Genomic DNA, 72,089 nt, shown 5'->3' with positions numbered 1-72,089 from the left:
GATATTTTTTTGTCATGCATCCGATTTCACCTAGATAGATGCACACGCCCGATGAAGCTAATTTGTTTAGCGAAATATTGCGTGAATAATATATAAAATATAACAACTAATTTTATAACACTCATTAGTGTGTTAAAGTTACATTCTTAGACACTTATACACAGCCATGTATCACCATCATTGGTGGCGATCCGATGGATACATCTGTTGTAGGGTTGTCACTGACTCAGACGTACTTTATTTTCTGTGACTGTATCACATTAATTTGTAGGATCCTTTACTATAGATAATTTAGCTGATCTGTAACAATAACATCTTCATGCCTTATATATCATGTACTGTAGTACGCCGCTAGATTAAAACTGACGTGGAAAGGTAACACATGCCCACCGAAAGCTCTTTTTTTAGAGCCCAGGTGGGCGTGTGGTCTAGCGGGACGGCTGCAGTGCAGGCGATTTGGTGTCACGATATCACAGTAGCATGGGTTCGAATCCCGGCGAGGGAAGAACCAAAAATTTGCGAAAGCAAATTTACAGATCTAACATTGTTGGGTTGATGTTTAGACGAGTTGTATATACATTATGTACACAGCCATGTATCACCATCATTGGTGGCGATCCGATGGATACATCTGTTGTAGGGTTGTCACTGACTCAGACGTACTTTATTTTCTGTGACTGTATCTTACATTAATTTGTAGGATCCTTTACTATAGATAATTTAGCTGATCTGTAACAATAACATCTTCATGCCTTATATATCATGTACTGTAGTACGCCGCTAGATTAAAACTGACGTGGAAAGGTAACACATGCCCACCGAAAGCTCTTTTTTTAGAGCCCAGGTGGTCGTGTGATCTAGCGGGACGGCTGCAGTGCAGGCGATTTGGTGTCACGATATCACAGTAGCATGGGTTCGAATCCCGGCGAGGGAAGAACCAAAAATTTGCGAAAGCAAATTTACAGATCTAACATTGTTGGGTTGATGTTTAGACGAGTTGTATATACATTATGTACACAGCCATGTATCACCATCATTGGTGGCGATCCGATGGATACATCTGTTGTAGGGTTGTCACTGACTCAGACGTACTTATGAATATAATTATTTTCTGTGACTGTATCTTACATTAATTTGTAGGATCCTTTACTATAGATAATTTAGCTGATCTGTAACAATAACATCTTCATGCCTTATATATCATGTACTGTAGTACGCCGCTAGATTAAAACTGACGTGGAAAGGTAACACATGCCCACCGAAAGCTCTTTTTTTAGAGCCCAGGTGGTCGTGTGGTCTAGCGGGACGGCTGCAGTGCAGGCGATTTGGTGTCACGATATCACAGTAGCATGGGTTCGAATCCCGGCGAGGGAAGAACCAAAAATTTGCGAAAGCAAATTTACAGATCTAACATTGTTGGGTTATATTTTTGCCGTTTTTTGTACATAATAATTTTTAAATCTAAACAAATAGTTGTTTTAGTTAAATAGAATGAAATTCATAATTTATTCCTTTGGTTTTGGGTAGAACTGTTTTTCATCCCTCTCATTAAGTCCATCAGGTTCAAGAGTACGTAGCTGATGCATCCAGAACCTTTCTCTCTGTTTTCTCCAGAAACAAATTATTTCGCTAAACAAATTAGCTTATTGTTTAGATTTAAAAATTATTATGTACAAAAAACGGCAAAAATATCTTGTATATACCCCATCAATCAATATTTTAAACTTTTACACAAAAACGTCAAGCTACAAAGATATTTTTTTGTCATGCGTCCGATTTCACCTAGATAGATGCACACGCCCGATGAAGCTAATTTGTTTAGCGAAATATTGCGTGAATAATATATAAAATATAACAACTAATTTTATAACACTCATTAGTGTGTTAAAGTTACATTCTTAGACACTTATATATATATATATATACATTGTGTATGAAAATAATAATATAACATCTACACACGCTTAAAAAACACGTGTCTCATGTCTATCTCTAGATTCACCTTCCGTGACAAGGTAACACTACGACTATTGAAGTTATATTTTAATATAGCGGATGTGGTCGAGTGGTCTAGAGCGCTGGACATGAGGCTAAGCGATTGGTGCTGTAGTGTATCAAAGGTGTGAGTTCGAATCCCGCTGAGGGACGGACAAAAATTTGTCAGTATAAAATCTAACTCTAACACTGTTTGGTGTAATTTTCAGACTTATATAAATATTTGCATTAACCTTGTATCTATATCACTCTTAGATCCAGTGGACATGTATATTGTATGGTTTGTCACTTGTTTAGACTTGTTTGTAAAATATACTTATTTCTAGTGACTGTATAATGAAATGAATCATGATCCTATATGATATATAAAAATTGTTGAGTTAGATTGCTGACAAATAATAAATACATTGTGTATGAAAATAATAATATAACATCTACACACGCTTAAAAAACACGTGTCTCATGTCTATCTCTAGATTCACCTTCCGTGACAAGGTAACACTACGACTATTGAAGTTATATTTTAATATAGCGGATGTGGTCGAGTGGTCTAGAGCGCTGGACATGAGGCTAAGCGATTGGTGCTGTAGTGTATCAAAGGTGTGAGTTCGAATCCCGCTGAGGGACGGACAAAAATTTGTCAGTATAAAATCTAACTCTAACACTGTTTGGTGTAATTTTCAGACTTATATAAATATTTGCATTAACCTTGTATCTATATCACTCTTAGATCCAGTGGACATGTATATTGTATGGTTTGTCACTTGTTTAGACTTGTTTGTAAAATATACTTATTTCTAGTGACTGTATAATGAAATGAATCATGATCCTATATGATATATAAAAATTGTTGAGTTAGATTGCTGACAAATAATAAATACATTGTGTATGAAAATAATAATATAACATCTACACACGCTTAAAAAACACGTGTCTCATGTCTATCTCTAGATTCACCTTCCGTGACAAGGTAACACTACGACTATTGAAGTTATATTTTAATATAGCGGATGTGGTCGAGTGGTCTAGAGCGCTGGACATGAGGCTAAGCGATTGGTGCTGTAGTGTATCAAAGGTGTGAGTTCGAATCCCGCTGAGGGACGGACAAAAATTTGTCAGTATAAAATCTAACTCTAACACTGTTTGGTGTAATTTTCAGACTTATATATATATTTATGTACACAGCCATGTATCACCATCATTGATGGCGATCCGATGGATACATCTGTTGTAGGGTTGTCACTGACTCAGACGTACTTATATATATATATATATATATATATATATATATATATATATATATGTGTCAGGAATTTTTTAGTTGTATATGTGTTACACAAAGTAGACATAAATGGATAGGTGTAGGACAGAGACCACATGCAAGGAAAAGTGGAATAAAAAAAACCTCAAATATAAATTATTCAGAAGAATGATACAGGATAGAGGAGCGTAGAGCAATTCTCGATATCTGAAGAGGTCTGTTTGATTTTGTTTAGTAACTTAATTTCAAAAGTGCCAATCATTGCTGCATATTAATCGATTCCTGTGGAATCTTTTCCCCTAACTTTCTCTAATCTAGCAGTATATACATACGAAAAATTAGCATTCACGACAGATGTCACATGTGGAGGAAGATTTGCTTACCTTTCCGGAACACCTGAGATACCCCCAGTTTTTGGTGGGGTTGGTGTTGCTTAGTCTTTAGTTTTCAATGTTGTGTTTAGTGTACTATTGTTTGTCTGTTAATCTGTTGGTTTTTAGCCATGGCGTTGTCAGTTTATTTTTGGCTTATGTGTTTGAATGTTCCTCTGCTAAGTTTTGCCTCTTTTTTGATGTGTTGCCTTACTGGTGACAATTTTCGCTATTTTCATATGAATACTTTTTTGTAATTTTGGTACAGTAGGTTTGATTCAGCACCAAGATAAGAAGATATACATCAGGTATGTTAATGCAAATGATACTTAATTTTATTTTAGACATTAGTACCGAACAACTAGATGTTTCCACTGGTAACAGAGCATTTTCTGAAGGTGAAATGTAAGTACGGCCTTTTGTTTTTAATGTTATGTTTATAGTCCTTCTCATAAACCAACTTGTGAATAATCGTCTGTAAGAACTTAATTGTGTGCTATTAAAGTACAATTGTAAGCACGAAAAAGGTATAACGAATTCCATTAAGGATTACACCAGGTAGTTTGACAAAATGAGAAAAAGGATATTTGATTTTTTTCAGTTTTTTTGGATTCCCCATTTTGAATTTTCCTTGTAGTTCGATATTATTTTTTATATACTTTTTTCCATTGAAAACATTGGAATGTAAACACCTTTGACCTACAGTTAAGATCATGACGATTGTTGGATATTGCAAATAACAATAACATTATTTAAGTATTAAACATGCAATTATTTATTTTGTCCTTTATAAAATGTGATCTGTCTATAAAAAAGAAGATGTGGTATCATTGCCAATGAGACATCTCATCACAAAAGACCATAGCCCTTATTTGTCAAGAAAAGTTGCCTGAATATTTGGCCTTTTTAACTTCTTTTATTCGGGCGTCACTGATCGGTCTTTTGTAGACGAAACTTGCGTCTGGCGCAAATACGAAATTTCAATCCTGGAAATTTTTACAACTTGGTCGATACCACTGCTGATGGAGTTACTAATCACCAAGGATTTCACGGCCCAGTAGTCAGCACTTTTATGTCGACATGAATTATCATTGATATATAATTGATGTTTTGAAAAAATAAGGCTTTCTACCTCAGGAAAAGATTACCGTAGATCTATTTGGCAAAACTTTAGGGAATTGATTGATAAGATTTGAAAACACTAAACAAATGTTGCCTAGATGAAACGCGTGACTGTTGGTCAAACATAGGTTCAGCTGTCTTAAAGCGTTATGAATCATGGGATCCGTTATGGTTTGATTTGTACCTGAGCATAATAAGACCTAATAGTAATATGAAATATGTCAAACAGGTTTAAGTGGATTGTTACCAATTGATGTATGTAGGTTCTTAAGAAATTTCATTATAAGATTGTTATGACCATAATTTTAAATTGATTTTAGGGCTGCTATCATATTTGGAGTTGTAGTTCTATTAGCAGTGACAGTTGTATGTTTCTATTTATTTTTTTGGAGACACAGACACAGACACATCCTCAATAGAGGTATATTTTATATGAAATTAAGTGTTAGGTTGAAATGGTATGAAAAAGGCATGTACACTAGTAAAAACACAAAAAAGAAGCATAGTTGCAAATTGGTTTTGTTTTTAAATGCATACATTGTTTTTTTTTTATAATTTTGTACAACGTACGAATCGATGCTAAATAAAGTAAATTAGATGCATGACAGCACTGTGCTATACAATGTAACACAGATATACAGTTGTCTATGGCGCTGGACACATCGCAGGAGGTGTTGTTGTTATGTCGCAAATGTTCAAATCCGGCTGAGTGCAGAATAAAACTGTGCAGATGCACATTTAAAAATCGAACACTGGTGGGCCTAATTTAAGACGAATTATACAATAGATATTAATATGGTGTTATCCCTTTATACCCACGGGTTATCCGACGGAGAACGTCTGTTGTAAATTTGTCACATGTTTAAACGTATATTATGAAATTTTAGTTTGATCAAATTGATGAGAGAACTTGATTATTACATTAACAACTTTTACGACATACAAAAAATATCTGATCTCAGAGATGCATCTTTTTACTTGCCATTTTACATCATGAATTGTGTTACAATTTTAGTTAGAGCCGACTTACGCTAGCTATATTAGTTTTAACGCCTTGTAGGTTGAGTGGTCTATGGCGCTGCCTATATTTATATACGACTGAATATGTGACAACTTTACATCAGACTTTACATCATATCGTCTGATATCCGTGGTTATACAGCGCTAACATAATAATGTATATGTATAAGTTGTCTCAAATTAAAACCAATAATAATAGATCCTTAAATTCGCGTTAGAAATTGTTTGTTCTTCCATTATCGAAATTTTAACCTCTGCCTTTGTGACATTACTTTCAGTCAGCTGGATTAACGAGCATTAGTTGTGTGACCTGTTGTTCGTTTTGTTAAAAAATCTTTCCACTTTTTGTTATTTTGGAAAATGTCGTGTGTGCTGTATTTAGACCCCTCCACCACGACATTTGTTTAACATGCACACGTATAAAAATTCCGGTTTTTATCTAAGGCATGAACGTTGTTTCCAATTAAGATTTGTTTATATTTTTCGTTTGGGCTTGTATTATACTTTCCTTCGGGTTTATATATTCCGTTCATCCTATTTTGACTCTTTAAAATTATAGATTCTTTCCTAAATTTAGGTGAATTATATGGCCTTCTAAATACAGTTTCGATCCCTAACATTACTAAAGAGACATTAATTGTTTAAATCCGGATATAGTGTACATATTTTTGCACCTCATATTTGCGGTATACATTTTGTACCATCTTCTACGCAAGTTTATTGTTTCCTGTTTGGTATTAAATTAATAACTAATATCCAAGTTACATCTCGTAATCAATTTTTTGGCAATCTTGAATGGTAGTCAGCAGGGTTAAAGAACCTCAGTTGTTCGACCTGGTAGTCAAATGCATTTTTTTAAAATTTATTTTCACTTTTTTGGTCTTTTTTGAAATTTGATTTGTGCTGTATTAAGACCCCTCTTCCAAAAAAATGTGTTTCACATGATCACGTATAAAAATGGCTGTGTTTTTATCCAACACAATCTTAGGGTGAACGTTGTTTTCAATTTAGATTTGTTTATTTTTTTATGGTTTTGGCTTGTATTATACTTTCCTTCGGGTATATATGATTCGTTCATCATATTTTGACTGTTTAAAATTCAACAGTCTTTCCTAAATTGAGGTAAATTATATGGCCTTCTAAATACAGTTTCGATGCCTAACATCACGGAAGAGACATTAATTGTCGAAATCCGGATATGGTGTTCAAATTTTTGCACCTCATTTTGGGGTATACTATTTTCTTAGCAAGTTTATTGTTTTCTGTTTGGTATTGAATCAATTATTAAGATCCACGTTACATCTCGTGATTAATTTATTTGGCAATTTTTAATGGCTGTTTGTTGTTCGACCTGTTTGTCAAATGTGTTTTGTTAAATATACTTTTCACATTTTGGGTCTTTTGAAAAATGTTGTTTGTGATGTATTACCACCCCTCTACCATTACTTGTATAAATATATAAAAAAAATTCGTCGGTAATGAACATAATTATATAAAATTATTATAGATGGAATTAACATCAAAATACACACCAATGATAAAAGCCTAGCGTGTTCATCCTTCACGGAACTTCATGGGAACCTTTAATATTTATAATTTCCGCCTCGGTCAATGTGTTCGCTGAACGATATTATCTGTGTGCTAAGGTCTCGTATTTTGTTGGTTGGTTGTTTATACAAACTTTGCAAACTTATGTTAGAAACAAATGATCTAAACGTGTGCTCGCCGAACCGTTTGTATGGTTTGTGTTAGAAAGAAATGCAATCTAGACAACTGTCCCCAAACTTTTCTAGCTTATGTCCATTACCATATTTTGACTAGCAAAATAAGTCCCAGGATTATTTCCTATGCAACGTTATTCAAGCTAATAATTTTCCTTGTACACAGTATTAGTGACTTCTCTAATAAATTATCGTCATTAACATTTTTTCGTGCATTCTACCTGCATAACAAATTTGTATCGATTCTTTTGAAAATGACTATTAAAATTCGTGACACATTTGAATACTGAAAAAAATCTGTATTTCCTAGATATATACTCTTTATTATCATTTTTTTCTCACAAAAAAAAATTCTCTTTAAAATTTCATTTCTAAAGACAGTCATTGATATTTATTCATATTTGTATAATCACTGCAAAAGACAAAATGAAGCAATTAGACATTATTACATAGTATGATAATTTATCTGTGGACTTTATTTACTGACATGATACTAAAAATACCGGAAAATCTATTTTATACTAGCATTTGTGTCCACCAGTAATTATTTATCTCTTAGATATACACTCATATGGTAAAGTTGTAAAAATAAAATGGTAAATAACGTTGTGTTAATAATTGTGATTCAGCAAATACATTGTCTAAAACCGAGTTACATCTTTTAGGAACAGCTGCTTATAGATTGGTAATGCCTGAGGAGCTGGAAAAATGTATGTACTTTTTTTTTGTGTATTTAACTTCTCTTAAGAGTTTTTATTATACACTACATAGAACTACACAGACTATTGGCATACTATGATTGTTTTAGAGTTTTCAACTGCTTCAAGATGTTTTACCATTTGTTTTGTAATTTTATGTTAACACTCCGACATATTTCAGCAGAGATCTTTAAAACCTTGGTTTTTTCCGGTATTACTTTTTTGTTATCAATGTTAACTTCAAATACAACAATGTCAAACTAATTTGTCAGATACAGGTGAACTAAAAAAAATCCCTTTTAGTATTCATCTGTCAAAACAGCAAATCCTCTGTGGTAACCATATCTAATTTGATCATCAATTCATTCAGTTTTCTGAATAGTTTAGCAGTATAAAGTACAATTAATGTAAATGTTTGGCTTAATTTGCGTTCTTAACATTTAAGTTTGAGAAACTGATATAAATCAACTATAATAATTTACTTTTATAAATTGAGACTTTGATGGAGAGTTGTCTCATTTACACTCATACCACATCTTCCTATATCTATATACAATATTCCATTCAAACCAAAATGGCCTGCTTACCTTTTATCTCATTTTGTCAGTGGTGGAGAGTTTTCTTATTGTCAATCATCAAATCTTCTTTTTTGCATACAAAGAACAACTCACATTATAAAAGATCTGCTCCAATGAGCTACTACCTTAACAACAAATTCAAAGAGAAGCATTACAGTCTAAATGTATAATCTAAATCCTGCCAAGTAAACTTTTTTGTATATACTTGACCTGAGTTATTATTCAATACTGCACACTATCTATGAACTACTTTACAAGGGAAGGTATGACAACAACCGGATTTTGATATGTGATATATACGCGAGTGGCCGAGATGTTTCACTAAAGAAATTTCTAAAGTTAATACCCTATTTCTTTCTACCACAAAAGATGATCTAAGAAACATGATGATGAGGTATATTCATTAAACGGTGTGAATCAGGTATTTCACATCAAATCTTTTATGGCAATATTCTTTACAAAGCACAAGTATTTACCCCAAAAGCTAACCAAATCTTTAAACAGACTTATTCTGAAGTGATTTAGTTACGATACTGTTGTCATGTCATTAAGCGTTGCATATTTTGGTATTAAAATTGAGTTACTTATATGCTCTTTCAATCACTAAAATTGAGGTCTGGAGCTGACATGTCAGTATCTGCTAGTAGTCCTTTGTTAATGTACGTATCATTGTCATTTTGCTTAGTTTCTTTATTAACCTATTCTGACATCGGACTCGGGGCTTCTGTTTAACTGAGTTGTACTGTGTGTATTGCTTTGGGTTTCTTTATTCTGCATTGTCTAGAGGTATAGGGGGATAGTTGAGATCTCACAAAACTGTTTTACCCCGTCGCATTTTTTTCGCGTGTCCCTAGATAGGATCCTCTGACCTTTGTTAATCTTGTATTTTTTCAACTTTAGTTCATTAATATGTTTTGGAGTTTAGAAAGACGTCTTTTTTGAAATACTGAACTAGTACATATTTTTATTTAGGGGCCAGCTGAGGACCACCCCGGAAGCGAAACTTTCTCGCTGCGTTGAATACCCATTGTTCACGTTCTGCTGTTTTCTGCTCTTTGGTTGGGTTGTTTTCTCTTTGGCATATTTCCCATTTTTATTCTCAATTTTATTTAAAACAATCTAAAGATCTACTTTGTGTACACTTTGGTAAATATTTAAATTCATAACATAGAACTTGTTTTGTGTTACAGTAGGGATCATTGGATGAAAAGCTTAATTTTTCTCAACCAGTATAACTTAAATGCACCGGACTTGAACATATAAGAACACTTCGAAACGATGTTTGAGTATTCTTAAAATAACCACGTACAAATCAACACCATTATCATATTAAAACACTGTGATATATGTAAGAAATAATTCATCGGAGTTTGAATTCATACTGATTTTACCACGGGTTAGCCATTTATGAATATTTTACCGCGAGCGACAGCAATATAGGCATAAGGGCAAAACCGTGGTAAAATCAGTATTCTTTCAAGCTACATGAATTATTTCTATTTTATAGGACAAACATGACATGCTTCAACTATTTACAATAATGATTTAGTTAGGTTTAGGTGAATTTGAATGGAAATATTACTTATACGTAAAAAGAATGGCTTATATTGAACATTTTACTTATACGTAAAAAGAATGGCTTATATCTTTCGCCGCTATTTTCTAACTAATTTTATCATCGTTTGCTTACGTTTACTTGTTGTGATGATTTTCGGTTACACAATTGTGCAATTTCCCTTAGAGTGATTATATTCTTGCGTACTCTTTCAATCACGTTGGGTCCTTCATTCATTAAGAGCATATGACGTAAGAGTATGATCGAAACAGCCCAAATAACTGTATTCATATACACGGGTGTGTACTCAAAGTGTTCGAAGAACGTCATATTCATCCCAGTCGACTTTCAATTTAGGAAATAATTATCTTATAATATCTCATCCTGTGGTAGACACAAATTTGTTAGTATAATGAATATAAGGATTTTTCTATGATTCAAAGTGATTGCTTATAGTTTGTTAACCTATACTATGAATGAAACAAATAACTGATTAATTGGTAGTAAAACAGTTGTTAAATATTACAGATTAACTACTGCAAAAAAATAGTAAAACCAACCAACCCAGATATGTACGAGTAACGTTGTGTTCATTAAAATGACATTATTGGAGATGATTAATTTAGTCAAACTATATATATACTTATCTCAATATAGAAACCCGCTATTATTTCGAATTTATGCAATAAACAATAGAAGTTCGCTTTTTTTCATCATACGTTAATTACAGTTAATGTGCCTTCAACATCAAACTGAAACATAGAATTTAAGACACAATCTCTGTGCTCATGTTATTAAAGGGGGCCTCCATATCATAAAAGGACCAAAAATATAGCCGTCAATTTACAGTACATAATACTGACGCTCCTTCGTTTAATTTTAAAAATGTGTATAAACGGAAAAAATCTTGAGATTTTTATTTGAATACATGTAATAACACTATAGATATTCAGATGTTTAAAAACCTTTTAGAAAGTAATGCACGGGTAACTAATACGCTTAATTTCAGAATTAGAAAAACCATGGACAACCTTAGCACTGTCATATATTAGAGATTTACATAAAATTATGATAAGCATATAATGTGAAGTAAAGACAGTTGAATTAGTAATCGAGTAATAAAAATGCTAAGTTGAATCGCAGGCTGATATCTAGTTGAAATTAAACAAACACAATATAAAAAGAGAAGGCTAAAAAGTTGGTAAATTTGAATCGTTTACAAATCCTTCTAATGTTATCAGTTTATTTTGTAAAAAAACTTTTGATGAGATGTTTAATTTTAATTATACGTCAGGAACCTCAGATTTGAGTATATAAAAAAATGCTCCTTTAACATGAGACTGTGAAGCGTCGGAATTAAGATATGATCCCTATGGCAATGTAAGTATAGGTGACTTCTTTCTGAAAGCGATTTATTTATCAGTTATAATTAACATTGAAGTAGCTTTCAGTAAATTTCGATAATTCTTTTCTGTGTGTATCGTATTTACGTTATTTCTTCTTTTTTCGACTTCTTACCGATTAAATGAGGTAAACCGTTTCAACTGATTTTTACAGTTTGATCTTATATTGAGCTGTAACAATGCAAAACTCTAATTTCTTCTCGGGATTTTGCTATACTTATAGATATAGGAAGATGTGGTGTGAGTGCCAATGAGACAACTCTCCATCCAAATAACAATTTAAAAAAAGTAAATCATTATAGGTCAATGTATGGCCTTCAACACAGAGCCTTGGCTCACACCGAACAACAAGCTATAAAGGGCCCCAAAATTACTAGTGTAAAGCCATTGGTTTTATCCGCTCTGCAACATTACTGAATAGATATTAATTTTCATAATGCGAATCTGGTCCATTTAAATTGATACCATTAATGTTATAATAGACATGTTAGATAAATAACTATTGTTGACAATTGACAGTCGAGAGTCTATAGTTGAGACATTTAAATTAGGGACCGTCTCAAAAAAATAAAATAATTATAATTGATTCACACGTTACAATAACAACTTTTATCATTGCTATCTAAGCGCGTATCCAGCCAATTTGATAAGGGGAATCCATAACCTGGAACACCACGAAACGTTCACATATTTAGGTAATATTAAAAAATGGAAAAAAGGGGGAGTTCTTACTCCTAGAATTCTCCCCATCCAGGGTCCGCCAATGCTACCTCACTCGATGATAATGTTTTGCAGTTTAAAGAAAAAACTCAAATTACATATAATGAATTTGAACGTCTGTATTATATCTGTATATTTTTTATGACATAGCGATATATTAACAATAACAAACAATGCAGTCATATACTATAGCTGACTATGCGGTATGGGCTTTGCTCATTATTGAAGGCTGTACGGTGACCCATAATTGTTAATGTCTGTGTCATTTTGGTCTCGTGTGGATAGTTGTCTCATTGGCAATCATACCACATCTTCTTTTTTATAAGTCATATACTAGTATATTTTGTTTATTCTAATTGGAGGATCAGAATCAGATTCTGAGTCAATGACAAAAGCCTTCAAAATCTTTGGCACTTGCTTCCTTATGAATCGGTCATAAGTGAACTGGTTTTTCCGGACAAGTTCCATGGAGCTTGGATTTTTTCTTATCAGTTTTTTTTTCGGAGGCGGTGGTAGATCATCATCTTCAACAATTCAACTCGATGCCAGATATAGGATACGGACTACAACTTGATTTCCCAGGAACCTTTTTATGTTAGCGGAATGAATAGTTAATGTCGAACATGCCATTCGCAGACTCAAATATTATAAAAATTCTTGGTACAATGTGGCGTTATCCATGTTGGAGAATAACTCAGATTGTTGAACTTTGCGCTGGTTTGATAGAAAGAAGGCACATTTTAATTGACTGAAAGTGATAAAAATCCTTACTTCAAAATGTCCATTTGGGTTAATGTAATGAATCATAATAAATTATGTTATAAATAGAAAAAAATCATTACTTCTTTTGAGACGACCCCTTTTAAATGTTTATTGTCTCTCGATTCTCGTTTGTTGTTTGTCAAAAGTATTCATTTATCTAACACGTCTAGTAACCAGTGGGTTATTTCATCTGGGTCAAAATCATAAATGCTCAAAAGTTGTGCGTAAACATAAAATTTCTGTCTAGTGATATTTGACACGTTTGAGAAACAAGTGACTGAGCTAAACCATTTGTGTTGATTTAAAAAGAAGGGGAACATAGAATAAATGTGTAAAAACTATGGAGCTATTTAAAGTGCTTAAATAACTAAATTTTCAAAGACCTCATTGTGTTAAAAAAGGGATTTTTTACCACGAGGAGCCGCATCACGAAAGGATTCTCGGGGTTTGCTAATTTACGGAAAAATCATTTTCACTTTGTAACCCGAAAAAAACATATGTGAAAATGTGTCAGCTTCGAAATGAGCCATCATACATATTCAAGTTAACGATAAGGGCTGAGCAACAGAATAAAACGTTACCATTACCGCCTATGGAGAAACAATTGTGAAATTTGACCCATCTGTGAGTGGACTGTAAGTCCGTGGGAGTATTTCCGGCCCTGTTAACAGTACTTCGGTACTAGTATGAAAATACGAAATTGTTTGCATAAAATGCAGTTGAAGGAATTTATCTGCAACATGCACAGCTCTAATTCCTTGTCCGGATATTGCTATACTTTGGGTCCTTATTTTTTTTTTAAATGAACCGCCCTTTATAATTTGTATTAGATTTCGAATATTCACATATTTTGACCTAAAAAAAATACTAAAGAAACATTAATCGCCAAAAATGCATCATACCACATCTTCTTTTTTCATATCTGGTGCATTTAGATTGGTTCTGTTAATATTATTCTGCAGTTCAACAATGTCCGTTAAACATTATATACATGGGAAATGTTGTGGTTTTTTAAAAGATACCTCAAATCATTCCTACGATTAAAACGTCTGTAATATTCGGATGATTTAGTTGTTAAATTAACATTTTATTGGCCATTTATTTTCACAGATTGTTTTCCTGAAGACCCCTGCAATGTTGAATGTGTAGAAGGAGAAGATGCAATTATGACTTGTAAAGTATGTCCTGGGAGTCAACCTGTTAAATGGATGAAAGATGGCAATGAAATTCGGCAAGATGAAAATTGTCAAATGTACAATGAAGATTCACAATACAGCCTGAAACTTAGGAACGCAACAACAAGTGATAGTGGAGAATATTTACTGCAAGTTGGGCAGTTTTCAAAAATACTAAACCTAATGATTAGAGGTATTTAAATTTTAAGATTCTTTTTAGTTTAATTGCAATAGAATGGCTTGAGAGGTCATCGCATTATTATCTTTATATAATCATTAAGCAACCAAATGTGTATGAACAGTCAATCGCAAATGTCTCGCTAGGTACACAAAGCAGGTAAATCTTGACTTACATCGATTCCTCTATAGTATGTACAATTTTGTAGAAGCATGACTTTTATTCTTCACTTTATTTATGGTGTTTTATGAGACAATGATACCAAAGAAACCAAAGCTGGTAAGGAGATCATAATATGTTAATGTATTATAACATTTCAATTTACCCAGCACATTATATTTTTCATTAATTCATACTTTTTACAACGAAAATCAAGCCTTTTGAATAAGAAATACTTTTTAGGACCAATATGATCAATATTTTCCCTCAAATAACAAATCAAATGTTTAAAGTTAGCCAAGAGGGATTTGAAATTTTAATTTTTACTTCATTTACATTATTGATAATCAAGTCAATGCCAATATTGAATCATTAACCTAATATCAATGAATGTTTATTCTTATAAACATCATCACACCCAGATAGATCAAAACATTATGATATATGACAAAGATTGTGCATAAGTATGTTATTAAAGTATAATAAAGGGTTTAGTAGGAGATGTGGATACTAAAATCATACCATCCAAGTAAAGCATGAGAGAGTCTATGCTTTGGTAATAAACGACATAATGTTTCTGTTTAGATAAAACCAATATGAGGCGTATGCAATAACACTACTTGGTAAAGATAAACTTGTCAACAAGAGTAACGATACACAAGTTTGAACTCCAATATATCATATCTGTAAATATAAGGCCAATTTGAGCATCATTATTTACCTTGGTACAGAGTGTCCAATTTCATTGTACGTTGTATCGTTTTTGTTTGCTTGGTTGACTAGTAAAAAATAAAATCACAAAAAAAAACTCCGAGGAAAATTCAAAACGGAAAGTTAGTTTGTAATCAAATGGTTAAATCAAAAGCCAGTGTCGGATCCAAAACTGTTCATACAGAGGGGGTGCGCTGACTGACCTTAAGGGGCTTCTACAGTCATGTTTCAGTGATTCCCTTTATAATCAACTAAAATTTTCCCCCTGGATCCGCCAATGACAGCTTAAACACATCAACCGTATGTATAACAACTGGCATATTCTTGACTTTTTACAGGCATTATTTTATGTAGTAAAATATAAAGTTTCACTAAGTTATGATGAGGGGTTTAAAAGGAAATGTAGACACTAACGTGAATTAACGTGTGCAGATATGACGCGGTTCATATCATTCGAAATTTTACGCGAAATCACACGCATATTATGTTGCGGTTCATGTCAATCAATCTTCGGGTTTTTTTTTGTGGTGTTTTGCACACAGTTCTTCATCATTGTGTCATTGTGTCGAGTAAAAAACTAGATATCTATTGTTTAGTCTTTAAAGAGCTGTGAAGACCAAAATGACCGTTTCAGATCGAAAATAGTTTACAAGTTTATGGTATTCAAGAACACTTGTTTGTTTGTAGTTATGAGATTATTCAGTTTTGAGTTATATGTTACCTGATATAGAGGCTGTGAAATAAGAAACGCACATATATCCCAACTTCAGTTAAAATAAAAGTAAAAAATAATTGTTTATATAATTAAACAAAATGTTTATCATAAGTTGTTTTTTTAACAATAAAAAATAAAACTGAAACTGAATCCATTGTGTTGTTTTCAATTGGCAATTTACTCATTAATGTTATTGTGGAATGTAATAGTTCTAAAAATCATTGATAGCAGGTGACAATGCCAAATAAACATAGTTGCACTTTGTAACTAAAGCTGTTTAAAAACCCACTCCTCGTTTGGGGAGTTACATCCAACTAAATGATAATTTGTTTTGTTTACATTGCACCTACTGGTTCCTTTATGTGATAGCTATCGTTCATGTCATAGAAACACTTTCCCCGGTATAAAATTACATGTACTAGTATATCGGTCAAATTCAATGTTGAAGAAGACCAAAAAAAAAAGGGAAGAGGGGAAGGGGGAGAAGAAAGTTTAAACTCTTACATGTTTGAGACATATAAATATTGAAAATATGCCGGAAAGCTCTATGTTTTGATCTCATAAAAAGATAGTTGTGCATATGAACTTTCCATAATGTATTTATATGTCTAAGTGCAACCTATACTGGGTGAAAAAAAGAACATATAGAATGTCATGAAGTCTGGTTTATTTTAATGAAATTAAGTCAAACACAAGGTCCCTACTATGTATTGGTTACCCAAACTACACAAAAAACCAATAAAACATCATTCATCCCGGCCTTTAGTAAGTGTTCTACAACTTATATTTCATTGTTTTTAACAAGTTCGTTAACTTCTATCAAAGAGCTTATCATAAACTATTGTAATGAAATACATGAAAATAGGGAAATTAGGTATTTTTGGAGTGTAAATTCTTTGAACGGTTCAGATAAATTACATGCTTTTGACGGTTCTTTTGATTCTGTTGACAGTTTTGACATTTCTAATATTTACACTACACTTCTACACAATCTTATCAAATAAAAGTTTTCCTATTAAATGCAATAGTCGTGTTGTAAATCTGAATGCAAATATATTTGCTGCAACTCATTGAAAGCCTTCTTCTATAATGATGACAAATTTTTGTTCTCTTTTGTTAATTTTCCTTTTTGGATGGTGATGTTCCTTTGGTACTATCTTACGGTGTTTACATTGGACAACTCGTTCGCTATGCCCGTGTCTGTTATGATGTTTTTGATTTAACGAACGTAATCTATGTATCACTGGTAAATTATTAAGCCAGGGATTTTGTAACCAAAAATTTTTTAAAACCTTTTTTAAATTCTTCCATAGATGTAAAGATTTGGTTTTGAAGTTTGGCTGTACCTGTAGAAAACTTATTTCGAAAGGTATGGTTCATGCTCATTTTTACGGAAATGTTGTTTACCGGGCGCGGAAATTTTAGAAACGATCCTAGTAAACTTATCGAGCCTTTTAATAAACTAGTTCTAAAAGTTTACCAATTCAGCCAAACTAAATATTATTGATATATACATATACACATTCATGGATCTACAATCTGTCAATACCTGTATCTTGGCATTGTACAAGGTAATTTTTTCTGAATGTTTATGACGTCTTTACAGTTAATCCATTGGATGTTGGATGTGTACATATTGATAATTTAGTCTTTAGATGAATAATTTTTTCAATTAGTTGTTAGTGGTTTTGAACATGGTTAACAAGACAGAGGGGTTAAGAAAACAAACTAAATTTGTTGGAAGTAAAAGGAATTGAAGAGCTTTGAACTTGATAAATTCTGAGTAAAATTGGCCAAATTTAACTCTGAATGACTTATAATATTAGGGAGATGTGTGATGGTATAAGATAAAACAAATAGTAACATATGTAATCATAAATCACTGATACCCCCCCCCCCCCCCCAAAAAAAAAAAAAGCCTTTAACAGTTATTTAAACCTGATTTGAGTTCATTGTTTTTAATGAAGTCCCTTTTATTGGCAACAAACTGAAAAAGGGATGATGAATGTTAATACATGCATATCCTACACAAATTACATTAGTGTACAAATGCGCATACAATGATTATACTAGTTTTTGTATTTGACACAAAAAATGTGACTTGGGTCAAAATTTAATTTCATTACAATTATAAATATTATATTTATGATATTACTTTATCTATGGGAATAATTGTCTGTCCGGTTTTCTGCATGAACTCTTTTACAAAGAACTTCAGTCCTCTTAAATTTCCAAGATCTGCTTTAAACTCTTTAAACTCAATTTTCGTTGAAATCAGGGAACTTAATTTATTCTTCATTTCACATCAACATAATATCTTTCTGTCAGCTCTATGTTTGTTTGATATCGCGACATTTTCGATAAAGATGTTTATCTGAGCTGTCAGGAATTGACAGAAAACCATGAATTTTCTCTTTGCATTGCAAAATTATTATCATTGCAAGGTGTGGTGAATCCATATGATGCTCATAGAGCTTAAAGGGAAACTTCGCAAAAAAATCAAAAATTGATATTATGTTCATTCTGTATAAAAATGCTCAAATTCATAGATATTAAAGTTTTATTCCGCTAGATAAGAGATCACCATCGATTTTAAATTTAGAGTATCAATTCTCTGCGTTCGGCCATTTTGTCTTCTTTCACGATTAATAACAACGATATGTCTGTAAACCACAAAGGAACAAAACTACAGTAACCGATGTAGTCGTAATTACGTGTCGATACCTTGTCAATCGTACTGTTGTTTTATCCGACTTACTAACTTGATACGGAAAATATTCTTATTTTTTTCAAATTACCATGGTTGTTATTTTTAAACTGTTAATATTGGAATTAGTGAAAAAGTCGAAGTTGAAATCATAAATAAGTGTTCCATGAAATTTGTTTTCGAAAATCTAATTTGTTCATAATTCTTTAAAGTAATAAATTTTATTCAAATAAATTCTGATCTTCCCTCATCTGATCACCAGCATGGCTAAAGGTATAACTCCCAAAGGTATTGTGAGGGGTGTGAGGTGACACGTCCAGGTATTCAAGCGATTTCCTGTCGGGCTTGCAAGTTCATGCATCGTTTCACTTCTGTAGGTATTGATCAGTGTACACGGCCGATAACTTATAACCTTCCATTTTGAACTATCAGGTGTATAATATACATCTCTGTCTTGCGTGTCCGAAAGTGATATACTATACTAGTCATTACTTAACTCATACGCTTGTTTATAAATAACATTTCTGGTGTAAAGAATATTATTTATAAAAATATAAATAATACCAAAAAAAAAAGATTTGAAGAAATAAAAATCTATTTACATATTTTTTCCGAGGGTTAATTTGGGAAAATGTAATATATACTCGTTGTCAATAGTAAAGGACAGATTGTAACATACCAGAAATATTGATTTAAAAAAATGTACGCACTTGTCGACGATTCGTTTATACGCCTGGATAGAAAGTTACGGAACCATAACGCAATTTAAGATATATACATTGAACATAAGAAAGAAACATACATTTTGTGTAAATTGGGGTAAAAGTTTTGTAAATAGACTAGTCCACGTATGCCAACAGTATGTAATCAACGAATTCGATAGACTATTGTATACCAAAAGAAGAAGAAGAAGAAGACATCCAATTTGATTTAAATATAGGTCGATATATAACTTGCTTTGGTTCATCGAAGTTACGAACATAGTAAAATCAAAGATTTATATATCAATTAGATTGTTCTCGAAAAAAGGAAGAAATTCGTCATCATCACAATTGTTTCGACATTTATGTAATATATATGCAACTGGACGTACACTAATAATCCCCAAGGGTTGTGAATATTTTCTAGGAAAACTATTAAGTATTAAAGTTTCAAATCATTTCGGGATTTATTTTCTTTCTTGATATTCAATGACAGCAATTTAAAGAATAAACTGCTTGTTCACTTTAGGGGTATTCTTGCCAGTTGAACAGACTTATAATTACATTCAAAAATAGGGAAAGATGACATTAAATTCGTTGTCTTTTGTTTTTAAACATCGTTGGTCAAATAGCTAAAGAATAATACGTTGCGAGACGAAGACTATTTTAATAAGGACGTTCCCGATTATGAATAAATTTGGTTGACGTTTTTCACACTTGCATAGAATATCTTTTCGTAATTTGTCGATTCCATTCCAAGAAGATCCTTAAATTTCCGGTCAATTTTTTAAAACATCTTTTTTTTCAAATAGTGAATTATTCATGCATTGTGAGATTTAAAATATTTTGATGAGAACAATAATTCCTAAATAGGTGAATACAGATCGCTTTGGATGGACTAAACTATATAATTGCAATTGTTAATGATCTGTTTGAAATATTAAAGGTTGCCGATTCTAATTTAAAAAAAGTACAATTTTTAGTTCATACACTCGTGTTTAGAAGGTTATTTTTATTTATAAATTTATTCAATTAAAATAATTCAGTATCTTATCGTTACAAAAGTAATCAGAAGTCATAATTCATTTAAAAGTGAGCTTTTGCAAAATATACAACAGTTATCCAGTTATTGTGCGACCTTATTACTCCCGTAAATTAATTTTAATTCGTTTTCTTACATTTCTGTGTCTAAAACTATAACTGACTCCCGTATATTATTCATACGAAATGTTGTTCACACCTGAAATGGTGAACCGTGACGCCTAGATGTTACTGAATGAAGATCAAAAGATTAGAATTACATAATGCTAATCTTTTAATTACCTTGAGTTTAACTACGCATTTAACATTCACTAAGTGTCACAAATTAATACACATTTTATTTCCACAGTACAAGCAAGTCAAAATGTTTGCTGGAATGAAGCAAAAAGTTCAGAATACAAACATGTATTGTTTAATACACTATCGATCATGTCAGTTTCATATGTTTGTTTAAAGTATTTGTAGAAAAAAAATCATAAAAATGTTATATTGTATTATTTACTTTAATTACTAAAATTCGTATAAAAAAAATCCACACATAAATCATACACTCTAATTTTAAAAGTTGCATGGTTATCACTTGCTTTTCGTTGGTTACTAGCTACACCAAAAGTCGTCGATGCGCTTTAAATAGCGTTATTAGATGGTTAACGAACAAGACTTTAATGATATTAATTTCACTCCCGGCATGCAAAAAGACTTAAACTACGTCACATAAGTCAGTACGTTTGAAGAAATAAAATTAATAATTCCCAATTTTCTTCTTTATTACTTTTCATATCAAAATAAAACTTGGTGAATATATTTTTTATGGTATTATGAACATAATAAGATGAAAAGCGAAAAATCGCGAATTATCCCTTTAAGAAAAGCTGTACAAACACAATGATGCAGCTAATCAGCTACTTCTTCAAATCATTTTGGAGAATGTTATAAGGGGAAATAACTCTTGATTATCTATAATATTAAACGAGAAGACCTCTTTTTTGGTGTCGCTTCTCTCCTTTCCACAATAAATTAATCAACACGCCTCTGTGTCCTATAGGAACAGTGCATAGTCGCATTTGTCATCCATTCATATGATTATTCAGATTGAGTTATTTTGGGAGAAAAACGAGAAATAAGGCATCCGGATATTGTCCCGTCATTGGAAATTTTTTTAAGTCAGATTAAACTTCCGGTTTGCGTTTTTCTGTATACTTTGAACATACATATACAAAGAATAAAGTGTATTTTCAGAATTCTATCTGCTATCATTTTCAAGTTTACTATCCACGGCTGTCACAGAGTTTATTAAATAGAGAGGGTCTGTATACTATATCAATGACCACCATGGATCGATTAGTAAACTTAGAATTGAAAGTAAATACACTATATTTATATAGTAATGAATGTTCATAATATACAGATAAGCGCTAAAAATATTCATGTGAACTTTTGATACCTTTTTCTGAAATTCTCCAGTCATTAAATCTTTTACAAAATTCATTGATTACAAAAAAAAGAAGATGCGGTATGATTGCCATGTTGAGACAACTCTCCACAAGAGACCAATATGACACAGAAATTAACAACTATAGGTCACCGTACGACTTTCAACAACGAACAAAGCCGATACCGCATACTCAGCTTCAAAAGGCCCCGAACTGACAATGTAAAACAAGTCAAACCAGAAAACTAGCGGCCTTATTTATGTACAAAAAGTGAAAGAAAAACAAATATGTAACACATAAACAAACGACAACCACTGAATTACAGGCTCCTTTATACTTAAATGTTCATAACATACTAAATGAAAACTATGTTCATATTGAAATTGATAGAAAACCAAAAATTGGGAATTTTGGAAATAAAGGAGGAGGGATAAAAAAAAAGCATTTTCCTGTCCCAAATAACCTATATATGACTTATGATACTTTTTGCTGAAATTCTCCAGTCATTTAATATTTTACAAAATTCTTCCAACAACACTTTACATACTTTAAACTACGCTCTGAATGTCCGCGATTTCGCGGGTGTGTTCTAGTAATGTATTATAACAAAATCTTCTTTTTTTTCTAAATATACATTTTGATAATATAATTTTGTCGAATCCAAAACTTTGCAATGTGCAAAATTAAATATTTTGAATGTTTTTTACAAATTTATTTGTTCGATATTTTCTCACAATAGATTTAGTAAAACATGTGTGGGAAAAGGTCAAAGTGGTTTAAAAAAATATTCTAATAAGTTTAACTGATTTGCTAAGGAATGAATTCATTTGACCCTTTCAAACTAATAACAATGTTTGCAAAGAAATTTATTTCATGTATATTATATGCTCATCTTTTTGAAGCCAGTTACTTAACTTGCCTAGTAAATGACATAAAGAAAATAAGACCATATATGAAGCAACCTATATAAGTGCCCAAAAAATTAAAACGCTTTAATAATTCACGATTCATATAATTTCATAAAATGTATACGGTTATATATCCAACGAAACTAGCATAGCGACTTTTAGAGTATCTTTAAATAAAACCTATATTTGATAATGTTTATGTGATTTTAACCAATTGTGCAAATTTATAGCTTATTGCAAAAAATAGACACAACAATTCAGAGAAGTCTTAAAAATTGTTTTTTGTTTTTTATTGTATACAAGATCTAAGAAATCGTTATTATACGGAAACGTTTAAACCGCACACCTGAACGGTTTTTCAAATTTTGCATAGTTGCCTGTGAGACAAATTTTTATCTTTGTATATTTATACATAGTTATATATTCATGTGCTTTGTCTTTACGTCATTTTGTTTTTCTTACCTGGCATATTTTTTGTTCTTATAGTGATTACGATATTCTTAATTAATGTTGACTGCTGGGCCACTATTTTTGACATTTTTACCTTTGAACTTTTCATATATATAATATATATTCCTTTAAGCATTCATTGAAAAAAACAAAACTAAAAAGCAAAGCATCACCCACATCTAAACAGAAACTGTTCAAATGTTTTCAAGATTGCGATTATATTATAAAATATACTAATAAGCTTGATGTCTATACTTTTGAAATAAAGATGTTGATAACGAGGGTGATGTGCCTTTTGATGACGAATTGTAAAGTATTATCGTTTTACCAGGAAAAAAACGTTTCCGTCTGTAAACGATCATAATTTTCTTTACCAAAAAGAACAGCTCCAAGATATGAAATAGTTTTTTTCACATGATCCAAGACGAAAATTTTCAAGCAAATCCCCCCTCCTCCCCCCGCATCTGTGAATGTTTTTAAATGTAAAAAATCTACGTAGTTTAGATAATGTAAAGCAAATGAGATATTTCAATGAATTACACAGTTCTGGCAAGTTGGGAATACATCGTTCCATGTAATATCTCTTCGATTTATTAAGTGTTGTAAAAAAGTACAATGTATTAAAACAAAAATACCAAACTCCATGGGATATTCTCTTTTATACAATTGCAAAATCAAAAGCTCAAACACATCTAACTGTCATATTCCTGACTTGGTACAGGCCTAAAGTTGATGATGGAGTATACCTGACTTTATAGCTAGAAATACCTCTCACTAATATGACAGACGCATTTCCATTATATTGACAACAATATGTGAGCAAAACAAACAGACATAATAGATAAAAACGTTAAAATGTGAGGCGCAGTCAACATCGTAATTGTATCTTAATCTCTATGAAAACAAATAACTCGTTCAACAAAAAAACAAAAGAATAGCATATAGACAAAGTACAGAAACAATTGAAACACTAGAATTCAAAATTGACTATAGCACAAAAACAAAATCGCGGGATGTATAAGAACCGAGCTACGCCATAAGTATATAATAAAAAAATACTAAACAGTAATGGTTAAAAATGTATGCAAGGAGAAACAAAGGGTCTCTAAATGAAATAACTGGAGATATTATACATACATGTATGACGTATATTCCATTTTGTTTCTAATGATTGAGCTTTTGCATCACTGTCTGAATGCTGTTGTTGACATTAATTAATTTACAATTTGATACAAAAGTCCGATAAGTAGTTTGCAAGAGTAGACATTTGACAAATAAACTTCATGATGGGAAGCAAGACAAAGAATCAAATACACTCCATGAAAGGAAGCAAGACAAAGAATCCAAATGTTTATCAGATGATGAATGAAGTACTTTATTGGTAGCTAATAAGTTCTAGTTTCTTGTGTATCAATGCAAATCAAAATCATTTATATGATAGTCTTGAAGTATAGGTTTTAGATACTGACGTTGTTCGTCATATTAATAACGTGTTATAGTATTATTAGGTCTTTCCACTTTTCGTGGAAAGACCTTTTGTTTTTCTTCTTCTGATTTGTTTTTCTTCTGCCGTCTGAGATGCTTTTTGTTTTTACAACATATCAAATGGATGTTTGGCCAATGATGTTGTACAGTAATGGGGGTTTCAAAACTCACCCTGTGTGACCGAATACTTATTCTTATAGGAGTTATCTCCCCTCGTCCCCCTTTTCTTGTTATCGTTATATCTCTAAAACGGTAAAAGATTTAGATGTTTTCACTAAATTGTTTGTCTACTCTTAAGAATGATTTGGTTAATTTTGACTGGAGTGATCGGAAGACATCTTATGGGAGTTATTTTAGTTGAAGTGTTTTGGTTAACCCTTATAGGAGTTTTCTCCCCTCATGTATTTGAAATCAGTATTTCTCCACAACCAGACAAGTGATTGACCTGGGGTTTCCGATTTGAGTTCACTGACCTATGACCTTGAAATTGAGATCAATGTCGAATGTCAAGGTCATATTCTAAATTTTGCTTGTTGTCGTTATTCAAAAGAAACTGTTTCAGTTGATTATATGATGTGTTTCCAAATAATTGTTTACAATAAGGCCCAACTTCAACCTATTTCAGTCGAAGTGTTTTGGTCAACCCTTATAGGAGTTTTCTCCCCTTTTGTATTTGAAATCGCTATTTCTCCAGAATCATACAAGTCATTGACCTAGCGTCTTTTGATTTGAGATCACTGACATATGACCTTGAAATTGAGGTCAAGATCAAAGGTCAATTTGACGTTCTAGATTTTGACCTTTGGTAAAAATTCTTTCTTGTTCATTATAAAACAATTAAGTCTTCTGCATATACCTATTAATCTTATTTTTTATATCAGTTTGAAGTACCAAATTACATAAACAAGGAGTGACATTTTCTAACATCTTTTTTTAAATTTCATTCTTATTATCGAGCTGGGAAGACCTTCAATTGTTCTCTGAAGAATTGGTTTTTAATTTTTTTTTTATTCTTTGTAAATTATTACTTATTAATTTTATACCCATTTGATGTGGCTCGGTACTTTTACATCCCGTCATTCTGGTCAATTTTTGTAGTCTTGTCTTTAGTTTCTGCTAGATTCTTTTTGTCTATTTGTCTTTTATGTTTTTCTTTCTTGACATATTTGTTTGTTTATATAGTGATTAAGAGTATAACACAATGGTAACTGTTGTACTCCTATATTTGACATTTTTTACCTATTTAGTCTGTTTGTTTTGTTTACACATCGTTGTCAATATAATAGAATTATTCGACTGTTGGAAGGTCATCTCGATGGTTAATTACATGGCCTTCTTGGAAGTTGGAGTTTGTGCATCGTAAAATGTTGGACATACGTTTTAGTATGTTTTAAATCGAATATTCAAATTTGAATCTAATCGGTGGACATGAATTTGACATATAATGTCCCATTAAGATAACTCAATCATTTTTACGATCAAAACGTCTGTATGAATCGATGATATAGTTTACATTAACATTTTATTAATCATTTGTTTTAACAGATTGTTTTCCTGAAGAACCGTCAAATGTTGAATGCATAGAAGGAGAAGATGCAATTATGACCTGTAAAGTTCATCCAGGGAGTCAACCTGTAAAATGGATGAAAGCTGGCAATGAAATACAGCAAAATGAACATTGTAAAATTTACAATGAAGATTCACAATACAGCCTTCAACTCAGGAACACAATAACAAGTGATAGTGGAGAATATTGTGTGAAAGTTGGGCTGTTATCCAGAAAACTACACCTACGAATCATAGGTATATATTTAAGTTGTAATGATCATTTAGCCAAAATGCAATGTTTATTCTGCTATAGAATGTCTAGTAGAGGCATCGCATTATTATCTTTTTAAACGTATGTTCGTGTACCAGACACATAACTTTAAGGAATAGGCGAGCACTAAATACATACCAGATACATAAGGCAAGTAAATATTGACTTCTATCCATTCCTCTATCTTTTCTACTTTTCCAAAGACAAACACATTTTATAATTTAATTTTTGTTTATATGAGTCTACAATTCCAGATACTTACAATAACACCATGACATTAAGAAAAGAAAATAATACAATGAAATGTATTATAACATTTTCAGTTCACACGGCAAATAAATTTTTTCAATAAAATACAATTTGTACGTTGAAAGTAAGGGGTTTTTAATTTACATACTGTGAAAGTACTTTTAATCTTGGGGAACCAATTTTTGTTGTTTCTGTGGCTGATTTTATTCACGAATTTAAGTGTCCAACGAAATCAAACAACCGTTCTCCAAATCAAGACATAGAAAGATTCCCATGTAGGTTTGACTAATGATATACATGTATATGATCTAAGGAATATATTGAATATCGCCAAATCTGAGAATACTATAATAGCAGTGACAGGGCACAAGTACTATGAACTACAACTGCAGCCAGGATTATACCAATTTATTTTTTAAAAACCTAACTTGTACAACTTTTGATCTTTAAATTCTCATCAACAAAATATTTTTGATCCATGAAAGTCAGATTTCCGGTATTGATATGCTTTGATAAAGTGTTCGTTTTATATTTTCATAATTCTTTTATATAAGGGAAATAATAATTTCATGCTGGGCTTTCTTTTAATAAGAACTATTTTACCATTCAAGATATGTTTATAGCATTTGTTTATGTAACTGTTTTCTTTAGGTGACCTAATAAACACCTTTGATTGTCTTTAATCTGTTGATCACTCTATCTCGGGTAAATAAGTTTGATCACTACTTTTACTTTGTATACTTTACAATTTCCTTCAATTCAGACAATAGAGAAATGTATCTTCAAAATTACTACATATATACATAATTTAAAAACTGTCAATTGACAGTCAAAACAAATCCTGAATTTTCAAAATCTATGTCTATATCTAGGACAAGCAGATCTTTAAAAGCAAGCTACTCTGATCGATAAGTATAGCAATGTAATATTCGATATTATACTAATCATATAAAAATGTGTCCGAAATTGAATTAAATAGATATTAGCTGTCAAATTCGTGTTCACCGATTTGACTTTTAAAGGTCATATTTGATTTATTACATACTAAAACGAATATCCATGTTATAAAAAGTCTACACTAAACAATTTACAACGCATGAACTATTGAGGTAACTTTCTAAGACCGCGACGGTCAAATTACCCGATACTAAAATAAATAAAAAACTAAATTAACAGAAATATAGATATAGATATATAACAAACTCGTGCAGTTTGATTTTTCTATGTCTGTTTGATTTCATATAATAGGTTAACAACATATCCTAATTATCGTTTTTACCTTTATAAGAATTAGCTTTTGTCGATCGAATCAGTCAATCAAATGGTTTATCTTTTTATCATTCTCAAAATTTACGTTCTTTTCCTTTTGATAACTGTACACGCCTAATTCTTGTGTTATCCATCTTTTTCTAACAAGTTAAATTGAGTATCATATGACTACGGGTCGATGAGGCCGAATTGTTCACCTGCAAAATATAGTAGTATACCGCTGTTCGAAAGTCATGAATCGATTGAGAGACAACAAATCCGGGTAACACACTAAATCCTAGGAAAACAACGAAACAATAGAAACACTAACGTGCAACAAAAAACCAAACGACAATGTAACACACACAGAAACGAACTATAAGATAACAACTGCCATATTCCTGACTTGGTACAGGACATTTTAGGAAAAAATGGCAAGCAAAACCTTGTGCTTTTATGGCAATGTTAAATATAACACTCAAATGACAACATTGCTTGGTTTAATAGCTTCTTTGTGAGCAGCAACCCTCCATTAAGGAAATCATGATAGGAAATACAAGCCCGAGAATATCGTATCAATTGGGAAACATATACTCAGGCGGTGCTGGAATGTTGCTACATAGAAATGGAAAGTTCACAATTGGGATGCTGAAATCATCTCTTATGTTGTAAAATTTTGTTTTATTTCAAAATAGTAAATGAATGCTCTTATGCAAGATATTTCATTCAAGTGTTAATTTCGGATAATTTAACAATTTTCTCCACGAAACAGATTTGTCGTGTAGAATGTCAGTATTTCCAGACTTGACACAATTTCTTAGTTGTAGTTAGTCACAGTATAATTAGTCACAGTTTAATTCGTCAATGGATTTCAAATCTAGAAATTGTTTTAACGTGATTGCTCCATTTTTTTTCTTTGTTTACATTTTGATAGACCATGTAGTATTATAAGTTTTAAGTTAATATTACCACTTCTTAATAATAAAATTGCTAAATAAAAACTATAACAGAAAATGTCAAAATTTTACCTATATCATTTATATTTTTGTTCGTCCGTCTGTTCCGTTTCAGGTTACAGTTTTTGGTAAAGGTTGTTTTTGATGAAGTTGAAGTCCAATCAATTTGAAACATAGTACACATAATCCCTGTGATCTGATGTTTCTAATTTTGACCTCAATTTCACGTTCCACTAAACATAGAGAATGACTGTGCGTGTTGGGCCCCAGTGTACTATGGACTTATTCTTGTTTTGCCCAATTTAAAACGATTACATCATAATATATATGTGAACGTAGTTTCAAGTTGTTGTTCTGTTCATTTAAATCTTAACAAAATAAGGCAGATAGCAACAATAGCTTATCGAACTTTGTCCTTTCATTTGTAAAAAAAATATAAATTTATAATGAACATTGTTTTAATGCCAATATAGGTGAAGCATTTAGAAAATCAAGCCAAAACAGTTTTACATCCGTGTTTTTTTATGTTATTTTATAATTTTTGTTTAGGAATTCCAGGTGAAATTACTAAAGCCGAAAGAAAAACATATATGGACGCAGTACAGTCAGGAACAGAGGTTAGAAAATATGTAAGAATTCAAGTTATCGGGAAAGATCGTGTTGGAAAGACAAGTCTTGTACATAGATTACTAGGATACAAAAAACATGATGGAAAAAGCACTGATGGAATTGCAATTGATCGTAAATGTCTAATTAGGGAAAGTGATGGAGAATGGATTATAGGTGATGGTGAGTAACGTCTAATGTATACATGCAAATCAGATAATCAATATAGTTAGTAATTTGCGGCACATAGTCTCATGCATGACGACTGTTTTTCTAATAATATTATTTGCAAAAATGTTTTATGGAATTTGGCTTCAAGTAATTTCTGATTCAATACTGAAATCGAATGGATGTTCGCGATTTTCATCCTTTATGTTTTGAACAGCTCTTCGAATGTTTTTATCAATTTTCAAATACTTTCGCCACGAGCAAGCATTATTGAAGAGTTGTAAATTTTCAATATGCAGATATAGAGTGAATATGGATCAAATTTGGTTAGGAAAAACAATTCAAGTAGTTTTTTGTATAGATGTTTGGAAATCAAGGTATCTCACGTTTACGAGAAATAGTTTTCATTAGTAAATAATTTGATTTGTCTTTTATCGGATACGAAATTAAAAAAAGAGGTATTCCAGATATATCTATACAAATATCAATGATCATACCGTACAGACAGCGTTATTTGCTTCCATGACGATTTAAAACCAACTCAAAACTTACAATAAATGAAAACAGCCGTTGATTTTCCTATAGGATATATTTCTCGTAAACAAGAATGTTAACCCCAAAAAAGCATTCCGCACAGATATTGCATTCGTTGCCCTAAGGGGTAAATTTTGTCACCAATTTAACCATGTTTACTATTTCAATTGAAAACTATAGGTAAACAGACATTCTTTATTTGTCAAATGAGCAGGAATCAGCGGTTTTAGATTTCTCTTACTATACATTCAATATCAATTTTTAAAACACCAAAAACGTATGATATAAATACCTGAATACACAAAGAGCTTCGTAACTGTTCCGGACTACATAGGTATTTTCAAATAAATTTTAACTTCCTTTGGCTTCGAAGGAGAATTTCGCTCATTCTCCAACCTCAAACCGGTACGAGTTACTAACTGAATTCCTCTATCTCTACATATTGTATGAATTTTGTTGTATCTATTATCATTCCCTCGTTAGATTTACTTTAGAGTGTTTTCTCTTGTCGACCTATTCGTCCGCAAGTGATACAACATGCGATTTTGGATATGGACTTTTTTGTCTTATTTCGGCTTAGTGTTTAAGTTATCATTTTGGAAATGAAATTTCTGCTAATCTCAACCTATGTTCTTTCTCCTTTTTAATCGATTTTTCTGTTATTGTAAGAACTGATTAATAGGAGCAAGCATACATCAGATTATTAAATAAATTTGAAGGTTTTAGATCGGCATTAGCTGTCAAATTCATGTTTACCGATTTGACTCAAATTTACATATTTGATTAATAACATACAAACACGTATATCCAAATCTTAAAGTCTAAAATTACAAATTTACAATGCACGGACTCGATCATATCTATCTGCATTTCGTGTGTCATTTAGTTTAGACGTGATCTAATTAACCATCGAAGTGACATCGAAGACTGCCGACGATCATTGAACCCGATATAAACATAAACATCGATATAAATAGATAGCGAACTCGTACAATTTTTCTAGGTTTGTTTGATTTCATATAAAAAGTTTTAGTGGATCGAATCAGTCAATTAAATGGTTTACTTTTGTTTCATTTTCAATGTTGACATTCTTTTTCTTTTGACAACTGAACACGTCTAATTGAAGGTCACATTGATACGGATTAAATGTGGTCGAATTATTCACATGCAAGTGAATTACTCATAAGCAATGTTTGCAAGGTTATTTTGACAAAATCAAACGAAACTGTCTGCTAAAAAAAAGAGTTATTATTTTACCTTTTCACTTTCGTCAATGCTTGAACAAACAAAAAATAGGAAATGGTGGTAAACAGGGATGAAAAATCAAGGTTTTGATATAACTAATTTTAGAAAAAGATCGAGATTGAAATTATACAGTGGTTATTTTGAAAATTTTAGAATCCACATATGGTTAATACCACTATGCGAGTAAAAAGTTTCACGGTATTTCTGAAGGTCTTGTTTCACTGCGGACAGAATTTTTGTCAATGGACAATTCTCTAGTCAAACATGTAGATGAGTCGGCAATGTACCGTTGTTTGTACGGGATTTTTCGAAGCTCAGATATCCAATACAAACAAGGTGAGTTATCCGATTTGCTGTCCATTGTAATGTTCATTGAAGCCATGAAGTACTTATGATTCGCCAAACTCTCATTGTCAAATGATATAATTTTGTATACGGGATTACCTGAGTGCCAATTTGTTCCCATTCTTTTACAAGACACTCTTAGTAGTAAGATTTACATACAAAGACATTATTATTTGTCCGCAGGAACAACAACATATTTATCATGAAGAGATGATAGACATTTCACAGCCCTTTGTCTCTGAAACGGACTTTGGTCGATTATTCACACAGTTTTTCAACTTATGATGTTTGATCAGAGACCTGATTGATTTGACCGATTCTGAAAAAGGGTCAAGTTTGATTTTTTTTCTCGTTAAGCCAATGCTCTGTTGTAGTCTTCCATGGAATTCATAATTATTTTGAAGTTATGGTTCCAATTGATTTGTTGGAGTTCTCTAAACTGAGGACCTTGAGATATCACCTTTCGGAGATGTTCTTGATAAATTATATCTCCAGTAATAATATGGTCATCGGGGCTGTAAATATAAGCTGAGTGGGAACAGTCACATGTCAGAGGGTTTTTAAAAAGTATTGTTCTAAATGAAGGTCCTGCAATGTCTGTTTACAATACAATATTTTGGGTGCAATGCTTTTGGTGATTGAATAATTAATCAATCGGACCATACGCGTTTGGTCCAAATACTCATATAGTCCGAAGCATAATCAAAATGGCATCAGAACACAAATATAAAAATTCATCTTGATCAACGTTATCTGAGGAAGTTACTAGTAGAACACTACTTTCCAAAAAGTTTTTATTCATAAAAATTTATGTAATAACCAAGTAATGAATTTTTTAGGTATCTTGATTTCTGAGTTTTCATAACACTATCTTGTAGTTGTAACAGAACGGAAAAAGAACGAGAGGATAACCGCGATACTACAGGGCGATAATAATAAAGGAAAAGGAACTAAACCTTCAGATGCATCTGTAGTATCGAATGAACATGTAATCGACACCAAAAAGAACCTTGACAAAAAAGAGCTAAACAAGATCGAGGAGGATAATATATTGCAAAAGCAAAAGCAAAATTATAAAACAATTCCTATAGGTGAATATCAATATAGAGTGGAAACTGGCATGGAGGAAATTTCAACTGAAAGGGAGAACGATGAAACTGAATCATTAGAATTTCACGAGGAATCAGATGAAACAAACGTTACTAAATTCATTCCAGTAGCGCCAAAAAACAGCTCAAAGAAAAGCAATTCAATCATAGAAGATCACTTTAGCTCGATTGAAGAAAAAAAAAGTATCTCAAAAATACCTAAAGAAAACCAAATGAAAAATTTTGAAGAAAAACCTAATCATTCTATTCCCTCTCCTCAAAATCAAAATCCTATAAATTCAGATGAAGAAGAAGACAAACTTACTGGAGAGACAAATGAAAAAATGGATAAAATTCTTTTGCGTGCCAAGAATAAAAAAGAAGAAATGACGTTGAATGGTTTGGTAGAAAGTGGCATATGGGATTTTGCTGGCCAAAAAGACTATTACGCCACTCACCAAACGTTTTTTACTCCTCATGCTATTTATCTCCTTGTCGCAGACATTGAGGATGCTATCACCGGTACCGATGATGATGGAAATGTAAATTTTGACACTATTGGAGGTAAGAATTTTAAAGCAATCCAAACATATTTTAAAATATTTAACTAAATTTTTTCATTGATTTTTTTTAATGTCGGTTACAGTTTGTTTGCATCACAATCTCTTTAAAAAAAGAAATTAATGAAAGAATAAATATATCAGAACTTTTGAAACTATTACTTTATTTGATGTTGGAGACGACGTGGTTCGGTATTTGTATATATTCCACTACCAGTTATTTTGTTGTTACTTTCTTATACGTGTGGGTGCGATGTGTCATTTTGTTGTTACTTTCTTATACGTGTGGGTGCGATGTGTCATTTTGTGCTGAGTTGTTGTCCATTATTTCGTGTTTTTTTTTTATAATGAATTTTCTTTATTGTAACAAATAGACTAGCACAACATGTATGAACAAAGGTATACAGAATGGCATTTTCACACAAAGGAAGTATTAAATAATAAAACAACAACTGAATATTTATGATGGTGCAATAATAGGTTGAAAATAAATAAATATCTTATAACATTGAAATCTTATGTGTTCTTGCAATATACATAAGTGGTGTTTCAATCAAATTTCAACATCTATTACTTATTCTATGATAGGGGCCCAGGGACTCCAGTATTTGTTATATTTCTCTACAGAGAGGGTTTTTAAATGAAATGTATTTTTCTAAGTTCAAGTGTTCCTTTAAGGAGGCTCGCAGGTACAAAGAAATCAGCAAAAAATTAAACATTTGTTTTTTTCATTACAAATTTTATTTATTACATTATTAGTTATTACTTCATAATATGGTAGAAAAATCACACAGACAAATCGATTTGGGTTGGCCATAGATGAATTAAAAAATGTTTATATCATTGAAAAAGCTCCAAATTATCTCCCTTTGGTGCAAAAATGTCATTTTTCGACGTTTAAATTGAAATATCTTTTTAAACTCATCGGTGACCTATATTGTTTTCAAACAAGCTGTACATAAACGAAATAAATGTAAAATTTAAGCGATTTCTGTAATTTAGTTCTTTTTTTATTTCGATATTACGAATATTTCTCCTAATAGTTCACCAGAAAAAGCACATTAATAAAAATGTATGCTTCTTTCGGAGGCAGATTGTCAGCTTAAATGAACGGGGACCCCATATTTATATTTCTATAAGTTAAAGATAAAGTTTAATCATAGAAAAAAAGCAAAATCCTATATTAGAAAAAAGTGGATTTGGACCCGCGAGCCTCCTTAAATAGTTTTTTATAAAGCATTTCAATTTGGCAAAACATCTTGTAGTTTTGTTCGGTAAATATAGTATTTTGAAAGTAGAATATCACAAACTAGTCAAAACATTTACTAAATGTTATCATCGGTATAAGACCATCATTCGGATATATAGCTCAACATGCAGACTGCTTATACGTTCAGGTATTTCACATCCAATATTTTATGGAAATGTTCTTTATAAAGCACAAAAATGTCAGTATTCACCCCAGAAGCTAACAAAACCTTTAAATAGACTTATTAAGAAGGGATATAGTTACGATACTGTTGTCAGGTCATTAAAGATTGCATATTTTGGCGTTAATATTGATTCACTTATAGGGTCTTTGCATCGGAACTAAACACATTTATTATTAATAAACCAGTTGTTGGCATGACACGGGTTATTTTCTTCTCATATATGTTATGATACTAAACCCCTAACAGGTAGGATTGTGCCTGATATTCATATGATGGAGACATAATTTTTCAATCAGTTTAATTGAAGTCTGGAGCTGGCATGTCAGTTAACTGCTAGTAGTCTGACGTTATTTATGTATTATTGTCATTTTGTTTATTTTCTTTGGTTACATCTTCTGACATCAGACTCGGACTTCTCTTGAACTGAATTTTAATGTGCGTATTGTTATGCGTTTACTTTTCTGCATTGGCTAGAGGTATAGGGGGAGGGTTTAGATCTCACAAACATGTTTACCCCCCCCCCCCCCCCCGCATTTTGGCGCCTGTCCCAAGTAAGGAGCCTCTGGCCTTTGTTAGTTTTGTATTATTCTAACTTTTAGTTTCTTGTGTACAATTTGGAGTTTAGTATGTCGTTCATTATCACTGAACTAGAATATATTTGTTTAGGGGCCAGCTGAAGAACGCCTCCGGGTTTGGGAATTTCTCGTTGCATTGAAGACCTGTTGGTGACCTTCTGCTGTTGTCTGCTCTATGGTCGGGTTGTTGTCTCTTTAGCACATTCCCCATTTCCATTCTCAATTTTATTCATCTGATTTTTAACAAAATTCAATTTAACATTTTTGTAGATACCAAATAAAATAATCATAATATTCAAAGGCAGTTCAATATTTGTCATTTCAAAAATCCAGATGTTTAGTGCATGCCAGAGACTAGCGACCATCGGACAGCTCCAAAATAATGTTCTATGGTCTCTGGTCCTTCTTTACAAAATGTACATATGTTGTTACTATTTATTTTCATCTTGTAAAGTAGTGAATTAGTTCCCAAAATTCTATGGATAATTATATATTGGAACCAGCAAAGCTTAGTGCTTTTAGTATATTTGGTACACGAAGTGTGTATTTTTTTCCAGTAAATACCAGTCATATTAAGATGGTTCTCCCATTTTCCCTTTATTTCGTTTGTGGTTTGAATTCTTTATTTTTGATAATAATAATAATAATAATAATGATAAATTTCACATATGTCTAATATGTCAGTATAGTCGAGTTACTCGGAGTTCGTCTACTGTGTTTTAGTTATATGTTGTTTGTTTTCATGCTTGTTTACTACAATTTGTCTTCCCTTTTATCACAGTAATTTTATTTTTAGCTCACCTGGCCCGACGGACCAATTGAGCTTTTCTCATCACTTGGCGTACGTCGTCCGTCGCCGTTAACTTTTACAAAAATCTTCTCCTCTGAAACTACTAGGCCAAATTACACCAAACTTAGCCATAATCATCATTGGGGTATCAAGTTTGAAAATAGTGTGGGGTGACCTGGCCAACCAACCAAGATAGCCGCTATGGCTAAAAATAGAACATGGGGATAAAATGTAGAATTTTGCTTATAACTCTGAAACCAAAACATTTACAGCAAATCTGACATGGGGTAGAATTCTTTATCAAGTTTTTAGATAAATTGTACAACCGGTAGTTGGGTTGCTTCCCCTGAATTGGTAATTTTGAGGAAATTTTGCCGTTTTTGGTTATTATCTTGAATATTAATATAGAAAGAGATAAACTGTTAGCAGCAATAAAGTCAGCAAAGTAAGATATAAAAATAAGTCAGCATGACCAAAATGGTCAGTTGACCCCTTAAGGAGTTATTTTCCTTTATAGTCATCTTTTACAAATTTTTCGTAAATTTTTGTTATCTTTTACTAAAATCTTCTCCTCTGAGACTGCTAACTTTTTTTCAGACAATTAAGGATTTAATAAAAACAACATTTTCATTTATTTTCATGTGGTACGCACTGAAACCCTGGTTTCCCCTTGTGAATGGATGTGTCACCGCCGAAGGCAATGACTGTCTGCAACCAACGACAAAATTATTGTCAGTTGTGTTAAGATTGATTTGAGTTCTGGTTTCTACCTTCTGATTTTGCCTCTGTCATATGCCTTACAGTGTGTTTTAGCAAAAATTTAATAAAAGTGGTTTAAACTTTAGTGCTTCAAATGTTTTTTGCAGTCGATTCTTTGGCATTTCTGTATAAAGGAAACGTTTTTGGCAAAACAAATGTCGTCCATGTCATTCGTCGAGTTGGTCAGCAGTTGGCGTTGTGGCCGTGCATGTGTCTTGCAAATGACGTTGCATAATAAAATTTTATTGACGTTGCGTTGTCACTACATATTGCTCTGGTCATGGATGGTCAATAACAAATCCCGTCTGCCTGTACCGTTGTTGTAAGGAGAGTAAAACGAGTTTCTGACGTAAAATTGTCTGCAAACAGCACATTCACGTACTCCTGCCTGCAATATTCTTACGGCCTTATTCATATTTTCATTGCCTAGTCTCGGCAATATGGAGGTGCAACATTCAAGTGTGGGTATGGATTAAAATAATTGATTCAGACAAAAAACATCGTTAAATATCATTTATGGGTTTTAAAGTTTTGCTTTAAGGGGGCTCGCGGGTATTTTTGTTTTTATATAAGAGTTCGCTATATTTTTTTATAAATGAACTTTATCATATACTTAATAGAAAAATGAAATAAAATAATGGGGTCACCGTTCATTCAAGCCACCAATCTGTCTCCGAAAGAAGCATACAAATTTGTTAATGTCCTTTTTTTCTGTTGAACTAATAGGAGAAATAGAGGTTATATCGAAATAAAAAAAGAACTAAATTACAGAAATCGCTGAAATTATACAATTATTTCGTTTATGTACAGCTTATTTGAAAACAATAATAAAAAATATAGGTCACCGATGAGTTATATTTCAATGTTGATGCAAAAAAAATGGCATTTTTGCACCAAAGGGAGATGATTTGGAGGTTTTTCAACGATATAAGCATAAACCGAATCATTTTTGGGGGATTTTTTTGTACCATATCATAAAGTAATAACTAATAGTGTAATAAATAAAATTTGTAATGAAAAAAACAAGTACCCGCGAGCCTCCTTAAGGAATTCGTGTGAATTCAATAATTCGGTATGTTCAATAACCTCAGGTAAGTCAGATATTGAATTTTTCTAACCATAATGAAGTATGGTAAGCATTATTAGTAGTGAGGATCAATTATGACTAAGTTAATAAAAATCACCAAAAATGTGTGTTGCATTCCGTCAGTATATTATAGTATTTATTTATGTGCTGAGTGTTTTTGCGTTCATTTGTACGGTGATCTGAATTGTAAATCGATTAAATGTCGTCCACGGTTTAGAGTGCAACCTTTGCGGAGTGGTATACTTCGGTGAAACGAAAGGAAGGCTAAACAAACGTGTGTGCGGTCATAGATCAGACATTAACATCAATGCTAACGACATTCTATACCAGCATTTCAATCAGCCCGATCATTCCAACGTTTCTATGACAGTTCGCATTATCGAAAAGATATACCATAGCTCAACTATCCTAATCTTTCAACGACTCTCCGTAGACAAAAAGAGGGCTACTGGATTAGACAATTGGGAACTGCGACTCCTTATGTTTGCAATGACAAAATTGATGGTATAGGTATTCTATCTAGTCCTTTGTGTAACTTCGTGAATGTGATGAATAGTTTCAACTCGACTCCTCGACGTAGACGCAGTTATGGTCATCGTCATTATACATCACCTTCTCTGCATGATGTCTCTATTAATGACTTGCTGCCATTTATACAAAAGCTGTTCGGTATTCATCACATTCGCACGAAACATTATTCATTGCCCCTTTCAAAACTTCATTTTCTGTTCAATTTATGTTTGGAATCCACTGTTACAAACCCTCATTCAAACCAATACAAACTTGAAGCTATAATTTCGGATATTGCAAGTCAGTCCGCATTGGAAAAGATGAAAAAGAAAAGAGAAAAGATCTTTCCTTAATCTTTGCTTTCCAAACAAAGGTCTCGATGGCGTCAACTTAGGCAATATTCTTCATCATAAATTAGTTCAATCGAAAATACCTCCTTATTTCAAAGACCAGTCTGTACCAATCATTTTTATACCTATACCAAACCTATTGCAACTAAAATTTTCAATTACAAACACGTTTTGCAGGATCTCGATATTGACGACTTCAAGTCTAAACCTCCTGATTGCACTTGTGCTAGTTCCCTATTCACATATAATCCGGCTGGCCACGTTATTACCGGTGACCTCAACATTGTTAATAACACTTCTCTACGAAATGTGTTATCGAAAGGTACAAAATATCGTGAGCCTGAATCCATCAATTGGAAATACAACTTTAAAATTTTGATGGATTCAGTCAAGGATTATGCCAGGCAATGGGCTATGCGCGAGAAGGAAGACGTAGACACTCTTTCCGAATGGATTAAGGCAGTGAGGTCGTTGATACAAATCAGAATTAAGAAACTGAATGGGTCTATCAATGCCCATGCTACGTCAATCTTTAAGGACCCAAATGTTTTAAAACACCTATCCTACCTCAATGACAAATATGTTGTTGTCCCCGCAGATAAAGCCCCAAACAACATCGTTTTTGTGTGTAAAACTCATTACATTAACTGCTTAATAAACGAATTAGGTATTGACAATTCACTTGGAAACTCAACATATACCCTCACGACACTTACCAAAGAGGAAATCCTGGATAATCATAGGTCTGTTCTATGTTCCTTCGGAATTTCAACTAAAGATGAAGAACTGGATCTTCCATCACTGTATTGGATACCTAAACTAAATAAGTGTCCTTACAAACAACGGTATATTGCTGGGTGTTCCAAGTGCTCCACGTAACCTGTTTCTAAATTATTAACATCTATTTTAACAGCAATCAAAGACGGGCTTCAGGTTATTGTGAAACTGCCTATTCTAGTGGTGGCGTTAATCAGATGTGGATACTTAATAATTCCAAAGATCTTTTAGAGTACGTACAATCTAACTCTCTTTCATCTTGTAACAGTATTAAAACATTTGACGTTTCTACTCTTTACACAAGTAATCCACATTCCAAACTGAAAGACAAATTGAAAGTTGATATTGCTTTGCTTCATAAAAAAAAATGGCCAACGTAGATACAAGTATCTTGTCTTAGGGAGGGATAAATCCTACTTTGTAAAGGATCACTCTGATTCAAAAAAAATTCTCTGAAACTGACATTATCAAGATGCTTCATTTCTTGATTGTCAACATATTTGTTACGTTCGGAGGAAGTGGTTTTCAACAGACTGTCGGCATTTCAATGGGAACAAATGGTGCCCCTCTACTTGCCGACTTGTTTCTCTATTATTATGAGGCTGACTTCATGCAGGAACTTCTTAGGAAGAAAGATAAGAAGTAAGCGATATCCTTTTACTCTACTTTCCGCTATATAGATGATGTTCTTTCACTAAATAATTCAAAATTTGGTGACTATGTGGAACGCATCTATCCCATCGAACTAGAGTTAAAGGATACTACAGAAACAATTAAGTCGGCCTCAAATCTTGACTTACATCTAGAAATTGACAATGAGGGTCGGTTGAAAACATAACTTTACGACAAAAGAGATCATTTCAGCTTGCAATTGTGAACTTTCCATTTCTAAGTAGCAACATTCCAGCAGCACCTGCATACGGGGTGTATATCTCCCAATTGATACGATATTCCCGTGCTTGCATTTCCTATCATTTTCTTGATAGAGGGTTGCTGCTCACAAGAAAGCTATTAAACCAAGAGTTCCATATGGTGCAGTTGAAATCATCCCTTCGTAAATTTTACGGACGCCATCACGAGTTGGTTGACCGTTATGGTTAACCGATGATATCGGATATGTTCCTTACATCGTAACTACAATCCCCTTCCCTTTCATGAATGTGACCTACCGAAGTAGACTATTTACCGGATTTGTTATCACATAAGCAACACGACGGGTGCCACATGTGGAACAGGATCTGCTTACCCTTCCGGAGCACCTGAGACCACCCCCTAGTTTTTGGTGGGGTTCGTGTTGTTTATTCTATAGTTGTGTGATGTGTACTATTGTTTGTCTGTTTGTCTTTTTCATTTTTAGCCATGGCGTTGTCAGTTTATTTTCGATTTATGAGTTTGACTGTCCCTTTGGTATCTTTCGTCCCTCTTGTATTGTATTCCTGTTGTCATTTTTGCGATTTCACCCACCGTGTTTTTTTAATTTCCTGTATCAAGTCAAGAATATGGCAATTGTTATGTACAGTCCGTTTTGATATATGATGGCGTTTGCGTTCATTGTTGTTCGGTGTTTCTGTTGTTCTGTTGTTTTCCTTTTATATTAGATGTGTTTCCCTTGGTTTTAATTTGTTACCTTTTACTAATTTTTTTGTTAATTGATTTATGGCTATTGAACAGCGGTGTACAGCTAAAGGCTTAATTTATGTCAAATGTAAGGAAAATTTATTTCAACTTGCTGGAAACGGTATTTCATTCGAGCTTTGTTCTTTGATATTAAATGTTTAAATTACAAAAACCCGATAACAAATTATGCTGAGGCAAAATATAAGGGCCCTTTGTACTTGCTGTTCGGTGTGAGCCTAGGATCCGTGATGAAGGCCGTACCTTGACCTATAATGGTTTACTTTTATATGACTTGGATGGAGAGTTGTCTCATTGGCACTCATACCACATCTTCCTATATCTATTTACTGATAAAGGTATAACTATACTGAAGACTTCTATCATTTCCTTTTGTATTTAAGGGTATAACCATGCATTTAGTAAATGCTCATAATGTTTAACCATACGTTCCTTTTTTTTTTAGCCTTTCATTTGTATCTTATTGCACTTCTTGTTATGTTGGTGTATTTAGTCATAATTGAATATAACTCTGCATAGCAGAATGTATGATAGTGTGCTTTTTCAACAGGTGTAATTTATTTGCATTTGTTGAATCCAGAGTATACTTTAAACCGCTATGTTTGTGCCCTACTACTAAATGACCAAAATAACCGGCGTTATCAAAGTATGTCGTTCAGAATATTTTCAAAGTTTACAATTGTCCATAACTTTTTGTAACATTAAGTTATAATATTAATTTACAGATTTAATTTTGCATTTCGTTCTAGTTATCCGTTTTTGTAGATTTTTTTGAAAATTGATCTTGTCATTGTTTATTTTGCAATTTCTACAAATCTTACGCTTGCTTTAGGTACACTATAAAATTTATTCCGAACGAAGTTTGTATACCTTTCATTTCTTTATGTCATGTTTTGAATGGTTATAATTTGAGACGTAGTGTTTTCAGTAGTGAACATGGGGCCAAATCACAAACTAAGCTGACCATGCGTTTTTTGGCTTTGCTCAATGTCGATGGCCGTACGGTGACGTATAGTTGTTAGTTTCTGTGTCATTTTGGTCTCTTGTGGAGAGTTGTCTCCTTGCTCAGTCTCATTTGCAATCATACCACGTCTTCTTATTTTTATATGAAGATAACCATATGAAAATATATATTGCATGAAATATGAATGCTAAAAGTCTCTGGAAGACTATTGGTAAAAATTACAATTCAAAAGCAAGTCCAGATACAACAATACCAACTATATGTCACCGTATGGCTTTCAACCATTAACAAGACTAATAATGCATAGTTAGCTATACAGACAAATGTAAATGGTTTTCAGGGCAAATCAGCCTATGTTCTAATGTGAAAGTTGTTGACCATATTTGATATCTAGCTTGTTTATCAAACCTCGAATGTTTTGGTTGTCTTGTTCAGTTTGAACACGATCATGGATAAAAATCGGAAATGTTTATTGGCTATTTTTAATTCTGCATATAAATGTAACATTTTAATTCTTATAATTTATAAAACGGCATCGGTTGCCGCGTCGTAAAAAAATATATTTTACATCAGCCACTAGGCGTTCAACACTGAGGTAGTGATTCGAACACCTCTTGTGGTAAGGTGCATCGCATCATCTTCAATTTCATTTAACAATGATTTGACATAGATTTCCAGTTTTCGTGCCTCAGGTTAGTAGTAATTTCAGATAGTCTGACCTTACCGTCGCCATGTGTAGCTGTTCCGGACCATATGAGTATTTTGACCATACGCGTATGGTCATGACCATATGGGTATATATTCATATGTTCAGAACATACGCGTATGGTCTGGGTAATTAACACAGCTTCTTAAAAACACCGCAGACATATTGGAATGCAAAAAAGCTATGACACCGTGTGGAAGTAATTTTCATCCAAGCCTACATGTAAGAATGTAATTAAAAATGAAAACTAAGATGGCATCAATATTCAATTTTTACGTAGTATTTGAAATTTAAAAATAATACATTGTCATGTAACCAACATTGTTTTTTAAAAAAGTTTTTGTATTTTTGAAACTTTTATAATATAATTAAAAAAAACTAGCCTATATGGTCCAAATACTCATATGGTCCGGCCCGTTAAGTCACCAAACGAGTATTATGCTCATATGGTCCGACCATACGCGTACGGTCTGATCATATGCGTATGGTAGGACCATATGAGTATACTCATATGGTCTGGAACATAGCCGTGAATGCTTACAATAGCGTAAGCACATCACCTATCAATAAATCATCAAATGTTTAGTGATGAATTATTTTTTTCGGCATTTTGTTCTGTGATGTTAAGATCATATCATATGTGCATTTAAAATATACTTCCTATATAATACCATCTTTTTGTCGTTTTTTTTTGTGCTAGCCAACTGAGTACTAATTTTAAAGATGATATGAAAGAACGGAATAATATATATTAAGTTATCCTTTTCTGTTTAAGTCTTCCATGTCAATTCAAGAAGGATATATTTGTAATGACGCATTTTATAGATACCACTAATACATTTGTTCTTATAACGCATTTTATAGATACCACTAATACATTTGTTCTTATAGTGTGTTATTACAAAGTTCACACTTGATCAGTACATTTTTACAATGTTTCTTTAAATTTTTCAAAATTATTTCAGGTAAAGGTAATGTTGTTAAAATTTATTAAAGTTATAAAGATTTAAAAGTACTGGAATAAAAGTGACTCCTTGGGGAACCAGTTGATAAATCAACTATTTCTGTCTGATACAAAAATGTCCAATCAGTAACATATTTATATAAAAGTCATTTACACAATACTTCAAAGTCATTTGACATAAGATTGTTTATAAAACAGTCCAACACTTTGGACAAGTCCATCCGTTCTACTGTTTAATGTTTTGTAAAGGACAGTTTTGTATCTAGACCAAGTTTGAAATTTTTACCAACAAATTTGTATTGACATTAATTACAAAAATAAGACATAAACTGATCATTTATATCCCTCCCTAAAAATTCGGAAACAAAACAAATAAACTAATTTGCTTGTAGCCTGGTGATTTAAATCGTATTTAAACAGCTTTTTTACTACCCTGTGGCTGACTTGTAGTTGTGTTTTCTGTTATAACATCACCACAGAGTTAGTGTTACTCGTGTCCCGAAACTGATTTGGGTTGTATAGTCTTCTATACACAGTGTATTATTTGACTGAAAGAATTACATTGATAACTCATACAACTTGACCTGCATTTGATATTATTCTGTATTTGTTTTAAAAGCAGTTAATTGAAAGTCAATTTTGAATTCATTCACAGCATTTGCAGACTGCTCAGATAAGAGAGCGTATGACATCATGACAATTTTGTTTATTGTCGGAGAACACATGTAGACTTATAGATGCCCCTTGTGTTTTATTAAGAATTTTGTGAAGAATGGAATACTGAAAGGATATATATTATTTTTCAAACAGATATTAACTCCAACATAACAAGTTATAAAATTAGACTCAAACTAAATGACCATGATTAAACTTTGGTGAAGTTATGAAAATGATGAGATGTGATACGATTGCTAATGAGACAACTGTCCACCAGAGTTTAAAAGTAGTAAAATAAACAAGAAACTAAAATTAAAAACCATACAAGTCTAGCAAAGGCCAGAGGCTCCTGACTAGGGATAGGCGCAAAAATACGGCGGGGTTAAACATGTTCTTTTAAGATCTCAACCCTCCCTCTATACCTCTAGCCAATGTAGAAAAACAAACGCACATCAATACGCACAGTAAAACTCAGTTTAATAGTAGTCCGAGTCCGATTGTCAGAAGAGGTAACAAAAGAAAATAAACAAAATGACAATAATACATAAGAAAACCACCAGACTACTAGCAGTTACTGACAAGCCAGCTCCAGACCTCAATTAAACTGATTGAAAGATTATGTCTTCATCTTATGAATATGAACAATCCCTTCCGTTAGGGGTTTAGTGTTATACCATCAAAAAATATATAAGAAGAACATAACCCGTGTCATGCTAACAAATGGTTTTAAAATAAATGTGTTTAATTCTGATGCATAGACCCTATAAGTGAGCCATTATTAAAGCCAAAATATGCAATCGTTAATGATCTGACAACAGTATCGTAACAAAATCCCTTCTTAATAAGTCTGTTTAAAGGTTTCGTTAAGTTTTGAGGTGAATACTGACATTTTTGTGCTTTGTAAAGAATATTACCATAAAAGATTGGATGTGAAATACCTGAACGTATAAGATGTCTGCATGTTGAGTTAGATTAACGAATGATGTCCGTGTACCGCTGATAAAATTTAGTAAATATTTTGGACTAGTTTGTGATATAGAAAACCCTGGTGTAATAATTTTTTAGTAAAACATAAATTTCTATCGCTAAAATCTAATACGTTGTTGCATAAACGAGCGAATCGTACAAGTTGAGATATATAAACACCATAAGAAGGTGACAAGTAAACATCACCATCTAAAAATGGATAATTAACTTTTTTTCTTTTATTATTAATTTTTCTATTAAGTTTCCCGTTAATGATAAAGATGTAAAGATCGAGGAAAGGGCAGTAGTCAATGTTAGTATAAGCTTTATTTAACGTAAGTTCAGCAGGATAAATTTTGTTATTAAGTATTGTTAATTTTTTGTATGACGTGTTGTTTCGATGGGTCTTTGCTGATTTAATTCATAAATTGTTAATCATAGCAATACAAAAAAAACCAGGTCCGCAATAAGTGTTGCACAGTTAGTTGACGATATACGGAATCTCCAAATGGAAGTTAAAATATATTCGAGTAAAAACTCGAGGGCAGATATAGTACCAAAGCATGTTCAATTGACATAGTTCTTTTGTTTGTTGCTTCTAAATATGACATAAAAGAGTTGGAACATGTGTATTTGCATTCTGACTTTTTAAATGCCCATTTGATTAGGTTTGTGATGTTTTTCTTAATAAGAATATGAGGCAATGTGGTATATAGGGTAGAAAGTTTATCAAATACTTCCAACGAGTTTTTGACACTCCAAAAGTAATTAATTCGACTATTTTCAAAAGCCTTATTTGAACAATTTATTGTCAGGTTTTTGATTGTTCCAAGTGAACAAGTAAGTAGAAAAGACAATTTAGTAGTGGAACAATGGCTTCAAGACAAAATCAATCTATATTTGTAAGGTGTTTTGTGTAGTTTCGGAAGCCAATACATAATTGGGACTTTCATTGTATTTGGTTCTGCTTTTAAAGAGGTAGCTTAAAGTTGATGTGTGTTACAGATGTCGTTTTCTGATGGAATGCTAGTGAATTCATTATTTATTTTTGCAGAACTACAATGTTCAATTTACGTCAAACAATAATGATATTATTAGCAGCTTTATCAGCTGGGACATAAACAAATTCCTTGGCTAGTTGTTTTAGTTTATGTTTGATACGAGAAATATTTTATGGTTCTTGTTTAGAGTAAAATGTTCTTTAAAATATTGTATACGTATAACTATGTGCATTACTGAATTAAAAAAAAGGTCTACAGTTTTTTTGTCAGCTTTTTCCCGTTTTATTCATTTCAAACAATAAGTACGGAGTGAGTCGGAAATGATATTACGACATTCATTCCAATTAATGTTCGACTGGGAACGATATTAAGGCCCTTTACTCTCGGTTGCGAGCGATGTTAAGGTCTCCTGTTATAACATCGGAAATGGGTCCATAAATGTATTCGGAATTACTGCAATTACATGACGTAGGTGTATTTTCACTGATCTTTACATCTTACACACTTGGCTATAATTAAACACATATTTCCGGGTAGATTTCTTGTAAATGTAACAAATAAGAGGGAGGTCAGTATTATCAAAATATCCAGGAATTTCTTCTTTAACAGAATGGTCGTTAAAAATAAGGGCAATATTTTAGAAATCAAAATCTTTATTGACATACTTTTTTTTAATAAAATGTTTTTATGATCTTCAGGGCGATCAATTTTGGGAAACAGTTTAGAATAACAATATACCATTATAATTTGAACGATTTCATACTTAGGACTGCAAAAAGAAATTGTGTTGCAATCCTATAAAATTTTATTTAATTTATTTATAGGTAAAGAACAGAGCTTTGTTAACAGATAATGTCTTCCGTTGTTTTCTGAAATAGAAATTAGGTCCGAAATATTTGTATGATTGGTCCGAAATTTTCTTTGATTGCGATTTTTTCTACGTCCATGAGAACGGTTCTTACGAACAGTTGTAGAAAGTTTATCCAAAATGTTAACAGAATCCGTTCTGGATATTTTACCGATCCCCATGATATTATCTTTTAGACCGAGAGTGCAGACTGTCTGTAATTTTTTTTAAAACTAATTCAATTATTTTCCGTGATCGTACAAACTTTGATTGAGATTCACTAGGTTGCTTATCGTCGTGATTAACAAAATTAGGAACAATTCAAACGGGAACACTAACCGCATAATTCATAACAAAACATTTTACGAAAACAAAAATGACAGACATTATTTTATTGTTTATACATTAATTCCCCCCAAAAAATAACAGGAAAAATATTGAAAATGACAAAATTCACTTGCAATCCAATTCTAACATTATTATAGGGCCTTATGTATTACATTTAATGTAGTATTGGTGTCTAACGCAATCTTGGAATATAGATAACAGAAAGCAATTGGTCAAGTCTTTAAAGTTAATACGCAAGTTTTGAGAAAATACGAAATCTGAATATTATTTTTTTCAGATTACATTGATTTCTGGTTCGACAGTATTCACTGTTTTTGTTTGGATCCCTTAGCAGTCAACGGATTATGTCCACATGTTATAATGGTTTGTACTGGAACGGACAAGGTTCCTGAGGTATATTATACTATGATAATTGTCTTTATCTTGTGGAAACAGTAATTCATATAATTTAGCAATATTACTTGGCTATGTTTTCTTACACGTTACTTCATTTCCGGATCCATACTTTTTACCTCACCTGGCCAAATGGGCCAAGTTAGCTTTTCTCATCACTTTGCGTCCGTCGTCCGTCGCTCGTTAACCTTTACAAAAATCTTCTCCTTTGAACATGCTGTGCCAAATTTAACCAAACTTGATCACAATCATCGTTATGGTAACTCTTTAAAAAAATGTGTTCTATGACTCCGTCTGCCAACCAACATAGCCGAAATGGCTAAAAATAGATCATAGGGGTAAAATACGTGGTTTTGCTTATATCTCTAAAACTAAAACGTTAAGAGAAAAGCTAACAAGGTAAAAATTACCATCAAGTTTAGATTTATCAGACAACTGGTTGTTGGGTTACTGCCCTGAATTGGTAGTTTTAAGGAAATTTTTCAGTTTTTTGTTATTTTGTTGAATATACATTTATAGATAGAGATAAACTGTAAACAACAATAATGTTCAGCAAATTAAGATCTACAAGTAAGTTAACATTTCAAAATTGTCAATTGAACCCTGAAGGAGTTATTGCCCTTGAGAGTCAATTTTTAACAATTTTTCATAAATTTTTGTTATCTAAATCTACTGGGACAAATATAATTATACTCATCCACAATTTTCAATGAGGTATCTTGATAGAAAAATGTATCCGATGACCCTGCTATCCAACCAAAATGGCCGCTATGGCTGAAAATAGAACAACGCTTTTTTTTTACAATAGAATTCTTTTGGAAAATTGTAAAAATAAAAACAATTCAAATGGTCATAACTTGAAAACTTACTACAATGGGATTATCTGTTTTTAGTTAACTACTGGGCTAAATTAAACCAAACTTGGCCTCAATCATTATGAGGGTATCTAATACTGTGTTTTTAGGATTTTCAAAAGCACAGTAGATACAGGTGAGCGACACAGTCCTCTATTTTCAGTTTCATAGATGATAGTATGCATGACTAGCCAGGCAAATAGTACTTCATGTTTAGTATCATGTTACTTAGGTAATGATAATTATTCTAGAAGGATATCGCTGGCCAAGATAGCGGTGTTTTTGTTGTTTATATTACATCATGCATCAAATTTATTTGGTATTGAAGATCTTACTATACATGACATTATCTTAGCAGGAGCTGCTTTTAGTGGCAATATAATACTTTCATAAAAGTCTCTTTAAAGATTATCACTATCCCTGTATTCAGTGTTTTTATAGTGGCATGACTATACTTAAATATTTCTTTTTATGACTTACCTGGACTGCTTTTACAGTGATATGACGGTAGTTTGATATTAATAATTTCTATATAGGGTTTGGCTATCCTTGTTGAGAGTGCTTTTGTAAACGCATGATGTTAATTTGGTATTGATATTTTTTCTAAAGGTTATGTCTAGCCTTAAAGTCATAAAACTTTCGAGTCAGTTTTTTGTACTCATACTTCAAAATCAACTAATCAGAATTTTTGATTTCATGTTTCGAACATGATTCTTGTGCTCCGAGCACTGAACAAAGTTTTATGTATGTAGTATTTTAGTATTAGCACGATGTTTTAATATGACGACTGTAGTTTGCAGATGTTGAATCTCATAGGCTAATTTTAAATAAGACAAATCAAGGAAACGAACTTAACCTGATGAAATCGTATGAAATTCAAAAGCAACCAAGTTTGTCGACAGGGTAAACGAATATATATAAAGTGCCTAGAAATTAACCTAACGATGTTGAGTAGATTTGATTCGCAACTTCCTCTCCGAGCGGTGCTGAGCCTGTACTTTTTATTTCGAACTTCTACGACAACACCGCCTAGCATGGCGCAGAGACCTTATCGCCTACTCTAATTCTAGCTTATTGAAATAAGCTTTTGTTTCGGGAGGTGCATATATGTATATATGTGCTTATAAAGTACAAAGGTGTCAGTATTCACCTCAAAAACTAACAAAACCTTTGAATAGACTTATTAAGAAGGGATATAGTTACGAGACTGTTGTCAGGTCATTAAAGATTGCATATTTTGGCGTTAATATTGATTCACTTATAGGGTCTTTGCATCGGAACTAAACACATTTATTCAAAAACCAGTTGTTGGCATGACACGGGTTATGTTCTTCTCATATATGTTATGATGGTATGATACTAAACCCCTAACGGGAAGGATTGTGCCTGATGTTCATATGATGAATCATAATCTTTCAGTCAGTTTAATTAAAGTCTGGAGCTGGCATGTCAGTTAACTGCTAGTAGTCTGTTGTTATTTATGTATTATTGTCATTTTGTTTATTTTCTTTGCTTACATCTTCTGACATCAGACTCGGACTTCTCTTGAACTGAATTTTAATGTGCGTATTGTTATGCGTTTACTTTTCTACATTGGCTAGAGGTATAGGGAGAGGGTTGAGATCTCACAAACATTTTTAACCCCGCCGCATTTTTGCGCCTGTCCCAAGTCAGGAGCCTCTGGCCTTTGTTAGTCTTGTATTATTTTAATTTTAGTTTCTTGTGTACAATTTGGAAATTAGTATGGCGTTCATTATCACTGAACTAGTATATATTTGTTTAGGGGCCAGTTGAAGGACACCTCCGGGTGCGGGAATTTCTCGCTACATTGAAGACCTGTTGGTGACCTTCTGCTGTTGTTTTTTTTTCTATGGTCGGGTTGTTGTCTCTTTGGCACATTCCCCATTTCCATTATCAATTTTATCTGGTATCTTTTGCTCCTCTTATCTAGTATACAAAGGTCTAAGATTACAAAAGCATGTCGAGTGTGAGTTCAGGCACAGCAATATCGTATTGTGCAACCAATTTGTGACTGTCAAAATTCCATAACGTTAATTTAACTCGTTCTTCCTCAATTCTGTTGGAGCAGTTCTTTTGTACGAAGTATACTCCTTCAAATGAAGTTCGCACAGTGTGAACAGGAACGAGCATACCGTATCAATCGAGATACGTAAACGCCATAGGATGGGACAAAAGTAATGATATCGCAAAGAAACGAAAAGTTTAAAAATGGAAGTTGGAATCATCAAGTTTATCATTGATCCTAGTTTGAAGTTGTCCATCTGTGTAAATATTGAGGATAGCTCAATAGTACCCTTATCTCAAGTTTATTGGGATATCCGAGTTACAAGCATTCATTACATGTAGTAAATGAGTGACAAGACATCATCAATATGCCAGAAAATGAAAATAAAGGGCCTAGCAAGATTTCTTTTTTCTTTTTGTACTTCAAAATATTTATATTAATTCTGCATCATATGAGTACTGAAATCACCCAGTAGGGCTGTACAATAAGAATTCTGTTAAAACCAACTGTCCGTTATTATATCAAGATAAAGCATTACTTATTACCTTTCAGCTGTTTGCAATAAAAGATGCCCCTCTGATATTTTGTGGTGAAGTGTAGTCAACAATTGACGTCAGTCAGATGTGGATTCCTAAAACGCTTAAGATCTTCACCTAAATTCTTTAATAACAATCGTTACGTACATTAATGCAGAAATATCAAAATATTTGCTTTTTTTATATATATTTTACACTACTTTTACCAATGATCAATTAAAGAAATGATTTGCCACTGGACGTTAAGCAACCAACAATCAATCAATCTATTAAAGCAATGACCACATTGCGTTTTTAACAAAGTCACGTCTCCAAAAAATACAAATTATTTCTTTTATATAAATATATAATGTCAAAATAAGAGAATATTGAATTTTACAAAAACATATTATAAAACCTTTCGTAAGAACAATTGATAGTAACACTATAGGACCCTTGTGTTGGCTGTTTGATTTCATATCCTTATATGTTTTTTGTCATTTTGAGATTTGGTGATGAATTTATTCTGGGTGGTTTCGAGCGTAACATTTGGTGTTGGCAGTGATTGTTATGTTGAAAACGGTTTGATCCTTGTACGATTATTTAGAGTTACAAAATCAAGCAAAACTAGCAACGAGAATAGGACAGATGCAGATAAAAAAAATTATGGAAATACATGCTTTCCGTTAACCCAAAATTTTAATTACATTGCACTTGCACATTATGTTTTGTTTTTAGATTGAAAAAAAGAAAGCAGAATATGAAGCGACATTTATTCGTATGTTGGGGTCTCAAAAAAAGGCTGATCATAGAAGAGGCATTCACTTTATTTCTAACAAGGTCCCTCAAAAAGACGAAATCGACGGTTTAAAAATACATATTTCAAAACTTGCAAAAGAAATGAATTATTTTGCCGAGGAACTTCCAACAAGGTGGATTAACTTAGAAATTGCACTAGATGTTTTAAAAGATTTGAATGAAACGGTTTATTCATGGAAAGATATTAAGAAATTAGCTCTTGCTTATATGATAGCAGAGAAGGAACTTCTTCTTTTCCTGAATTACCAGCATAAAATCGGGAACATAATTTTTTTTGAGGATGAACGTGATTTTATAATTCTCCAGCCAAATTGGTTGGTTAAGTGTTTCAGATGCCTTGTATGTGACGATAAAAAACATTTTGTAGCGGGACTGGTCAGTGAAATGTTCAAGCTTACACACGAAGGAGAACTATCAGAAAACCTTATGGATGAGTTATTCAAGAAGGAGCCCGACTTAAAGTTTGGAACATACAAACATCATATACTTAATGTAATGGAAAAATTTGACATTATAGTAAAACCAAGTATTTCAAATACCAGCAACAATTCGTACTACATGCCGTGCATGATAAAAAACTCATCTCCTCTCGAAACAATTATGAAGAACAATTTTGATTTTGAAAATCTTTATCGTTCACCATGGTTGGTACTTGAATTCAAATTTCTTCCTTTTGCCTATTTCAATCATATTTTATTCTCTTACATACGAAACTATAAAGTTTGTAAAGTAACGTCAACGCATTTACAAGAAGACGAACATCCTGCTATATATCCTGAAAAAGCAGTTGTCTATTTAGATGATACTGAATCCAGGTTGTTGATCATTTGCTTCTCAAAGAATGCTATATCCGTACAGATATACAGTGCCCAACAACCCATAGACAGTACAGACAATAATAATATATATGAGCTAATTCTAAAAACACTTTGCAAAAGAATTGCAAAATTACAGATAAAACTAATGCACAATTTGACCTACGAAATTAAAGCAAAATGCAGTACTGGAAATTATAAAATTCGTGCCGGTAGAATGAGCTGTGAAGAACTGACTAAACTGAAAAATGAAGGAAAATACATGTGTAAAGAAGATAAAGAATTTCACAGTTCAGAGGCCATAGAGAATACGTGGTTAAAATATGCTGCTGTTGTAAGTATTTAGTATTTTTTCTATATTTGTGGAGAATTTTAATGAAGAAATATTTGAAAATCCTATTCGATAAGAATGCCTGATATAATCTCTTAAATTCAAACAAACAGTCAAATGTATTATCTGTTGTGTCAATTTATATACTAGTACTTATCTATTTGTATTCTGCAACTTTTGGGCATTACTGTGTGACGTGAATTTGATTGATCGGTGAATGATCGATGGACGATACAAAGAAGCTTATTTTTGACTTGTGTTACTTATCGAACGGATTCTATTTGACAATTACCGTGACAATATTAAGAGATCGATCAATTGATTGATTATATAAATAGATTGGAAGGATTGGACAGATACAGATACTTTAAAATTTATATGGGAAACGAACTCTATAATATTTGCATGCGATAAACGCGGACCTCGAAGAAGACTTTTTTTTACCAAGTTGGGAATATGACAATCGCTATCCATTCGTTTGATGTATTTCGGCTTTTGATTTTTTCATTTGATTAGGGACTTTCCGATTTGAATTTTCTTTTTAAGTTTTACCTCTGTCTGTAAGTCCGTCCGTCCGTCTCATGAATATTTTTGTCGCATCTTTCTCATAAACTACATCATAATGATTTCTGAAATTTGGTTTTAGGGTTCATATAGGTCAGCTATACCGTATGGTGCATTTTCAAATTAATCACTAAACAACTGCCTGTTTTTCGAACACTTACATCATTTTACACATAAGTAACCACATGAAAATGTTCGTCACAATTTTCTCAGGACCTACAATACAAGAATTTCTGAAATTTAGTTCATGGTTTATATAAGTTAGCTATATCGTGTGAGGCGTTTTCATATATATTACTTAACAACTTTCTGTTTACCGAAATATTTGGGCGGGGGTTTCATCAGTGAGCAGTAGCTCGCAATTTCACTTGTTTGTTTTATTTTTTACTGTGTAATAAACCTGGTCGCAATGTCATATGAAATTGTTTATGAATTGATTTTAACGCATGATGTGAACATTTTTCATTAATAGTTCTTTTATTGAAATTAATTACATAATTGCAGAATAGTAACAAACCCAGACTCTTTCTGCACCACTTGAAATAAATTCCCTTTTAGCAATCATGCATTGTAATGCGACTAGAAGAGATATTCTTCATAATAATGAATACTTTAGTTCAGTGCTTGTTGTTGGTTCATGCCTGTCAATGTTGACTGCAATAAACGGTCTTGTTTTAAATTAAAGCGTTTGTATTTTTGTGTGAATTGTTTCATATTTTGTTTGTGTCAGGGCATTTCATATCTGACAGTAGGTCTTCCTAATTGTTGAAGGTGATACGGTTACCTGCAATAGCTTACACCTACTTCTTTTGATCTGTAGTGGACAATTGTCTCATTTGCAATATTACCACACCTCCTAATTTTTATATAATCATATTTTATTAAAAGAAAATTATTCTGATGTACGAAAAGTATTCAAAACCGATGACGGTTTATCGTTTCAATGAAATAACGAAATTAATGCATTTGTATTCAACACAAGCATATATTTTTTCTATTCATTAAAATCAATGCACTTTTGTTCACATTTTAGAGACTTGTATAATATAACTCGGGTAATTTTAAATGTCCTGGATAAGCTATTTTTCATAGCATATGGATATTTTAAGCATACGATACTTCAATTTTTTATGTGTTAAATAAGAGTGCATTTATGTCTTTATTTCATTAAAATGTAACGGAAATCATTATACATCATTGGAAATGATTATTTTAACATCGGCATAGGTTTTTTCGCCATAAATATGACTAATATAAGAGGAAACATACTTTTATTTTGGATGTATTGTTTATGACTCTCCACACTTCCTTATTTTTTTTCGAGCATTTCGGCAAATTTAATATATTTTGTGGATCCCGATAAAGCCGTTCTAAGCACTCATCGGTCGTGACAAAACATGTTTACATATTTATAAAAATCATGATTCATACTATTAAGAAGACTTTAAGATTGACAAAATTCTGTCAGTGCAGTGAATGAGGATCCTAAAAAAAAACCTGTGAAAATCTTTACTAGCGTATTCAATCTCGATATTTTTCGTAAAAAAAGGAGAACAAAAATAACGAACTCCGAGGAAAACTCTAAACCGAAAGTCCTGAACAAATGGCAAAATCACAAGCTCAAACACATTAAACGAATTTATAACAACTGCCATAATCCTGATTTGGTACAGACTTATGTTTTATGTAGAAAATTGTGGATTATTCCTTTTTGTTTTAGCTAGCTTAATCTCTCTCTTGTATGACAGTCGCATAAAATTTCATTACATTGACAACGATTTGTGAACAAAATTAATAGCATGCATGTAATAAATACACTTTTTGTTTAAAGTTCAGCTGAACCACACCCCTGGGTGCGGGATTATCTCGCAATCTTGAAATCCTCATTAATGGCTTTCGCCGATTTTGCTCTTTTGTCGAATTGTTGTCTCTTTGACTTATTCCCTGTTTCAATTCTGAATTTCATAATAGGTAAAAAAGTCATAAATATGGGTATAACAGTAAAAATTGTGTTAAGATTAAAGCACAATAACACAATGATGAGATGTTTAAGTACCGACCCACGTCAAATGGATATTTCAAAAAATGAATAAACAGTAAAAGTAATAATGTTACAAAGAAAAATAAAAGAATACTTTAACACACTATTAAGATGATAATCAACGCCAGAACCTAAAATCTTTACTTCAAGACCATAGTGTATTAATTGTGAAGTTGATACTTAATATTTATAAACAATGTCTTGATATCTTCAAAGAAAAAAAATACGAGGCGTATTTTGACTCTGGCAAGATGTTTAACACGAGAAAGAAGACGAACATACTCTTTCCGAATGGGTTAAGGCTGCGATTTAATTGCTACAAATCAATGTTTTAAAACACTTGTCCCACTTCCATGACAGATATGTTTTTGTCCAGCAGGTAAAGCACCAAACAACTTTGTTTTCGTGTGTACAAATTACATTAACTGCTTTATAATTGAATTGGATATTTACAGTTCACTTAGAAACTCAACGTTTACCCCAACGACACTTACTAAAGTGGAAATTCTTGATAAAAATAGATCTTATAACTGAAACTGACATTATAAAGATGCCTGGAATCGGTTTCACAAAAAACTTACCACTAAGACTGGTCTTAAGTCATGAACAAAACAGTATACTTACAATCAATCTTAATCGTAAGTTTTTTTTGTGGAATTGACTCCTGATTTCTTAATTGACAACATATTAGTTACGTTTAGTGGGAATTTTATTCAACAAACAATCGGAATTCCCATGAATACTATCTACGCTCCTGTCGACTTGTTCCTTTTTTTATGAGGCTGACTTCACACAGGAACTTTGTAGCAAGAAAGACAATAAGTTAGCCTTATCTTATGACTTTACTTTCCGCTATTAAGATGATGTCATCTCCTCTCACTAAATTATTCAAAATTGCGTGACTATGTTGAATGCATCTATCGGTTACATGAGCACAATTTTTTGTTTACGTTTTACCAGCAAGTTTTTTTTGGTACTCAGAATAGAATTCTATACGGCTTCTGATTGGATGATACTTGATTGGAATTACATTTAATCGAAAGCTTATCCAATTAGGTTTAAAAAATTAAGAAAATCCTATTCGCTTTTTACAAAGTATGGAAAAAATCTTCAATTTCTGCACGTCGAGGCCTTTGAAAATATGCCTTTTTCATTAAGCGGAAAAAATCTTTTTCGACTGCATTTTACGTCAAATTTTGCTGCATGACCATATACATTTTTGTTTGGTTGTAATGCAACACTGGCATTCCTAGTAACAGGAATTGCTAACCCGTTTTCTCCTAGTTTGTGTAGTCTTCGAGAAAAAAATACGGAACACCATTGGTACCCTATAGAATGCAAGTCGAAAAATTGCGCTAGAGATAAAAGATACACTAGATATAGTTAAATCTGTGTCAGTGAAACTAACATTATCAAGATGTGTTCAGGCAATAAGGACATACTACACGGGTGTCATTCGGTTTAACGAGAGAAATGATCGTGAAAGAATATCTAACGGCGGTCAAGTATTGAGATCGTGAAAGCTCTGGTATCGGATCGTGAAAGACATTTAATCGAGAAGACATATGAAAGGTCAATAAATATTCTTATTTAATTAATTACACATAAATTAACGACAAAATAAAACTGTCTGTCAAAATGGTTGCACATTATGATCAGTATGTGAGAATATCCAGTTTTAAAAGTACATAGTTATTACAAAACAACAAAAGGCAGATTGCTTCTCGACATTTCAATGACATAAAAAATGTAAACAAACATGATTTTTTCATAAATTCGACAAGAAAAACTACTTTTATCCGAATGAGGGCATTCTATTTGAATTAATCAAATGGTTCTCACAGTTATTTTGTATAAACATAATCTAAAACTTGGTAAATAAAGAACTATTTACACAAAAATTGATTTTTTGGATCGTGAAAGATCACGTACCGCATTTTTGAAGATCGTGAAAAGGATCGTGAAAGATCTGATGCTACGAAGACGTTCAAATTATTCTTCTATTATATCATAATTGATATTTGTTATTGGTATTGAGAAAAGCTAGATAGTTCAACATCCTCAATAGGTTTAAGCAATTCAAAGTATTAATATTTTCAGACATGAAATGTAAAATAGTTTGATGATTATAGGATGAAGCTTTTTATCGTCATGTGAATTACTCACTTATCACGAGTTATAGGATACCCACACTTTGTATATTGAATCCTATAAACTACATGTCCATCAGACCGGATTCACCTGACCCCGAATTTGCCTCATTTCATGGATGAAGATTCATTTTTTGTGGTCAAGTACGTATCGCGGATACGTTAAGCTTAGGATAACTGTCTGTTGTTATGATTGTAAGATGTACTTTTTCGACTTCTGCAAGGTTTAATATAACATCGAACTCATTATCATGCATCATTCGGCAATGTTCGTTTTATGTTTTTTTTGTATTTGGATATATACCTGTATGCTATAGCGCCAAGGTATTTCGCATTTAGTGTACATGTCCGTCTGCATGTTTCATATATGACCATGATGACGTCAATTGTATTTGATATATTGAATGATAGTAAGATGTCTATGTCTGGCTGTCGGTCAGGGTTCATATACTTTTGACCTTATGTTCCGAATTAATTGGCCAAGCATAACTTTTAAATTTGTCAGTTTCTAAGGCACTGTAAGGATCGGAACACATTTATTTGGTGTACAGGATTTTTTGTAATGATCTGTATGGCATGGTTCATTTGACCTTGAACTCTTTTTATGAACTATTGGCAATCGTAAACGCATTTGACACTTCTAGTAAAACCCTTGATATTATAGACGTTCAACAAATATACCATCATAAGTAAAGCAGATGAGACATTACATCATTTGCGCTCCGGTATTCTATAGTCTGTAGTATATAGTTAAATCAATCCACATCTGCGTTGTATATGAAGAACTTAAGAAAGTACTGTTGCACAAAATGTTGGTTATCGTTCAATCTCAAATTACTCATGAAAGATGCTGTTTTGCTGTAATGTTTTGTTTGATTGATATGATTTTGGTTTAAACGTTGCATATCCATATTATTGGCTAAATAGTGTCGGTCTGCCTAAATTGCACTACAAACCGATTCTCAGAGCTGAATCTTTCACACTTATTTAGACACGTTTTTAGTTGTTGTTTTTTAACTTTCGAGGTGAAGTGTTGAATACAAAAAAAAAAGCTTTTATGTTCATCCTCATCAAAATAGATACAGGCTTCAATCAGTTGCAGGTTTATCAAATGGTAAAAGAAATACTGATTTCTGATTACTAGTATTAGGTCTGGTTTGCATTATCTTTCACGACCAAAACAATGCATTGCCTGATCTTTCACGATCAAGTTTGATGGAAATCCAACAAATTCAAGGTTTTCATATACAAATTAATGCTTTTAAGGGAAGAACATACTTTTATTTTACTGTTCTATTAGATACAACAAAGATTAAATTTCAAATACATCATGATAAACTGAAATATGACCATTATAGGTACAAAAAGCGTGTTATTTGTAATTAATTTCATAGACATGCATTGCGCCTTTTGTGTTTTTTCATAAAGTACTGCATATTTTCTCTATCTAATTTCAGAGTTATGTTGAGGAAGTTAAACCATTTTGACAGACAACATATTTTTTTGTTCGGATTTGTTCCGCGTTTTGAAAATTAAGCGATTTTTGCAAAGAAATTAATATTTTCAGACATGAAATGTAAAATAGTTTGATGATTATAGGATGAAGATTTTTATCGTCATGTGAATTACTCACTTATCACGAGTTATAGGATACCCACACTTTGTATATTGAATCCTATAAACTACATGTCCATCAGACCGGATTCACCTGACCCCGAATTTGCCTCATTTCATGGATGAAGATTCATTTTTTTTGGTCAAGTACGTATCGGGGATACGTTAAGCTTAGGATAACTGTCTGTTGTTATGATTGTAAGGTGTACTTTTTCGACTTCTGCAAGGTTTAATATAACATCGAACTCATTATCATGCATCATTCGGCAATGTTCGTTTTATGTTTTTTTGTATTTGGATATATACCTGTATGCTATAGCGCCAAGGTATTTCGCATTTAGTGTACATGTCTGTCTGCATGTTTCATATATGACCATGATGACGTCAATTGTATTTGATATATTGAATGATAGTAAGATGTCTATGTCTGGCTGTCGGTCAGGGTTCATATTCTTTGACCTTATGTTCCGAATTAATTGGCCAAGCATAACTTTTAAATTTGTCAGTTTCTTAGGCACTGTAAGGATCGGGACACATTTATTTGGTGTACGGGATTTTTTGTAATGATCTGTATGGCATGGTTCATTTGACCTTGAACTCTTTTTATGAACTATTGGCAATCTTAAACGCATTTGACACTTCTAGTAAAACCCTTGATATTATAGACGTTCAACAAATATACCATCATAAGTAAAGCAGACGAGACATTACATCATTTGCGCTCCGGTATTCTATAGTCTGTAGTATATAGTTAAATCAATCCACATCTGCGTTGTATATGAAGAACTTAAGAAAGTACTGTTGCACAAAATGTTGGTTATCGTTCAATTTCAAATTACTCATGAAAGATGCTGTTTTGCTGTAATGTTTTGTTTGATTGATATAATTTTGGTTTAAACGTTGCATATCCATATTATTGGCTAAATAGTGTCGGTCTGCCTAAATTACACTACAAACCGATTCTCAGAGCTGAATCTTTCACACTTATTTAGACACGTTTTTAGTTGTTGTTTTTTAACCTTCGAGGTGAAGTGTTGAATACAAAAAAAAAATTAGCTTTTATTTTCATCCTCATCAAAATAGATACAGGCTTCAACCAGTTGCATGTTTATCAAATGGTAAAAGAAATACTGATTTCTGATTACTAGTATTAAGTCTGGTTTGCATTATCTTTCACGACCAAAACAATGCATTGCCTGATCTTTCACGATCAAGTTTGATGGAAATCCAACAAATTCAAGGTTTTCATATACAAATTAATGCTTTTAAGGGAAGAACATACTTTAATTTTACTGTTCTATTAGATACAACAAAGATTAAGTTTCAAATATATCATGATAAACTGAAATATGACCATTATAGGTACAAAAAGCGTGTTATTTGTAATTAATTTCATAGACATGCATTGCGCCTTTTGTGTTTTTTTCATAAAGTACTGCATATTTTCTCTATCTAATTTCAGAGTTATGTTGAGGAAGTTAAACCATTTTGACAGACAACATATTTTTTTGTTCGGATTTGTTCCGCGTTTTGAAAATTAAGCGATTTTTGCAAAGATTCTGAACTATTTTTGTGTAAATAGTTCTTTATTTGCCAAGTTTCAGATTATGTTTTTACACAATAACTATGAGAACCATTTGATTAACTCAAATAGAATGCCCTTATTCGGATAAAAGTAGTTTTTTCTTGTCGAATTTGTGAAAAAAAATCATGTTTGTTTACATTTTTTATGTCATTGAAATGTCGAGAAGCAATCTGCCTTTTGTTGTTTTGTAATAACTATGTACTTTTAAAACTGGATATTCTCACATACTGATCATAATGTTGAACCATTTTGACAGACAGTTTTATTTTGTCGTAAATTTGTCTGTGTAATTAATTAAATTAGAATATTTATTGACCTTTTATATGTCTTAACTCGATTAAATGTCTTTCACGATCCGTTACCAGAGCTTTCACGATCGTCTCTCATTACTTGACCTCCGTTAGATATTCTTTCACGATCATTTATCTCGTTAAACCGATTGACACCCGTGTTGTAGGTGTATTGAATGTGAGGAAACAACACATTTAAAAGCCCACATCGCTCCCCCACTTCTGAAACTATTTGTGAACTAGTGTTTCGAATTTAAATCAATACTATTGATGCATGTGTTCAAGAAATAATTAAATACTCTGGATTGAAGAAGGCAATAGTTCTCTGTTTTTATTAGTACATGTATGATTTTTTTTTTAGTTATGATTTTCAATAAAGTAGAAATCGGTTTTATTAATTGCACTTATAATTTTTTCAATATTATTTTTATCGTTAATTTTCAATATAATTATGTTGAAGTAAAGTAACATTTTCATCTGCTAAAATTAGTTAAAGATAATAGTATTTTCCAAAGAGTTTTATATTACAGTGTAGAAGGTTAGGGTTAATCTTAACGGGATTCCTAAATTTTATGACACCTTCAGAGGGCCAGTCTGGTCATTTACAGTTCAAATGCACATCTGGCAATTTAATTACTTTGTTTTCGTCGTCTCTGGGAAACAGGTTAAATAAGTGTGAAACTTAATGTCTAATGTTCAGTCGTAAACAGATCGTCTTAATCATTATCGACTCCTAGGAGTCGATATTAAGAATTGAACGATGGACAGTCAGTGCGTGAATTTCTTGCTACCTGATATTAGTTATTACGAGACGTGAATAATCAAAGTTTATTGATTGGTTAGGACAATCCAAACCTAGTAAATGTCCTTCAATCCCGTAGAGTATCGGATTTGTCCTCTCTATTTTAGAAATTAGATTTTGCCTGGTCATTAATCATGCATATTCATGATATTGGTACACAGGTAACTTTTATCTATAAATAGTCGAATCTTCTGGAGTTTCGCAAACAACAACGTTAAACGATATATACTACTTCATAACGTGTGACCTCACGTGTGTGGTAACAATTTTTGATTGATACACGTATTCTAGTAAATGAGTTAATCTACAAAGCGAGAGCACTTTCCATTTAAATCAGCTGAGTCGACTAGCCCTTTTTGAAAGGCTTATGCTTGTACGATAAGTTAACATCGAAAACAATGTTGTGAAATTGTAAATTATTCATAAATAATGTAAATATTGGATTAAAACATGGATATAAGCAAACATTCAAGTTAGTTATGTGTTTTGGATAAAATAATTTTATTGGTATATAATATATCGTCGAACTCCCAAATCCCAAATCGTCGAACTTTATATGAACGTTTATTCCACTGCAAAAGCCATGTAGGCAGAATATGGTCATAATTTAGATACCGGATTTGTAATCAATGGGATATCTAATATTTTCTTTCCCATAACTGTAAAGTTTTAGTCCACTTTGAAGTTACTATCAACATTTTTCTTTTATCAATATGTCTTTCTTTTTTAAAATATAATGTAGTTCTCCATCTGGGCCCACTAATTAAATTATCGACACATAAGATTTCACTCTTTTTAAACCTTTGAAAAAATGATTTAAAATCAAACGTTTCGAAATGCGGAAAACATGTAAAAAATGCAAACTTTTAACACTATAAACAAAATTAGAAGCGAGAACGCCAAAATCGTATATTTACTTAAAAATGAATAGAAATCTTTAAACACTCAAAATTGTAAAAATAAGAACAAAATAACTGACTATGTAATTCTATAAGATCAGAAAAAAATAATTGATTATATAAGATCAGAAGTGTGACGAACTTCTAAAAGTAAAACATCTTTACATATTGTACAGTGATTTCCATCAAACAAAATTTGTGTTCCCGAAATTACATAGTAACTTACGTTTATGTGGACACAACTCAGCCCATTCAGGATAGGTGTCTACCATCTTTTTGTAAACATGTTGCACAAATATTAACACGCATCAAACACCCCCGCTCCTAATCGTATCGTTATGAGGTTTTGCCTTTTCCTCACATTTATTTGTTTGTTGTTCATCACAAAACCAAACCAAGGATTTCGAAGAAAGGGTTTTGTTTAAGTTTGAGTCAGTTTTATAAAAATCAAACACTTAATAGTCAAACTTGCACTCCAACATTTTTTTAATATTTCTATTTGACGCAACCAAGCAGCGTAAACGTCCAAAATAGCCGACAATTAATAAAAGGAAGACACATTTGACATTTTCTGCACGATTTTTAACCTGCCTTCTTTTAGATTTATCATGACAACAATAAGATATTATTTTCCCTCTACAAATTGTTTAAAAAATGCCTCAATTTCAAATTTTGAAGAAGAAAAAAAGTGAGGACAGTACTGAGGTTTTTTCACTGTCCGAAGATTCACAAACAATACCTGATTTGTTCTCGTTGACACTTTCTTTCTCGAATACGGTCGGACGTTCCTCTCTATGAATTTTTTTCAACATTAAAATCATAGCACCTTCCAACTGCTTATCCCTAATCAAAGACGAGTCTCCTGTCGTTGGATCTTCTTCAAGATCCACACCATCAAAGTCGTCGTCAGCTGTAAATGAAAGGTTCAAGTCGCCATCCATATTATTATTCTGAAAAATACTTTCAAACGTAGTATCTGAACGACAAAGAAAAATCAGTTTTTTTATAATCCAGACGCGGAAGATTTCTTCAACAGCGTGAACTTATCTCAAAGTAAAATTAACTAGACCGAAATACTCTGCGTGAACTCTACAAAGTGTTAATAGATGACCTGTTCAGAGAAAACTAAATAATTCAAAATTCAAACCTACCTACTGTCCTGTACAAAATAGAACTTATACTTTTTAAAGAACAAGTTAAAAAAAACTTGTATCCGGGTGATTTGTCTAGAGCAATCCTTTTTGCTGCAAAATTATTTTTGTCAGAGCTTTAAGCTTGTTTAAGCTAATTTTCAGCTCACCTGGCCCAAAGGGCCAAGTGAGCTTTTCTCACCACTTGGCGTCCGTCGTCCGTCGTCGTCGTCGTTAACAATTTACATTTTGAACTTCTTCTAGAGAACCACTGAATGGAATGGAACCAAACATGGCATGAATGTTCCTTATGAGGTGCTGACCAAGTGTTGTTACTTTGTAGCCGATCCATCATCCAAGATGGCCGCCAGCGGGGGACTTAGTTTAACATAGGACCCTATGGGAAATGCATACAAATGACTTCTTTTAGAGAACCACTGAATGGAATGAAACCATACATCGCATGAATGTTCCTTATGAGGTACTGACCAAGTGTTGTTACTTTGTTGCCGATCCATCATCCAAGATGGCTGCTAGCCGGGGACTTAGTTTAACATAGGACCCTATGGGAAATGCATACAAATGACTTCTTTTAGAGAACCACTGAATGGAATAAAACCAAACATAGCATGAATGTTCTTTATGAGGTGCTGACCAAGTGTTGTTACTTTGTAGCAGATCCATCATCCAAGATGGCCGCCAGCAGGGGACTTAGTTTAACATAGGACCCTATGGGAAATGCATACAAATGACTTCTTTTAGAGAACCACTGAATGGAATGAAACCAAACATGGCATGAATGTTCCTTATGAGGTGCTGACCAAGTGTTGTTACTTTGTTGCCGATCCATCATCCAAGATGGCCGCCAGCGGGGGACTTAATTTAACATAGGACCCTATGGGAAATGCATACAAATGACTTCCTCTAGAGAACCACTGAATGGAATGAAACCAAACATGGCATGAATGTTCCTTATGAGGTGCTGACCAAGTGTTGTTACTTTGTTGCCGATCCATCATCCAAGATGGCCGCTAGCCGGGAACTTAGTTTAACATAGGACCCTATGGGAAATGCATACAAATGACTTCTTTTAGAGAACCACTGAATGGAATAACACCAAACATAGCATGAATGTTCCTTATGGGGTGCTGACCAAGTGTTGTTACTTTGTAGCCGATCCATCATCCAAGATGGCCGCCAGCGGGGGACTTAGTTTAACATAGGATCCTATGGGAAATGCATACAAATGACTTCTTCTAGAGAACCACTAAATGGAATGAAACCAAACATAGCATGAATGTTCCTTATGGAGTGCTGACCAAGTGTTGTTACTTTGTAGCCGATCCATCATCCAAGATGGCCGCCAGCGGGGGACTTAGTTTAACATAGGACCCTATGGGAAATGCATACAAATGACTTCTTCTAGAGAACCACTAAATGGAATGAAACCAAACATAGTATGAATGTTCCTTATGGAGTGCTGACCAAGTGTTGTTACTTTGTAGCCAATCCATCATCCAAGATGGCCGCCAGCGGGGGATTTAGTTTAACATAGGACCCTATGGGAAATGCATACAAATGACTTCTTTTAGAGAACCACTGAATGGAATGAAATCAAACATGGCATGAATGTTCCTAATGTGGTGCTGACCAAGTGTTGTTACTTTGTAGCCGATCCATCATCCAAGATGGCCGCCAGCGGGGGACTTAGTTTAACATAGGACCCTATGGGAAATGCATACAAATGACTTCCTCTAGAGAACCACTGAATGGAATGAAACCAAACATGGCATGAATGTTCCTTATGAGGTGCTGACCAAGTGTTGTTACTTTGTTGCCGATCCATCATCCAAGATGGCCGCCAGCCGGGAACTTAGTTTAACATAGGACCCTATGGGAAATGCATACAAATGACTTCTTTTAGAGAACCACTGAATGGAATAACACCAAACATAGCATGAATGTTCCTTATGGGGTGCTGACCAAGTGTTGTTACTTTGTAGCCGATCCATCATCCAAGATGGCCGCCAGCGGGGGACTTAGTTTAACATAGGACCCTATGGGAAATGCATACAAATGACTTCTTCTAGAGAACCACTAAATGGAATGAAACCAAACATAGCATGAATGTTCCTTATGGAGTGCTGACCAAGTGTTGTTACTTTGTAGCCGATCCATCATCCAAGATGGCCGCCAGCGGGGGACTTAGTTTAACATAGGACCCTATGGGAAATGCATACAAATGACTTCTTCTAGAGAACCACTAAATGGAATGAAACCAAACATAGTATGAATGTTCCTTATGGAGTGCTGACCAAGTGTTGTTACTTTGTAGCCAATCCATCATCCAAGATGGCCGCCAGCGGGGGATTTAGTTTAACATAGGACCCTATGGGAAATGCATACAAATGACTTCTTTTAGAGAACCACTGAATGGAATGAAATCAAACATGGCATGAATGTTCCTAATGTGGTGCTGACCAAGTGTTGTTACTTTGTAGCCGATCCATCATCCAAGATGGACGCCAGCGGGGGACTTAGTTTAACATAGGACCCTATGGGAAATGCATACAAATGACTTCTTTTAGAGAACAACTGAATGGAATGAAACCAAACATTGCATGAATGTTCCTGATGCCGTGCTGACCATGTGTTGTTTCTTTGTAGCCCATCCATCATCCAAGATGGCCGCCAGCATGGGACTTAGTTTAACATAGGACCCTATGGGAAATGCATACAAATGACTTCTTTTAGAGAACCAATGAATGGAATGAAATCAAACATGGCATGAATGTTCCTAATGTGGTGCTGACCAAGTGTTGTTACTTTGTAGCCGATCCATTATCCAAGATGGCCGCCAGCAGGGACTTAGTTTAACATAGGACCCTATTGGAAATGCATACAAATGACTTCTTTTAGAGAACCACTGAATGGAATAAAACTAAACATTGCATGAATGTTCCTTATGAGGTGCTGACCAAGTGTTGTTACTTTGTAGCAGATCCATCATCCAAGATGGCCGCCAGCAGGGGACTTAGTTTAACATAGGACCCTATGGGAAATGCATACAAATGACTTCTTTTAGAGAACCACTGAATGGAATAAAACCAAACATGGCATGAATGTTCCTTATGAGGTGCTGACCAAGTGTTGTTACTTTGTAGCCGATCCGTCATCCAAGATGGCCGCCAGTGGGGGACTTTTGAATGAAATTAAACATGTTCCTTTCCTTATCAATGAGGTTTTGTTGTCACTTTTAGCCAAATTTTATATTTTTTCATATGATTTCAAAAACCCAAGTAGAATCAGGTGAGCGATACAGGCTCTTGAGAGCCTCTAGTTTAAGATTAATATCTATCTATGTATGTCTTTTCTTTATACTTTATTCGCTCTACATTTTTTTCTTTTGTGAATTTTCTTTCCTTAACCTCCATTATTATGCAAAGTAAGTTTGATTACAACATAATAAGACCACATTATTTTTCTTGTGGTCAGAGATGAACATCTGGAACACTTAGTATTAACAGATGACTGAATGGTAAGCTCCTCTCATATTCTCTTATTTATAAAGTATCTGCCATGTTTTTTTTTATTTTTTTTGTATTCTGTTTAAGACCGTGTTAAACAGAGTTTATGTTACAAAATAATGTATGATTATTCTCTTTCTGTGGCAACTCTTAAAACTGTTACAGATACGTCTTGATGTGTGCGACTATCAATTTGAATTTGCGGCAAACGACGATCTGTATTCTTTTCTGACGCCATAAGTCAAAAATATCCAACAATTTACCCTAAATTTTTTATCACTAATATGGTTTTTATCTGGCATCTGGCCTTTTTATAAATTTTGTTTTCATACTTCCGGCCTTTGACAGTGGCGATTTAAATACAGGAAATATAAAAAAAGAAGATGTGATATGATTGCCAATGAGACAACTGTCCACAAGAGACCAAAATGACACAGACATTAACATTTATAAGTCACCGTACGGCCTTCAACAATAAGCAAAGCCCATACCGCATAGTCAGCGATTAAAGGCCCCGATATGGCAATGTAAAACAATTCAAACGAGAAAAACAACAGCCGTATTTATATAAAAAAAATGAACGAAAAACAAATATGTAAGACATAAACAAACAACAAACACTGAATTACAGGCTCCTGACTTGAGACAGTCACTTACATAAATAATGTGGCGGGGTTAAACATGTTAGCGGGATCCCAACCCTCCCCTAACCTGGGACAGTGGTATAACAGTACAACATAATAACGAACTATTAAAAAAAGCCTTCTTCTCGAAGTTAGGGCGTTAACGGTGTAAGTTGTATCACGGTCGGTGCATCCTTTGATACATTAGTAAAAAAGTGCAGGGTTCGTTTTGTACATAGTCACCCCTATCTTTACAAGGTATGTGCCTAAGATAGTTCTTGGTGTTTAAATTATTCTTTGTTAGGTCTGACGGGTTGCATGGACTCTAGCTATTATTATTAGCTATATGGCATCTCCAAGTAGACCGGGCTGTAAAAAATTGTGATTTTTAACCGTTTTTGGTTGTTTGTTTATACCTTATCTTCCGATGTTTCCTTGATAGCTGGACCAAATCACAACATACGGACATGAGTAAACACTTTTTATAAAAGAACATTATTAAAGTTACCTCAAATTTGATCTTTGGAAAAAGTGATGTACAGCAAAATGTAAGACAAATATTGAAGTATGTTTACCAATATAGTGTTCTTTAATTTTTAAAGAAGGATGTTGAAACAGCCTGTGTCCAACTTGAAATTAAGATTGATGAGTTAGTAGCTAAAGGGATACACATTTTGTCGATGAAAGAAATTGAAGAAATAAATGAAAACAGTAGGATGTTTATCCTGTCTCCTGATCAACTTGTGGATTTTCTTCATTTCCAAAATTCACTAGGGAAGATTGCTTACTTTGATGTTCCACACCTAAGATCGTATGTGATCATTAACTCACTACTATTGGAAGAAGTGAAGAAGTGTTTTGTCACAGGTATTTATGCTTTATCTAGTTTGATACTCAAATCCTGATCATGAGAGATTATGGATTTATCAGACTTTGAGTTTTTCGGGTCTTCAGTGCTTTTCAGCTTCGTACTTTATTTTGCAGCTTTTGTCTCGCTTGACGGAGTCAAAAAGCAAGACCTAAGTATGCTATTCCGGCGTCGGCGGTGACGTCAACAATGTATTAGTTTGTGATTAGGTCTTGTTTATTGTGAACCACTAGTGGTAAGTAAAAGATATTTGGTATGCAGTTGTATTAGTATTGGCACATCTCATTACCATGGAGATTATTTGGCACCGCCCCCCTCAGTTATGGTATATTGACTCTCAAACTTTGCTTAGTTTTCATGTATTAATTTGAGATTATATCAGTTTATGGGGAACCACTTGTGGTAAATTAATGCTAATTGGTATGCAGTTGTTTAAGTATTGGCAGATTTCATGTCCATGGAAATTATTTTGCCCAGCCCCTCAGTCATGGTCTATCGACTTTGAAATTTTTCTTAGTTTTCATGTATAAGTTTGTGAGTAGTTCAGTTTATGGACTACTCACTTCCACTATGGGGAACCACTAGTGGTAAATTAATGATAATTAATATGCAGTTGTATAAGCATTGGCATATCTCATTTCCATGGAGATTATTTTGCCTCGGCCCCTCAGTCATGGTCTATTGACTTTGAAACTTTTGCTAAGTTATGTATAAGTTTGTGATTAGGTTTGTTTAAAGAGAACTACTTATGATAAATCAATGATATTTGGTATGCAGTTGTATTAGCATTTGCACATCCCATTTCCATGGAGATTGTATAGTCTTGTCATGGTTCATTGACTTCGAATATTTGCAAAACGTACATGTTGAAGTGTTGAAATTTTATTAATTTGAACGTTTACCTAATCGAAATTACAAAAAAGCGAGACATATCTCTGTGATAACAGTTTATTTACAACTATTACTTGAGCGTCACTGATGAGTATTTTGAAAACAAAAGGCGTGCCTGGCGTACACAGTTGTAAGCTTGGTTTCTATGTTGAGTTTATGTATAAACAATACTATGTATGAATAGATAAATCGTTTGTAACAGGTATTGATGCAAGTCGACATTGATACTCAACTGAAAGATAATGTTATCATCAACCCATTATTCATGGTAGAATTTCTTAGGTCAATGTAACTAGTGTCTATGACTTTTTTTAATACCACTTAGTAGGCAAAATATGTGGGTTTACACATGTACATTGTATTAGGACTTATCAATTGATAACAGGTTAAAAAGAATGTATTTATATATGTCAATATTATAAATAACGCTTAAACGACAACATTACGTGAAAGGAGTACAGTACAAAAAACACAAGAACAGTCAGGACAGAGAACTACATAAATCAATATTACTAGAGTACAGTTCAACATGTAAACCACAGAACTACAACATACAACTCATATGAATTTATGATGGTACACCAGGAAACCGTAATATAATTATAAACAGTGCGTTACACGAATGTATCAACGCCAAAAACAGTGCTGTATTTTTTGTGACGATTATTTCATCAAAGGTAAATTTCCAAAAATAGCATTAACAAATAGGATTGAGTTTGTAATGGTGCTATTCATTTTAAAAAGTCAAGCATTTTGATAATAATCTTTTCTGTGTATTTTCTGATAAAACCAGTGTGTTTCTTCACAAAATAAGATTTACCATAACCAAAAACAAAAACAAAAAATAAAGTAAAAACACAAAAACACAAAAATACTGAACTTCGAGAAAAAGTCAAAACAGAAAGTCCCTGATAAAATTGCAAAAGCTCAAACAGATCAAACGAATAGATAACAACTGTCATATTTCTGACTTGGTACAGGCACTTTCCTATGTAAAAAATGGTGGATAAAAACCTGTTTTAAAGCTAGCTAAATTTCTCACTTGCATGACAGTCGCATCAAATTTCATTATATTGACACAGATGAGTGACGCAATAGATAAAAATGTCACAAATAGGGGTACAACACCAACACAAACCCAAACAAAAACTGGGAGAGATCTCAGGTGCTCCGGAAGTGTAGCAGATCCTGCTCAACATGTGGCACCCGTGGTGTTACTCATGTTATTACTGTCTAATTTATACCTACGATTCATATTTTTATAGAAAGAGCACCAATTACTGAGATGATGAATTC

At 32.8% G+C, this 72,089-nt stretch overlaps 1 long non-coding RNA gene across 1 annotated transcript; it reads left to right on the top strand.

The window, feature by feature from the left end:
- Positions 1–14,315: 14,315 nt before the first annotated feature.
- LOC143078972 (uncharacterized) lies at positions 14,316–69,891 on the top strand. Its single transcript, XR_012979317.1, has 7 exons — positions 14,316–14,574; positions 26,415–26,672; positions 29,691–29,930; positions 32,918–33,691; positions 48,334–48,449; positions 52,583–53,812; positions 69,637–69,891. It is a non-coding gene; the product is annotated as an uncharacterized LOC143078972 (long non-coding RNA).
- Positions 69,892–72,089: the final 2,198 nt, after the last annotated feature.

The sequence above is a fragment of the Mytilus galloprovincialis genome, chromosome 6 (assembly GCF_965363235.1).
Source record: "Mytilus galloprovincialis chromosome 6, xbMytGall1.hap1.1, whole genome shotgun sequence".
Taxonomy (NCBI): domain Eukaryota; kingdom Metazoa; phylum Mollusca; class Bivalvia; order Mytilida; family Mytilidae; genus Mytilus; species Mytilus galloprovincialis.
This window is presented reverse-complemented; position numbering and strand designations above follow the sequence as displayed.